The 72,089-nt window shown below is 42.1% G+C and overlaps 1 protein-coding gene across 1 annotated transcript; it reads left to right on the forward strand.

The window, feature by feature from the left end:
- The first annotated feature begins 9,560 nt into the window (after positions 1-9,560).
- On the forward strand, positions 9,561-58,297 carry LOC111650331 (PDZ domain-containing RING finger protein 4). The gene is made up of 8 exons (XM_023400201.2): positions 9,561-9,916; positions 38,552-38,805; positions 41,187-41,289; positions 49,881-49,979; positions 52,264-52,326; positions 54,046-54,147; positions 54,941-55,069; positions 56,048-58,297. Exons 1-8 carry the CDS (start codon positions 9,848-9,850, stop codon positions 57,518-57,520), a joined length of 2,292 nt encoding a protein of 763 aa, XP_023255969.1. The 5' UTR covers positions 9,561-9,847; the 3' UTR covers positions 57,521-58,297.
- Positions 58,298-72,089: the final 13,792 nt, after the last annotated feature.

Here is a 72,089-nt window from a genome sequence, read left to right on the forward strand (position 1 = left end):
GCACAGCATGTTAAATCACACACATCTCCCGCTCCCTCTTTTTCCTTTTGGTTGTCGTCTGCTCTTGTTTTCTTATCAGGAGGGAAGAAAATAAGATTCCTGCCCCCTGGGTATCATCATAATTCCAGACTAATCTGTGCTCTGAAAAACAAGCATGTGATCCATCTGCAGGTCTGTTATTACCACCGGATCTGTAGCCATTCTCATTCTGGAGCATTGCAGTTTAGGGGAAGGTTTTAAGCTGATCCTCGGGCACGCCAAAGACTTTCTCCCAACCGGCACGGCAAGGAATAGAAGTCACTGGGGAAAAAAATGCCATTAAAAAAAGAAAAAATGAAAGCATATAGGAAATGGAGGTGTGTTTGTGCACCCACTAGTCCAGCTGAAGCGCTTGGAAGAACACAATGAACAAGCTCATCACAGCACAAATTATAGAGTACATGAAGGTGCCGGTGAAGGCCTGCTGCTGCATTGATGTAGAGCAAACACAAATTACTGTGCTGCTGCCAAAGTCTGACTAGACTGAAATATACTTTGTTTTCCAATGTTTCTAAATCTTATTATTTTTGCCTTGCTGCTTTGGAGGAGCAGAGAAAATGACATCAGTTGATTTATTTATTTATTTTTAGAAAACATTTATGTCAAGGTCACATTACCGGTGCAGTGAAAGATTGTGCTGTTGCTTTAAAACTTCAGATTGACAATAAATTGGCACAGTTCAGCAGATAATGTCTGTATCATTTTCCTGTGTTAAATCTTTTCCCTCAGCTTTTATGATTCAATCTTGCTCCCAGAAGCTCACAAAACGCACATTTATTTATTTATTTATTTACACTTTGATTGTCACCATGAAAATGTGGCTGAAATCAAGCTGTAGAAGTTCTAAAGAGGCAGACACACGCAAGAGTGCTCCGTGACGTGCAGATTGAAACCGTATGCACTACGCACACATCTACTTGGAGATATGTAAAAGATGCATTCATAGTTATTTTTGCCACTTGGAGGCAACAGAACGAGCTGCAAACACAACATCTTGCATATTACGTTCGTGCTTGAGGAACTTTCTTTACTAGCTGTTGTAGTGGTAAACTCTGTGTCTGTCCGCCGGTGCTGGGCAGGTCCTGTGCAGTTGGTTTTCCTGGTTTTCTGCTCTAAAAAGCTGCTTGAGCTGTGAATGGAAATGAGGTGTCGTTTTGCTGCTGGCCAGAAAAAAATGAAACAATCTTAACGCTCAGTAGAGCCCCGCAGAGATGTTGAGTTGCTTGATAATTCTCTACAGGTTTGTGACTATGGGCGATCCGGGAAGTAGAGCGGGTCGTCCACCAATCAGAAGGTCGGTGGTTCGATTCCCGGCTCCTCCAGTCCACATTTCGAGGTGTCCTTGGGCAAGATACTGAACCCAGAATTATTCCTAATGTATCATTGGTGTGTGTGTGTGTGTGGTAGACAAGCGCTGTATGAATGTTTGTGTTAATGAGTGAATGTGTCTTCCATTGTAATGCGCTTGAATTGTCAATAAGACTACAAAAGCACAATGCATTCCATTATCATCACAAATATTTGATTCATTATCATAAAAAATAATGATCAGTGCAGCTCTATGTTTGCACGGCGTCGTGCAGTATTTTCACGTGATCAGACAAAAACAGATGCAAGATGTAGCTTATCCGACTTTGTCTCAACATGATGGTGGGAGAGACCTCGAGGACGCTGCCAGTGTGTCCCCTGAGATGAGATGACCTGTCGGTGACATTGCCTCGAAAGGCCTCGGTAGGACACAATAAGGGGTTGCAGGCTTTCTGTTTATGCTGGAATCAGCATAAGAATTGAATAGATGGAGCAGAACAGGTTGGCGTGGAGTCTAACCTGTTTGCCCTCTGAGCTGATTGTCTCTATAGATTCGCTTCCTCTCTTCGGGAGCACAGAACTCTCATCCACAATCAAAAGTGCATTGACTGCGTATCGACAAGTGCTCAGGCAGCAGCGGGCAGAGTCTTAAATCAATGACCTGCCTGTTGTACATGTCTGCTGCTTGTTGTCAGTGCGATTTGCCACCTTGAGCTTCTGTGACAAATTGAATTGAACGCATTTGTTTTGGGTTTTTTTTTAAATTGCATGTTTTAAAAAAATAAAACATACAAGATTAAAACTATTATGTATCTTCAGTTCAGCTTTTGGTTATTGAAACTCGTGCATACGGAAAAGCTATTAAAAAGGCAATACATTGAGGTTATCTTAAATCTGCATCACTCAGATAATCTTCATGCGGGATGATGAAAGACTGCTTTTTTTTTTTTTGTTTCTGAACACCTGCCCCACTGTCTGCCACACTCTTGCCCTCCTTCAACACAGAAACACAAGATTACATTTCCTATCTTGGCAGGTCTATCTGAGACTTAGAGGCACCTGGGAACTATGACTTTATCACAATATGTCCTTGATCATTATGTCAGATAATATAATAAAATAGGTGGAGCCTAGCATACGGAGGGGTTGTATCTCGCCACAAACATCATTAAACACCCCAGGCAGCAAGAGCAGGCAGACCTGTGGACCTCCAACATGTCTGATAGATCTACAGATACACGACGCATACTTCACAGCTGAGTTTTGTTTATGCTCGAGTGCGTGGGCTGAGGGCGTCCTGCCACACGGGTGGTGTCGGGGTCATGCTGTCATGTGGCTGTGAGTGTTTTCCTGGCAGCAGTTAGTGCGGGCCACACACTCTGCAGCCTTGGGTTGAATGAATATGAAAGCAGACAGGAGCATCCAGCAGAGAAGGTGGAGGGAGTTTGCCTTTCACTCACCCACCGCCTCACCCCTCATACCCTTATCCCCTCATCCCGCCTGCAGCTTAAAGTGTCAAACCGACTGTTTCCTCCCTGAAAAGGTCACTAGTCTTACATGTGTAAAAGCGATGTAGTATTTTTTTTTTTTTACTCATTTGCGGGAACCACAGCTGGTTCACACATGATGGACATTTCTGACATGCTGGAGAAATTGGGAGTAGCACACAGCTGAGGTGTGATCTTTTCAGCTAGGAGTGGGTGATATGGACAAAATCTTTTACAATTCTATGTGTAATTTTATATTTATGTATCAACTGGAGAATAAAAAAAATCTAGGTAAAGCCTGTGTTAAAAACGGGTAGTGGAGTTGACGAGAGATGATGAAAAAGATGTTACTGATACATTATGGTGCTTCAAGGTGTTGTATGCACAGGTGCATAGGTATAAAGGGAAAAACAATCTTTAGAGAGAGATTAGATGGTCATATCTTTTATTTTATTATGTCTCCGCGCCAGCGACAGCCAGAGCCGGAGGCATATTGTTTTCGGGTTCGGGTGTCCGTCCCATTCTTGTGGACACGATATCTTAGTAACGCTTTGCCTGAACTCAAGGAGGAACCTGAATAGATTTTGGGGGTCAAAGGTCAAGGGCATGGTGACCTTACGAAACACAGTTTTGGCCTTGTGAACGCAATATCTCGGTAACGCCTTGAGGGAATTTCCTCAAATTTTGTTTTCTTCACCTGTATACTCAAGGAAAACACAAAACATGATTTTGGCCTTCTGAATACAATATCTCGAGAACTCCTCAAGGGATCCCTTCAGATTTGGCAAAAACATTTACTTGGACTGAAGGAAAAACTGATTAGACTTTGGTGGTCAAAGGTCAAGGTCACAGTGACCTCAGAAAACTTTCAGCCATAACTGAAGACGTCACACAGCAATTATGACATTTCACACAAATGATTGGTATTTGATATGATTCTGGATAAACAGGAATGTAACCTGAACTGAAACTAGTGGCGGAGGCATACAACCGTGAAGAGGTAACTAATAGAACAGTGATGGGTCCTCCCCTTGTGTGAGCAGGTCTATGTTGTCTCCTGTTGTCTTATATTCATTGTATTTACTGACATTTACTAGCTACATGACGATATTGAGGAGATCTCTCAGGGAGTTGAGCCTTTGATTGCGCCACCGTGATTGATAGGGAATTAATATCTCTAAGTTTCATTATGTAAATATTATAAATCATTTAATGTGTAATTATTAACTTAATTAATTGTCTCGTCTTGGGATTCACAGGATTGAGGTGAAGTCACAGAATGTTTTTTTTTTTTTGAGCGCATCAGTGTGTGAGGGCCTTTTTCTCTCAAGATTGTTGCATTATGGGAGAGCTTTTGAAGCTTGACCCATTGGGAGTAAAAATCCAGATACCTTGGCCTCTGATGCTTTGACTTTCATCTTTTTAAAAAAAAAATCTGCTCCTTGTGAAACTTTAAGGAACTGCAATACTAAAGTGACGCTTTACCTTGCATTACGCATCTTATAATAAGTTAGAATAAGTTAGATTGATAATATAGTCAGATCCTCTAATCCACTAAAATGATTTCTGAAAAACCACTGTCCTTTTATCACATTGATTGCTGTAAATCCAATGTTACCAATAAACAGTCCTGCTTATTGATTTGTAGCATTGCCAGAAACGGACCAATAACACCAGAGATATTAATGGAATAGTAATCATGATGTCGCATGGCTTATCCAGTGTCGTCATGTTGCTTCACCCTAATTCGAATAATGCATATTTCACCGAGATCAAAAAATTCTCTCGGTCTGTTACTGCAGGTATGGGCTGCACTCGCAGCAGCTCCACTCAGACAGGTATTTCACCTTGATCTTGCAGACACTTTGATTCTAGTCTTCTGCTTTCTTCAACAGACTTAACCGAACGCTCGGCACATGTCGACTCCTCAGCAGTTCCCAGGTCAGGTAGAGGAAAGAAGCTGGAGCTTCCTGTCTGATGTGCACTTTGTTTAATCTTCAGGCACACAGGGGGCCATCAGGGTTAACCAGATTTCATGTAGGACGTGTGTGTTGTTGTGGCGTGTTTGTGTCATATTCTGCTTTTTGTAGAAGTGAAGGGAAAACTTGTCGGGGGTGGTGTGACGTCTCGGTGAAGAGGCTCATTAGCAGCAAAGCAGACATTCACTTAAGGAGAGTGTCAAGCAAAATGGCAGAACAGGCTTTGATTCTTTTTTTGCAAAGCTTTGTCGAAACTCACCTTTAAATATCGCCATTAATTTACAAGAAACAGCTTTGTCAAGATTAATGTCTAAGTTACTAATATCTCTTGACAGATATTGGTGAGGTAGATACTGAACATAGATCACAGACTCAAATTATTAACTAAACATATTACACATGATTAAAAAAATACAAATACAAATAAAAACATTACATGTGTTATCATGCAAAGCACAATGTGCAACTTTTATCTATGGTCATGTTCCCACATGAATTAAAGATTCAAGCCTTTTTAATAATTTATTGTCATTGAGAAAGATGTTTTGGTCGGCTTCCCACAGTCTGGCCACGTCGGCTTTCAAGCACCCACCTGTGCGTTCGTGTGTGCACAATGCACCAAGTCCCATCAAAGCTGTCATCGCAGGAGCAGGCTGCGACGATGATTCATTCATAAAAGGGCCTCATTTAATTACTCCCAAATCAGGTCACATGGATACCCAGGAGGAGCGGGCAGCTCTACAGCGGCAGCATGGCTGTTGCATCTGAGCCAGGCGTCCCATCACAAACCACTCTTCAATCCCCACGGCTCTCCATTCACGTGAACAGGATTTCAATCTTTACAAGCTTCAAGTGCTCACACCAAAGAGATTTCCATCCACCCAGTGTGTCAGAGCTGGCCTAATAAACCTGTTTATGTATTAAACACTGCAGGGACACTTGATATTCCTGACAGACACTGCCATAGACGAGTAATCACAGCAATAACCGCTTCTTATTAAATCTGCAGCTGTTTTAAGATGCTCTCTCGTTTGTTGTCAAGGTTACCATAAGCTGTTGAAATACATCTCCTCCACTGGTCCGGGATAATCCATACTATTCTGTCCCAGCCAGACTGAAGCTCTTTGTCTGTTAGATTTCATCTCATATTTGCGGATTGTTAAATATCAGCTTGAGCTTCTCCTCTCACCTGAGCTGCTAACAAAAGCTCTCCTGACAGTCGCGGTGATTGGCAGCCACAAATGTCTTGAAAAGTTGCTGCCAGAATGGAAAAGAAAAATACACGGCATGTTCTACCTACTGAAGAAGGCATTCAGATGCGATGCATATCAGTCCGTTGACCCAGATGCGGTGAAATATTAAATTGATCCCAGTTTTCTGCTCTGCTGAGTGACAGTTGGCGGCATTTATCCCAGGACAAGAAATCGATCCAAATCAGTTTGTGGGTACTGATTGTTATTTCATATTCCACACTGGCAGCATTTAGATCAGTTGTGTTTTTGCTGTTTCATGTACTGTGCATATATGTGACAAGACAGACGGAAAAAGAGGGTGGGTGGGTGAGCATTAGGCAGACATGTGGGACTGGGCCGTACAATACACCTGCATTACACACTTGGCTGAAGGTTATAGCTCCAGGTTTGAGGTGAGCTCAAATATCAGTTTGTCAGAAATGCAATTGAAGAAACCTCAAAATGCACCCATCATGGTGAGGACAAATCGCTTCTCCATGCCCCCGCGATGTGAGGCCCATTAACTGAGAGAATGAACACGATCGAGGGCGCGTTTCTACACGAGCAGGCAAAGGGCAGACTGGATGATAAACAACCGCTGGACAGTAGGAAAGGACAGCGGGGAAGTCGAAAGGACAAGAGGAGGAGAGAGAATTGGTGGTCATCAACATGAAATACAGACACAATAGCTACTTTCATTTTCTGTATAAATGTTGAAACAATAAATCATATTGAGTAAGTTTCTAATATTCTTAACATTGGTCATAACTTCTACATAAAACGTCTAGGAGGGACGGCTAAAGAGACAAATTGTACATCCAGCGAAGCTTCACCTTGTCACAAAGTGAATGGTTTCACTAACTGTTAACTATAATGTGGCAATCTTGCCCTCAGGTCGCATTGGAAATGCAGTCTCAGGTAAATTCACCCTGTCACAATGTAAAACCCGTGGCCATAAAGCACTTCGGGAGAGCTTTTATCAGTCTTAATGCACTCTTCAAAGAGCATCCTTCACTCTGCATGTCCCACCGAGAGGTACTGCTTGACCGCAGGCAGAGGCTACTGTATCAGTCTCGCTTCACAGATGATGAGAAAGACCATTTGGGTGACCGATGAGCATCTTAACCTTTAGGGGTCAGCGAGTGCAACATAGCAGAGTGATGGTCATCCGGACCTGAAGCCTGAGTACACTTCTTTACGTGCTCTAATATTGGATACGGTCAGCAGATTCTCAATCTAATATTTGTCTTTCTATGCAGGAAGGACATTGTATTTGACCCTGAGTGTTTTACATTTCACATCTGTGCTGACTAGAGACAACCAGACAGGCAGTGCTCCTCGCGTCCAAGCACTTCATAGCTTTCAGTCATTGATATATAATTTCAGAGGACTGCCTGACTCACATTTTCTTCACAGTCCATTTTACCGCAAGCAAACATAGCACCCCTGTTCATCAAATGCAATATTATAACCCCACTCCCCAGTCTCCCAACAAGACCCTTTGATGTCAAATTGACACTTTAGTGAACAGCACTTCATGGATTTGATATTGCCTGGCAACTGCAGAAAACCCACTCTTTGTGGCTTCTTGAGGATGAGCAGCGGATGGCAGCGAGGAACAGTTCGGGTGTTGGAGACGAAGGGGAAGGATGGAGGATGTATTAACCATAATGGTGCTCTATGATGTAGGTCTCTGTTTGGCTTGCCTCCAGGCAGCGGAGCAAAATTAAAGCCCACAAAATCGGATTATGGAGTCCCTGGGGGTGGGATGCCCAGTAGCCAGCTGATGAGCGCTCATCTACTCTTAACTGTATTTTGCACAGAGAGCCCTGCTGTTGGCTTGGAGGCCAATTTATTAACAATTATTGCTCGTTAGTGTAGCTTCCTGCTAGCGAAAGGGGGCTTCTTGGCTGAGACAATAGCCAAAGTCTATTGTCTTGTAATTATAGCAGTTTGAGGAAAAGCAATGGTTGATATATTGTCTCTGTAGTCCCGGGCTTTGCTGATTGCCAATTTGCTGCGAGGACGGCCCATTACCAGTGACACCTGTAGTGCCTACTGAGTTATAAATTTGTAATAAATTGTTTTTTTTCTCTTATATTAAGCCACTTCTCATCCTGAGCAGTCAGTTCATATTTCACTTTTAAGATAGTTAGGCACTGCAGAGTTGAGGTCCCATTAACTGTATGTGCTCTAGAAAATGCTGTACATTTGTATTATGATGATGCACAAAGACAAGCCAACTCTTATCTCTTCAATATAAGAAGGTCTGCCGTTAATGATTATTATCATTATTACTTAAACTGCTGGTTGTTTTCTCAATTAATCAATTAATAGTTTGGTTCATGAGATGTAAAAAAAAAAAAAAGTGAAAAACGCCCATAACAATTTCCTAAAGCCCAAGATGATGTTATCAGATTTCTTAAGTCCAACCAACACTTCAAGACTAAAGATATTTAGTTGTTTAGTAATTATTATTATTATTATTATTGAAACATACGACTCGCAAATTAGACTTGATGCTTAAAAAAATCAACAAACAATTAATTATCGCCTTTTCTTTCAATTAGCTAATTAACTATTCTTTTGAGCTCTAATGATAAAGATTAAAAAAAAGAGGAAAGCTATATAGGGCAACAAATTTGATTATCAATTGATTTGTTGATTATTTTTCTCTATAATCAGATTTGTTTAGTTAATAAAATATTTAAAAAATAGTGAAAAATGCCAAAGTTGAAGAGAAGTCAATTTGCTTGTTTTGTCTGACCAATGGTCCAAAACACAAAGACATTTCTTCTACACTGATATAAAACATAAAAAAAGCAGCATATCATGTTGTTTAAAAAACTGGAAACCAGAAAATGTGAAGCATTTTTGCTTTAACTTGAGCAGTTAGTTATCAGAATTGTTGTTTATTACATTTATGGGGATCAATCAATTGATTGATTAATGATTTCAGTGCTAAATCTTTTGCCATTTTGTGCTTTAAAAGTATTTCCAGCTTGATCTCTCCTTAACCAGTGTGACTCCTTATTTCCATCAGAAATAAATAGCACATGGCAACACATCCTCCGCCCATGAAGCAGAGAAACACTCAGTGAACAGCGTCAGATGCAGGTAGGTTACCCATCAGCCTCAGAAACCCTCCGTCCGCAGTGTGCTGTCTCGGCGCAGTCAGCCCTGCCCAAGCTCCTCACAGGAGCTGCTAACACAAAGGAGCCTATTGTATAACTGTGCCTCACTTTTAATGAACCAGCGGTCCTGCTCTCTCTCACTCCTCCCTCTTCTCCAGTCCCCGCCCCTATTTCCGCCTCCCTCATGAATATCACAGCACCCCCCCACCCACCATTATTCATGAACTGGTATCAGCGTAGTCATGAGCGCCAAGGCTGAGGAGGGGGGAAAAAAAAGGAGGGGGGGGGAGTGTCTCAGTGAGCGAGAGTCACAACTCCGGCGTGCGAGTGTGTGCATGTGTGTGTGTGAGAGTCTGTGAAATAGAGGGAGCGGGAGAGGAGAGAGGAGACAACACGGGCTGATGCTGAAACGGCCGCTGCTACTTGTACCACTGCTGCCACACAGCTCACATCTGGACCTTCATCTGTGAGAGTCAGCTGGACCTCTGTGTTCCTCTGAGCTGAGGCTGTCTGTGACTGTCTGAATGTGTGAATGGGATGCCTGAAAGAGATGCTTGCTAAGGAGTGACTGATGAGAACCAGCGCTCCGGTGTGGAGGGTGACCCCCTGTGTCCGTACCACCACTACTCGGGGAGCATTGGACGCCTGGCGTTTCCACGACTACTATAATGGGCTGCAATCTGTGCACTTTACAGAAGCGAGAGGAACACTACAAGCTGCTGTATGAGATTGCACAGGTGAGCAGAGGCACGGCCGACTCTGGCATCGATTGTGTGTGGTGTTGTTGTTGTTGTTGTTGTGTGTGTATGTGTGTGTGATTCATTATGCGTGCTGTGCAGAGAGCAGTTCAAGGCTGCTGCTGCTGCTGCTGGTGGTGCTGCTTGTTTTTTGGAAAGAGGTTCCAAAACCAAGACAGGAGCCTTGTTGGGAGTGTTTTATGGAGAAGACGATAAAGGAGATGAGCGAGTGGATTAAGACACAAAATGAAAGTGAGGCGGCAAATTGGAGAGAGGGGCTTCTTACTCGCCAGCAGATGTGTTTTGAGTAATGAGCAGTTGCTTAGAGAGCAGCTTGTGTGCAGCCCATTCATCCTGCTGGAGGAGCTGTGCTGAGGGAGCAAGTTTTATTTATTTATTTATTTATTTTTTGTAGAATGCAAGAATCTGAGCACATGACGAAGATTTCACACGGTATATCGGTGCCAATTACTTGAGAGTCCTTGGAATGGTTTTCAAAATGTGTCCTTGAACACACTTGGTCTGTCATTAAAAGTTTTCTGTCGTTCTGCTTGTGGTGTCACTTTGAGAGAGTTGAGTGTTGTGGTGGCAGATTATTCATGGAGAGCTGAGATCAATACCATTAAGACCAAGCATAATCTCTCTCCTTGTCTTGCTTTGTACGACTACTGACGCAACTGCAGGAAAATGTTGTCTTTTTATGAGAAACATAAGATCTGCTTTTTCATATACAATTAATTCTGGGTATTTAGTGGGTTAACACTAGGTCTTAGTTAATAGGTCTCATAGACTGAGGGGAAGCATAACAGATAAACAAGTATTCACCTAACCACCTCCAGTCTCCCCATCCGCTCTCTTCCTGTGACAGGCTAATGACTGTGAGGCTCTGTGTCTCCTGGAAGTAGTGGAGTAGTGCCCCCCCACACACACACACCCCCACCCCCCTACCCCCACCCCTCGGATAGCGCCTGCCTTCACACCACTGTGATCACAGCCTCATTAGCTGTTTTATACAACCATCCTGTGCATTAATTAGACACGGAATGTCTCTCTCTACCCATGTGAAGCGACAGGATGAGACGAAGAAGAAGCAGGGGAGATAAACCTGCCGGGGTTAACCGCTGCCTGTAGCTTTCAGCTCGTGGGCCACTTGAGACGCTGTCAAACTCTGGATGACGGACCGTGCCAGTCAGATTTTAAACCGCATGACTGATCGGAGAAAGCTGTGCTGCAAGCTTCTTGGAGAAGGTTGCATTCACTAATGATCTGTTTTAATATTAGCAAACAAACAGGATTGTTAAGAGCCCGTGACGGATGAGTAGGCAGCCACCGCAGCCTCAGAAGGACCATAAAAATAGTGCTGTCTTGGTGCTTATCTTGGCTTTTGCGCCTCTCTCTGCACCAGTTGTTAAGAAATAGCGTCGACCCCTTTTCTTGTGGTGTAGCAGAGGGGATCAGTATCCACCATGTGGGCTAGTCTCCAGGGCGCACTCGCTGTTGACAGGAGCTCTCTGGCATGTCTGTCCACCCACTGATATTGTGAGCCAGTTCAGGCAGGAGCTGCAACATCAGCACCTACTTTCTGATCACCGCTGTGGGAGGCAAGGCAGGAAGGATATAGAGCATGGCGGATAAAGACTGGGATGGGAATAGAGAGTAAGCTGTTAAAGATGCAGTTGATAGAGAAAGTGCTAGGAGGGTAAAAGGGAAATTAAGGAAAGGAGCAAACAGGTGAAGGATCATTATTGCAGGCGGAGTGCTGAAGAGGAGGAAAAGGGGGATAAGAGAAGTGGGATTTTTGGCTTTAAAAGATCTTTCACCAATGAAAAAACAACATACCCCTATAGCCAACCACCTCTTCTCACAGTGTTGCACGCACGTATTCATGTCCCCCGAGACCGAAAAAACAAGCAGTACACCCTCGGCAACAGCCTAGCAAATCAAAAAAAAAAAACAGCATCACTACTGGTAGAAATGAAGAGGGAGACAGACAGGGAAGAGAGTCTCCTTCAGGAAGTGGCGCTTTTTCCCCTGCAGCTACAGAAGTGTGTCACCGTGTCTTTGTGGTCAGGAGAAGTGTGTTGTGACAGCGGGACCGCTCACCGCTCACCTTTCACAACACCGCCAACCGAATCCTCTTTCTCTTACATATCGTCTCGTCTGTCTGGCTTGCTCGGCTCCTCCTCACTCTGTTCTTTATTTTGTCTTTTTGTCCTGCCTGTCTGCTGCAAAGAAACGCACACACCTTGACAAATATATATATATATATATATATATGTATACACGCACACACACTCACTACTCTACTCTTGTGATTATGCAGAGTCGATGAATGTGTGTGTATGCAAATGAGGCAGAAGTGGTTTGCTGGAGTCACAGCGTGACTGACCGGCCTTGCAGCAGGTTGATTCGAGGAGCAGGAGTCAGTCACAGTGGTTGGTTAGACACCTTCCTCCCCTTCCCTTCACACCCAGAAACAATTTTGACACTCTCCCCGTCTGCCTGACCCCAGGAGCTGTGGGAGATTTATGACTAGCTGGCTCCCTCACTCTCTCTCCATTCCCCCTTTCTCTCTGTTCTCACGGCTGCGGGTGTTCTGCATGGATATGCGCCCACCTTTCTCAGCTGGCCTGCAAAGCTCGCCTCACAAGGCTGACATTTTTTATTTATTGAATCAGATTTCTTGCCCGGACAAGAGGACACAAGGATTCTCCTGTAGCCTTGTTCTTTTTCTCACTTTCCACAGTCCTACTTTTATTTTTATACCCGCGACTGATAATCCCTTGTGCACCTTTGTTTCTTTATCTTTCTTTCTCTTTTCATGATTCCTCTGATCTCTCATCTTCTTTGATTACATTTGTTTCAGCCTTTGCTCCAGGCTGTTCTCTGCTGGGTTCCACTCGAGCTAACCTTGCAACAATTGCCCTCTGTGCGGCGGAGGAGTAGTAGGAAGCTTTTCCTAATCTTTGGTCAACAAGGATGAAACCTCGTTGAACCTTTTGACCTGAAGTTCAGCAGCTGTTACACCATGGTCAGCCAGACTCTTCACAGCTCGCTTTCTCCACCAGGCTGGAGGCAATTTTTTATTTATTTTTTTGCAGACAATAACATACTGTAGTTGATTCATTCTGTGATCTGGCAGGGCTTTGTGATTCCCATTGTGTCCGTGAGCCCCCCTCGTGAGTGTCACACGTTGTTTGTGCACCGCTGAAACCCAGTGATGTGTGGCTTTTTTTGGACTAATTAGCAGGATGGCAGATGTTGATGTGAGGAGCGACGCAGTGTAGCTCAGAGTTATGCGGGTAGGATGAGATTTTTGCACTCAAAGTGTGTTGATGCATTAATGTTCGGAAATGTCTTTTTTACAAAAGCCCTTTTTTTTCTTCTTTTTTTGCAATCGCAATAAAAGGACATAAACGCACTGCAATAGTTGTCAGGACTCAGCAGTTAGCGATGACGCTAAGCCACTGCTCAGCTACAGTAGCAGACAGCTACTCCTAATGCTGCTGGGTAATGAATTTCATCCTTCACTGTGCAACACAGAGTATAGACCCTCCATATTTCATTATCCTGTTTTGTAATTTTCCAATGAGCCAGGCTTTCTTTTTGTTACTAGAAGTTTTTAAAGTGGCATAGCCATTTTTATAAGTTTTATTAGACAGGAGCAGACTCACTCTCCGCTGCATTTGAGAAATAAATGGAAAGCGGCTTCCCGGCTCAATGAGGCACAGCGGTCCCTGATAACTTGCTGATGCATATGAATGAGAATGAAGCACACGCACACACACGCACACACACACATATGTCTACAGGAAACAAAAACACAGTGAATATTCTAATGATAAAGCCAGAAAGCTGTGTTCATGAATTTTCGAGTGTGACAGAACTCACAAGGCCAACTGTAATGGAATCTGAGAGTTTAGCGATGTCATGTTGAGCGGTGTCACCAGGTTGACAGGACGGGACAGACAGATGTGAAATGAAGCAAATCTGGAATTCATTTGTTCCCGGGGTGAAGGTGATTCCCAGGAGTTTGGTCCTGCTGTGGGCCGTATATTCCTGTCTGTGCAGTAGCACCAGATGTGAAAACCTGTGGACCGGGGAGGGTCTAAGGAGGACACAGCTGACTTGCTGGCGCTTCTGGGACACCACTGGCCATGTGTGTAATGGATACGCATTCAATAAAAAGGTTGAGCAGCTATCACAAGAGCCAGGCGTTCTGAGAAAAGAGTTGGCAAGCTGCACCGGGCTTCGTGGATCGTCACATGCAGAAAGCCTGCACCAGAGTCCATATTTGTGTAAGCGAGGGCATTAGTTTTACATGTCATGTATGGAGTTGCAAAGTGGGAGAGGAATTATTTTAGTCAACCAGAGATTCAAAAAGTTTATTTTCTGCACAGACGGTGTGAGTTGACTTACAGTTGGAGGTCTAACAAAGCTTGAATGGTCAAGAAGCTCCCTTGAGAGTTGAATTGCCAAATGCAAATGTATGACACAGTGTTGAAAAAAGTTAAAGGTATAGTACTTGACTGGTTTCACTCCTACTTGTCAGTTCCTCAAGGAAGCATTCTGAGCCCTGTTCTATCTTCTTTATACATCTTTCCCTCTGCTTAACATTGTTTTTAATCATGTTTTGTGAAGCACTTTGAGCTGCATCTTTGCATTAAAGGTGAAGTTATTATTATTTATTATCAAAAACAGTCAGCAGTTAAAATCAGTTAACTTTTGTGTTTTTCAATAACTATATAGTGTGGAGTTTTGTTCCCAGTTTCAGCAAGAAAGTGTTCTGAAGTTGCCACAGCTCTGACGGACATCTTCTTCTGTGGCTGATTAGGTGATTGACAAAAAATTAATCAGCTACTTTTGGGTAATTGATTAATTATTCAAAGCCATCCCCCCCAAGTAAACACCAAATATCTCTGGTTTCAGCTTTTTAGGTGCGAGGATTTCCTGCTTTTCGTTGCTTTATTAGATAGTAAACTGAATATCTGTTGGTTGGTCAAAACAAGACATTTGAGGCACCTTGGGCTTCAGGAAGTTTCGATGGATGTTTTTCACCGTTTTCTGACATTTTATAGACCGAGCAGTGAATCAACAAATTGAGAAAATAATCTGCTCATTCATTAATAATTGTTGCAGGCCTAAGTAGAAATTTACATTGGAGGAAATACTTCTGGAACCAGCAGACCTCCCACTTAGATGTTCTATAAGTATTCATGCGCATGTGATGGCTTTGATGGTACATTAAGGCTGCTGAACCTTACTCTCACCCCCCCCACCACCTCTTCAGCACTGCGTCCAGACAGTTGTCTACAAATGTTCTCATCCATCTTCTTGTCCCATTATGTTCTTTTGAAGGATGTCCCTCAACCATTAAAATTGATAGCAGTGAAGGAAAGAGGGGGGAGGAGAGGAAAAAAAACGCGCTGCTTGATTGATCTTGTGTCTACCCGGGAAAGATTAGTATGAAATATAATCTGGGTTTTCTGCACCGTATTTTTTCAAGCAATATAAAAGTCTAGATTTCTGAAGCTCTCATTATGTACATGGACAGACAGATGGACAAATGCACACACTCTGTGTGCTCTTTCTGTGCTTCATCCTACAAGCTTCTAAGCAGATGCCCGATCTGTCAGCCAACCGTGTTTGATTACGACACAAATGGATGTCTGTGAGCTTTGCCACTGTCTGTCTCCGTCTGCCTCTGGGTTTCCAGCGGCTGAAATTCAGATCTGAGTTTGTTAGTTTAAAAAAGGAGCTGTATACACCTCCTTACTCTATAGCTCTCATCTCCTAATCTAATGCTATTCCCATAGTCTCAACACACAGAGTGGGTTGCATAACTGCCATTAGCTGACTGTATAATTGGAGATTTCATAGTCTAATTTTGTGTGAATCCCACATTCAATCACCTGACTGCTTCTCTATAATGGATTGCAGTAGTTTGTTTTTAAATGCAAAGTTGTTTTAGATAAAGGGAAATGAAGAAGGAAGTAAAAGATCAGATCACACATTTTGGCCCGGAGATGTGCGCTGTTCTCCACAGATACAAATGATGCCACATTTGCCACAAGACATGAAGTCAATGGGTTTTATCAGCCAGTTCACTAAATCTCACCATGAAGGAGAAGAGGGGATTTAAGAGGGAACTGATGAATTGACCTTTTCCTTTTCATCTGTTTCTTATCTCAGTAAGAACCCAGCTGACCTTTTCAGCCACATATCAATCCCCCCACCCCTCCCGTCCCCCCCACCCCCCTACTCGTTTCCTTTACACCTTTCCAACGCAGTGTGAACATAGCTCTTCAAAATTAGCTTTATCTCCCGTATGTGCTTCCGTCTGTACCAATTTCTTTCATCTCAGCTATTGCCAAGGAGGAGCCGCACAAACAAACCATGACATACCATTTTCCCTAGGGAACCAAAGCTTGTTCATCACAGAACAAATTTCTCTACATCTCACTGCTGGGTGTCAGATGTGGAAGTGCTTGTTTGGCTGTTTGCTGTTCTGAGGCGAGGGCTGTGATAGGAAGTTATCGTCTAATGTACGTGCAGAGGAACAACAAGAAACCAATTATGGAAGCAAACAAAGTCCTGAAGGTCATTATACTTGTTCACCTTCCCTTTTTTTTTTTTTTTTCATTTCCATCACCTCATTAATTCATTGGGATAAAAGTAATCTCACTGTGGGTGAGTCTCACTTTGGTGAATGAGGATGACATCAGCGTGGTGTCATCCATGAGTAATACTGAGCCTTGTCTTGGTGCATGTTTTACTTTCACATGCTCGTCGAGATCAAAGGCCGTCAACTTCAATCAGACTTGGAGGAACGTCGGAGAAAATGAACTACATGCCTGAGTATCTGCCAATCCCCAGTGAACCTGAGCGTCTATTTAATGAATTGAACCCTGTGTAAGATGACTCAGTTGTTGTGTGTGTGTGTGTGTGTGTGTGTGTGTGTGTGTGTGTGTGTGTGTGTGTGTGTGTGAGTGTGTGAGAGAGAGAGTGAGAGAGTGAGTGTATGTGAAGAGCTGGGAAACGGCATGTTATTGTGGCTTGGGGGATATGAAATGCTTTCTGTCCTAGTCTTTTTATTTGTTATCATATCTCTGCAAGTAAACTAAGGACAAAGGAGGCATATTTTCCTGGCCCTATTGTTATTAGCCATGACTTGTTGCCCTAAGTGTAACTCAGAACATGACATTATGCATTTCAAAGCAGCTCCCCCCCCCCCCCCCTTTACACACATGCAACTCTGGTGTGTGTGTGCATGACTGTTTATGGAAATATGCGTGTGTGCACAGAATTATTTGTGTCATTGTCTAAATTAGTTTGCATCTGTGCCTGATTGCTGCAAATATGCATGTGGGTGTGTGTGTGTGTTGTATGTTAATGTGTGTATGTGGTGGCTTTTATGGGATACTTTGGACTGTTTTTGCTATCAGCGTGTGTGTGTGTGTGTGTGTGTGTGTATCATGTGTAGAGTGCAAACAGTCCTGACAGCTTGTGCTTTTCACTACAAACACTGGTGAAAACAAAGAACTATGGGATACACACAGGGGGCTGTGCATCTGCATCCAGGGTGCCTCTTAGCTGATTATCTGTGTTTAAGCAGACAGGAGGGCCCTCATTAATTTACTGGCATTCATGAGAACACATCTTCCCCTCTCCCCCCAGTTAGTGGGGAATTTTATGCTGGGAAGGAAAGGAGGAAGGAAGGAAGGGATTTCAGATAGAAAAATATTCTATATATGTAACAGCCATAACAATTATGCAAAAATAATGGACCTCTACAATTCAAAGGCCTTGAAAACTTATTTTTCCCAGACAGCTTGTATCGACTGATGTGATCCTATGTGAAGCTAGAACTGGTCATGTCAGATGGGAGATTTCTGTATTTGCTGTTCGTCTCAGTGATTTGTGGAGGGTCTGGGCTCTGATGGGGAAAAAAATTAATTAAAATTTAACAATCCATGAATTAAAATGTAATACTATGACAGTTGTTGACACTTGATAGTTGAAAGTGGTTATTAATTTTTTTAGCCAGTGTCCCAAAAGTGTTTCTTTTCTCTCTGGAGCTTGCTGACTTTCTTGCATTTATTTTTCTCTTCTCTCTCAGCCTCCGACAGGCTCATATTCGATAAAACCCCTCCCTCTTGACATTCGGCAACCAATCAGTAAGCAGCTGCTTGGAAAGTGTAGTGAGCTAAGCTACCAGTTACCCTACATTAAATGAAGCTTCACTTCACTGAAGCAACCCCCGGAGAGATGTACGAAGCTAAGCTACACCTCATGATTGGTCAATTCTATCTCAGTGATCAATAACTCAGTGATGTTCTTCTATGTTTGCTTGGCCTCACGTACTGATCCTTAGTTTAATTTCAGACTGCAGCAGGAAGATCAGCTGTGCGTGAGCTTCAGAAACGCTTGTCAAAATGTAGCTTGCGTGGACGCTCCCGCTGAACTCGATCAATAGGAGCTACGCTACTGAAAAGCTATTTGATTCAGAAAAGTGCGACGTTACCACCACGCTACTGAGAAATGCGGTTAAACTAGTAATAGGTTAACGCTACTTTTAGTGACGTTACTGCCCAACAACTGGTAGTGAGAAAATGTTAACCATCATCATTTTTTTCTTACTTTAACGTTAAATTGTTGCTTATTTAGTATATAGAATATATAATGTTATAGAGAACACTTTTCAGAGGGGTACTTAAATAATGTCAATATTTCTCCTTCTTGAAGTCCTCAATTGATAAATACTAAGCCTGGCTTAAGGTATTTAGGTGATATGGTTGAAATCGGTATCACAATATTAGTAGTAATTTTCCTGATATCAATATGTATGACAACATTGTTAATATACAACATCACACTGACATTCAGAACTGTAATTACAGTTTGATTAATTTGGACAACATTTTGTAGAATGATGTATATCAATATGATATGATGTTACTGAAAATCTAATATTGCAAATATTGAATTACATCGAAGTCCTAGCATCCTCAAACAAACTGGAAAGATGAACAAAAAGAAATCCTACTTCTCACTTCTCAAAGTGACGGTGACAATAAACATTGTCTTCATTTATTCGTGAACCAGAGATGTAGAGATGTGCGTCTCTGTGGGTGTTTTTCATTGCTGCTGCTGGATGTTGACAAAAACAGGCTCCTCTTTTTCGCTGCTGGTGAAATGAGAGAGGACCTGACAGAAATGCACAAGCTTCTTCTTATCAGTACCACACAATGTGTTCAGCGTCCAGTTCCCCCCTCTCAGCCGTAAGGTATCAGCTCCAACATCGCCGCTGACATTTGGAGAAATAGGATGGTGTCAGGGCAGGAGCTGCCTGCGTGATCCATAGCTGATAAAAACAGGTGACAAAGCCCAGAGGTCTTGTGGAAGATGCTTTCAGTGACGGCCCCTTTTCACTCTTTGTCTGTCTTTTACTCTCCCACTCTCCTTCTCTCACGTCGCTCTCACTTTTATACTTTAACCTCTGCTCGAGTCCTCAGAAGGTGTGGATTGTCTGTGACAGGTGTGTGTGTCGGCGTGAGTGTGTGTGTGCAGTGTGCACAAATACTTACTATACGCGCCTGTGTGAGAGGATGAATGATGCCGGCATAGGTCAGGAGATCAGTATGTGTGTGTGTTTGGAGGGGAGGGAGGGAAGGAGGGGAGGGTGGGTGTCAGGGTGACACAAAGCCCCCCCGGGTAAGGCAGCCATGCTGGGCGTCACTCCACAGGTCAGCGGCCACCCCCTGCAGCTCCCATAATAAGCCTGGCCTGACAGCCGTTTGATGGGGAGCGTGACACACACTCACACCTCCCTGCGCCACAGTTCGCATGGCCAGGCCCTGGGGAGGAAAGCGATAAGAGACTCCATGAATGCGGCCGCTGCAGTTACAGCCACTATCTGACATTCATTCCTGAGGGCTCAAATCCAGAGTAGACTGAAAACACTCGCATCAGGTATTAATAGCCATAGTGCTGTGGCAAGACACCAAGCCTTTAGCTGTGTTTCTTTTTCTTTTCAATAAAGCTTGGGTTTTCTATTTCCAGATTGCGATGCTGCTAAGTGTTTAAGTCCACTTTGGCGAGCGGAGCTGTGGCTTTGTTGTTGCTGCCGCTGTCACACTGACACACTGACACAGTTTCAAAGGCCTTTGCTTTTAATGAGCTGCATTTGCAATGAGAGATTCACAATGGCTTTTTAAAAAAACTCCATGAGTGAAATCAATGCCTCATCAATGTAGGGTGAGTTTCAGTTGACACCTCACAGTAAATGTAATTTAATTGGATTGCACAGTCTATTTAAAAGTCCAGTCGCATTAGAATTTCAAGTGAGCGGGTTATGGGTCAATTGATTTCGCAAGAACTGTTTCTTGCGGAAGAGCTTGTTCAATGCCAATCTCCATGTGAGAAATCACATTTGTTGCAGCAGATAGAAAAATGAAAGTGCCATTTTCAAATTCAAGCACACCTCTTCTTTTTTCCTGTATCAGAACGAGTATGTGAGAGAATGGAAAAATATTTTTGCAACACAACACATTGTTGTGAAACAGCAGCTAGCAGAAGTTCACAGTAGGAAGTAGATGCGATCTTTGTGAGGTTGGAATGGTGACCGCGCTTTCTCCCCCGCAGCACTGCAGTCAACCCAGCACCTCCTACACAACCCAGATCCTCTCACAGTCAGGCCTCCTTCCTCACAGCCTCAACACTCGCAGGCAGACTGACACACTGAGGAGGGGGCCACCTGCCTTATTCAGCTCCCTGTTCTGCAGAAACACAAAGCTACATTCAGAGATTGAGTTGGTAAAAGCTTGGAAATGTCTTGCTTTTCCAACAAGGTATTGTAACTTCGTGCATTTGTGTGTAAATCCAAATTTACAATTTGGGATGCAATTTCATGAACAGGTTAATACCTGCCAGAATAATTCATTGACTTTTGTCAGATGTATTTATCTCATCATTAGTGGTTAACATTTTTTTGACAGACGAATGAAGCCACACTGTGGTGTTATTTTTTAAAATCTTCGGGTCAAAACTGACCAGGACCCACAGTTGAAGGCCCACCCCCTCCTGGGAGCTCCAATCAAAGGCCATCGTGGCCCATTCAAAGTTTGATTTGTTCTTAGTGTGGCCTTTCAGTTGGACCAATATACCCTCCACTGTGAGAAGATAGCAGTTCATAATGAACATTCTTTACCAAGTGAAGAGAATTGTCGGGTCTGTTCACAAGTGAGTGTATGATGGAGGTTTTGCACTGGACTGTTGAGGTGAAGAGGAAACTCAGTTTAAAGGTGAAACTCTCAATTCCACTCGATTCCTCTGTGGGTGGTTTGGCTCCTTCTTAGTGACTGGGTAAGGAACTTGGATATACAAAGACAGCTTGGAAAAGACCCCCGGATCACTTGCATTTAAAGGAATCAGTTATGGCGGTTCAAGCATCTCACCTGGAAGCCCACCCGAAAAGCTGTTGCACTGGAAGTATTCCAGGCACGTCCATCTGGGTGGAGAAAGCGACCAGCCCCAGTACATGCTGAAGGTTTTTTTTTATACCCTGTCTGGCTTGGGAACAACTCAAGTTCTGTCAGAAAGAGCTACAGGATGGGACTGCAGAGAGGCATGTCTCGCCACCACGACCCAGACCTGGAAGCAGTGGAGAATGGATGGATGTACAAGCTGACAATTATACTTTACTGCGATGCACTTGAACTCAAAGATTTTTTTGACATGTATAAGACCCCCTCTGATGAAAATCAAGTTTCTAACCTTGCTTACATGTCCATATAATGTTTTTATATAATACAAGACATATCATAAATGAAATAAACAGTCAACACCATGACTGAGTATGTCAACCTTAGTCTCATTAAACAGACTCTTCGTCAGTCTGACTGTCCTGTGGGGTGAATGGTGTGTGTGAGAGAGAGGAGCTAAGCTAGCGACAAGAGAAACAAATAAAAGATGCTAACTATGTTAACCTCTCTGGTATGCTAGTCGCAGATTTTGGTCACAACAGACTCCTCATCAGTGTCTGGGTCTTGATATGCAATGTTCTGTCCATCGCTTGTCAAATGTGAAGTGGGAGTGGCTGCCGTCATCACACAGACGTGCTGCGATGCGCTTCTGAAAAAATAAAAAAAATAAGTAACAGACAGTGACTGTTCAGTGCCAGAAGAGCACACTGAATCCTCAAAGCTTCAGCTCAGCAGCAAATGATGCTTTATTCAACCATAAACAAGCTTTGTGACATATGTTATATATATGTTATATGCATAAAAGGTCTGATATTGACTTGAAATTGCCACCATTTTTATCATAGTAACAGTTAAACAAAGTGAATTTGATCTGAAAACAGTGTTTTCCTCAGAGGCGTGCCTCAGAATTGAAGCAGCCTGAGGGAATAGCACACAAGTAATCAATACAGGAATGTCTGTTTTTAGACACTGAGTGCTTTTTAGACTGTTTGAGAATTAATCAATAGCAGAATATGTTTTGAGATAGACAGAAAAGGGGGTGGGGGGGTGGGATGAGGATGGGCAACTTCCTCCACCGGAGGGCTGCTATTCATCAGGGAACTGACAGACTAGTGTTTATAAAAAAAAAAAAAAAACAGGACATAGAGCAAGGAGTTAGCTCCCACTTGACACCTCTGTGTGTTCAAGTGTCTGTATGGTCTGTATAGGCTTATGCAAGTGTGTGTGTGTGTGTGTGTGTGTCTTTGCGCAGCAAAACATCATATCATGCTTTTTCCGCTCTCCACTAGATTTCCCTGCTCTTTTTCTTTAGGGGTGGGGGGTGGGGGGTGTATTTCAGGAAACACAGAGTCTGGAAATATCCCAGTTGCTTGGGGAAAATCTATCACACTTACTTGTTCTTTGTGCAGGACTGAATTTGGCAGTCACACAACTGAGGGAGTTCCATTTTCCTTTCTGTCTTTGTCTGACAAGTCTGCAGCCCACACCTCAGTGACGGCCCCAGGTGAATCTAAAATATATAGGCTCGTCTCATGCCTGAAAATGGCCACTCAAGGCTGAAGCCTGCAGCAGTGGAGAAGTCCTTTTGTTTCATACATGAAACCTCATTGAATACAGATGTGATTTACTGAAAGCGATCAAAAAAACAAAAATATATTTGTACTGAAAGCAGGCTATATAAATGTTTAATATTAATACACAGTGGTGTCTGGGATAAAGCTGGAATTTATTCTCAGAATGCAGGTCGCTTGGGCTGTAAATCAAAGCCAGCAGTGGGACTGGCGTTCATGTTCAGCCATTTTATTGAACGAACCTGGGATGCATTGTGACAGCCAACCATCTGTATGATTGTAACACATGGATTGTACCCGGGTCTTAGAGTAAGACGCTTAAGGTGACTTTAAATTTAGAAACGTTGGAGAGGAAGAGGAGTTTTACAAATCCTGGCGGTAGCATGTCTTAGCAAACTTGCAAAAGCAGTGTATTTATTAATACTGTATCTGTTGGTTGAACAGGTAGGTTCATTTGCAAGTCAATTACAGTCACTTCCTCTGTTTAATATATTAATTGGTATGTCCTAAAAACCATTAGCTGAAAGAAAGCCAGACTGTATGCTGGTTTCCATTAGTTAGCTGTAACACAAGCTCCCCTGTCCAGCAAATCAGCTGCACTGTCCTTCATAAAGTATCATAATAAGTACAGTTTCACATTTTGCCAAAAACATTAGATTAGAGGTAAGATACCACTCTCTACTTAAAAGCCACAGACCTTTAGGTTACACATTTTATCTTGTTTATTTAAGCCATGCACAAAAAGAAATGTGAAGAAGGTGAAGAAATAAATAGTTCAGCTCTTTGTAACTGTGAAACGCACAGTATTTCACTTTGACTTTTACATTTCGTCTCCTATCAACAATCAGCATTTTTTAACCATGACAGCCATCTTCCCCTGACATAAGCCAAGTCTTTTTAGTGTGTGTAGAGAGTGTAATCGTAACCACGCCTTAATATAAAGGGAGCAGTTTTAGAAAAACTCGACAATAAAGCCGATCACTATGGGTCGTTTCGTGTTGCCAAGGAGGCAAAATTGTTACCAGTGCATCTTTGTAGACATCATACATATTTGTTTTCAATTCAAGTGCAAACCTAAATTAAATGGAGCCATCATAAATGAATGTTAATGGTTAGATCTGTGTTTTTCTGCAATGACAAGTCAAACTATCTGCTGAGCCTAAACGTACATCTTTTGTGACAAGGCACTTAACCAGTTTGGGGGGGGGGGCTCTGTGCTGAGCATCCTACTGTCTTCACATGGACCCTATTTCTGTGCCCACTGAGCTGTTCTCCTCCTGCGCTAAATGTTGCTGCAGAAAATGTAATGTGTCAAACAGTGAGAGAGGGAAACCCCAAAGTGCCAGATGTGCGCAGGCTTTAACAGGTTGCCCTGCTGCTGCTTGGGACCAATTAGCATTTGTCATGACCAACTTCCAGCCCGCCGCCAGTTTGTATGTTTTGAACACAGATTTCGTTTTCATCTGCAATATGGTTCATATTTTATTATCTTCACTAATTGTCTCCATCCACAGGCCTCCTGCGCCTGTTTCCAAGTCATGGAATTGTTATCAGAAAATCACAGTGGAACAGACGCTTTGCTCCCAAGCAGTTGCGCTCATCTAATTATAAAACACTAGGTAAATGTTGAGCAGATGCCCTCCGCCAATCCCCCCCCACCCCACCCCACCCCGCCTCTGCCTTCCAATTGAGAGAGCCATTTGGTCTCATTCTAGTGTTACATTGGCTCCACATGGAGTGACGATCCTTGCCAAGTGGCTGCCATGGTATAAATGAACCTAATCGCTCGCCAACTCGACACACCGTCCGGCAGGCGAGAACAAAAGAAGAACTTCCACTTCAGCTAAAGTGGTGTGCCGTACCCCGCTGTGGTGCCTGACTTCTCAGTCTCAGCCTTCCACTGCTTGTGGTGTCTAGTTTTGGAGCTGGTGTCTGCAGCGAGCGTGATGGTGTCAGAGGATGCCGCACCACCACCTTCTCATGACTAATAGCTTCAGTGTCCTTGCGCCTTACACTTGGCAGGGCTGTGCCACAATTAGGCATCTGTTCGTGGTGGGAGAAAAATAAGGAGAATAGACAATAGGGAAGAGGGGGGAGACATTTACCAGTTAATGGAGAAACCTGTGACCTGGATGTTGAATCAAATCTGTCAGCAGCCAAAAACAGCCTCCAGTGCTTAAAGTGGCTTTGTTGCTTTTTAGACTTTGTCTGCTGCACATGTTGTGGTCCTTGAATTTTCTATAATCTTGTTTAATGTTATTAATCTTTTTCCAGCATTGTTTTCTCATGTAGTTCAAGTGATCTGATTCCATCACACCTCTTTTCCCAAATGCTTATTATGACTTGGTTGTCATTTGTTGTCCATATTCCAGGTGCTTCTCTTGATAAAATAACACTTGCTGTTGCAGACGCGGTAGAAGTTCACACCTTTGCTCAGTCGGTTATGATGAAAAGCAACGCTAGCGGCGCCTAAACATATCTGGAAGTTTGACAGAGTATGAATTTCAAAGTAGCGCCAGAATTGAATTCTAGCAGCGTCTAGCCAAAGTCTGCAGAGAACAATAGAACAATGGAAATAAAAGCAGAGCCCACAAAGATGGTTACATGATACCATTCATAAAGTTCCTATGGTGGAAAAGTGAGGTTTTGGACATCATGCTGTCCTCCTCCTCCTCCTCCTCCTCCAGCGTTCACATCCTTCTCCTGGCTTCATTACCCCTCATACCACGTACTCTGTGCTGGGGAGGCAGAGCAGCTGTCATTTCTGTCTGGCAGGAGTGTCTCTCCTCTCCACCACAGCCACAAGTGACCTGTTCCTGTTTCCGAGCCAGGACAGATGACAACCCCTCTGCAGCCTGTTTGGTCCAGGTGTGGGATCTGGGTATAACCTTCAATGGGATCCAAACCATGGCTGTGATTGCACTTAATAGCCAATTAAATTTTAATCTTGGCCTCACAGTTATAGTGATAAAGCCTTGTTAAAAAAAAAAAAAAAAACTGACTTTGTATGCAGGTAGGGTGTGTGTGTGCATACTTCAGCCACATGCGTGTGCACATGGAGCATCCGTTACACAGTCAGACTATAAATCTGCCTTGGAATTAACCAGTGAGCAGAGGCTGATTGCTGCAGCGGTCCCCTCGCGCTCTCAGGAATGAGAATAAATGAGCGGACGCTGGCATGAACAATCCTTTATTACATCCATTAGCCAGAGGAGCCCCAGCCTTATGAAACCGGGGACACCAAACATGCAGCACAGTCGTCACATACGTGGCCTACTTATGGTTCCCATGACAGTGTGAAGACCCCCCTGCCCCAACCATCACCACCACCACCTCACACGCATACCATTACCACATTACCAGCCTCCCCTCAGTCTCCCATCCGTTTTTTCCCAATCAGGGGATGCATCATCTGTGTACTCCTTGTAATGTCAAAATATTTCTGAAGTGCCAGCTAATAAGCGCAGCTCTGGAGTGCCTCCACCAGCTCAATATGTTCATCAACACATTTTTTTCTTTTTTTTTTTTTTTTTGGGAGTAACTTCCAATAGAAGAAAGAAACATTAATCAGGAAGTTTGCTGCGTTTTGCCTGTAAATCATTCCACTCATTCCTGGATGCGCTCTTCAAACAACAGCAGCACCAGGTGTTCTTAATCAAGATTGGTTTGTTTGCTTGTTTTTTGCATACATTATGATTGCCAGGTGGACTACTTTTTCATTAATGTATTCTCCATCAAGAGCACGGTAATGTTACAGCTCATTTACTGTGCAAAGCTTCAGGTCATATAAACATATTTTGACAGGTGTTTCATTACACTCAGAGCAGACCGGCTGACACCGTTGTAGTTTCTATTAGAGGTTACCTAATCCCTGCTGATAGACAGCAACGTAGGGTCTCGCTGGTCTTTGCTTTGTATGAAGTATTCTCCTGTGTCATTGGAAATGTATAGACTGCAGTTGTCCTGTAGCGCGCTAACCACACTTAATTGATGTTAATACTGTCTTGTGCTTGTCTTTGGGACGTAAGCTTGCCACAGTGTTTTAAGGTCCTGTTCGCTAACAAGAGTGGAAACCTAATGAACTGGTCCGGCCCAGGTTCGACCATTTTTTAAAATTTGTTTTTAGATGTGACAAAATCTTTAAGCTGTAAACCAGCTGTTTAATGTCAAACCTTAGAAAAGCTGTAAACCTTAGCATCATGATGAAGTAACAGTGGTGAAGAGGAACTAAGGATCTGTCGGCCAATCAGAGCAATAAACCAGCGAAGATTTGGTAAATACAACAAAACAAGAACTACCCCTTTTTTTAATTTGAATCTTAATCTTTCTGCAAAGCATTAACTAGGTCAGTGTCAGGGTTTCAGATCCTTCCCTGTATCTCACGTTGATGTACACACGTACTGTATTTTTCATTAAGTATACAGTAGCTCTTCTGAGTGTCATTTATGTTTCCACTGTTCCAACTGTGTAATCAGGTCACAGTGGGAAGCACCGAATTGCTTCCAATTTCCTCTCCCTTCCCTTTGTTTATTGACTCGGGGACCTGACGGAGGAGTGAGACTCGAGTGGGATGAGAGGAAAAACCACATACATCCACTCGCCTAACCGCTTGCTGGCACTTTTGCTGTGCCACGAACACCACCGTGGGGAGCCTTGGAGTAGATTGATTACACTTGTGATCACTCTTCTAAGATAATGTCCTTCCTTTTAATCATGCATTGTGCCTCTGCTCTTTACAAGGATAAGATTATCATCAGCAACTTCATCACCGTCTCATCGTAAATGCTGTCCTAATTGGACAGCTCTGCTTTTCATTGGAAGTTTTGATCTTATTTGCTGCTGTGTGTCCTTCAGCTGGTAGCACTTTAGGGATTGTCTGCTTTTTCTTTTTTTTATCCGTCGTCTGGTCTGTGCGCTGTCGTCTCTTTCACGCTGAGAAGTCAAACGTGTCGTCTTCGCTTTGTAAGAGCTACATTTAGAGATTTTTACTGCTTGACTGTTGATTCAGCTGCCAGATAACCATAATTACTCTACTTCTAAAACTGCTCTTTGTGAAATCTCTGAAATCACAGAGTTGTCAGTATTTGCAGTATGTTAGCTTGATCCCTGAGGTGTTGAGCTTTGCGGAGCGCTCTGAAGTCAGTAACCTCAATATTTACTCATTGGGCACAGGAGAGGCCTTGTAATCCTGCGTCTCCATAAACCTGACATTTCATCAAAAAGAACACCAGTTATTTACCTGCCACACCTCCACTCAGCGTCGCCTGCTCTGAAACGTTTTGAGTGTTTGAATTAAGATTTGAAGATGAGTATGTTGCAAAGAAAGCTGTAATGAGTTCAGTCCTCGCAGCCCCAGGCTATCATCTGTTACGCTGTCCTTTTGTTCACTTTGACGTTGGCAGAATTGACCAAACCCGCTCGCTGAGGCAGTCTTGATTTTACCCGTCCGCTCTCTTGTCATGTCCTTTTGTGGTGGTTGACATTTGTGATGGGACACTAATTACTCCATTTGCCTCTGAGGAAAGCGTTAAAAACGGCAGCCTCAGGCACAAGAGACCTGCAATCACACACATTATGTGCAAAATGAATGCTTTCTGCAGCAGGTACCGTGGACAAGAACTGGAAACACCTCGTAGATGTTTATTTTCTCCTTCCATTCTTGTCTCACCTCTCTTTATTTCCTTGCCCTTTTCCTCCTTTCCTTCCTTTCTTGACACCCCACCTAAGCTGGCTCCCAGTTAATGGCTAACAGGCAGATCAGTGGCCAACCGCAGGGGTCCTGAATGACCTTTCAAACCCTCCCAGTTTATTATTTGCACTGTCAAAGCTCCACGTGCCACCGTCTGACCTCCACTCTCAGCGACCGTGCCACAGCCTCACAGACAAAGAGCCAGTTGGAGAGGGGAGGGACGGGGAAGTCGGACATGACGCCTTTGTTGTGATCACGAGTGTGTCTGGAATTATGTAAATAGTGCTTATCCGGTGTTAATTGCCTCTGCTGCTAGGATGAGCATATTAAATGTGAAGGAAACTATTTGCCACTTTCAAAGTCTCCCCAGGCCACCATGAATAAGACCGTGCCTGGTATTCAGTGGCACTGCTAGTGCCATCTGCTACCTGTGTCATCTCATCTGCACTCTAAAACTTTATGGGAAATAACAGATAATAAAGGATAAATCTGCTTCATTTCAACTTGGGTGTTATTTTTCTAGTTTTTGCAGTTATTTGTCTCTGTAATAAGAACATTGTACTTACAAGTTAACTGCTGGGATGTGGGAATGTGGTGATAGTTGTATACACAAACAGTTTGCCTGTGTAATAAGGGATCATTACTGACATGTCAGGTGCTACCACCTTCTGTTTTACCTCTGAATAAAACGGTCAAAGGAGTAGTTAGTCATTTTGGGAAATACACCTTTTAGCTTTCTTGCTGAGAGTTAGATACCACTCATGTCTGTACACTAAATACGAAGCTATAGCTAGCAGTCGATTAGCTTAGCTTAGCATTAGTACTTGAAACAGCAGGAAACAGTCTCTCTGGTTCTGTTAAAGATAATTAAAATGGCCTACTAGCTTCTCTGTAGCTCACTAATTAACATGTCACATCTTGTTTGTTTAATTTGTATAAAAATGGAAGTGTAAAAATAAGACTTTGTTGTGATGCATGTGACTGTGTGCCAAACTATTTCTTTGCAGGATCAGTGTTGCTGCATTATCAGATGTTAACTATTGCTTTGGTGAGTGCAGTGTTATCATAACTAATAGAAATGATGACCAAAACTAAAACCTAAGCTGTAATAAACTGGAATTTTACATTAACATTTCCATTTGCTCCATTTTTTGTTCAATAAGTACATCAGTACACGAGAAAACAACAGACAAGGTGACAAAGTGAGAGAAGGGCAGTGGTTGTACTTGTCCATGTTTTGGTTTGTAATTTTGTGCATTTTTAATGTTGAAAATCCTCCTGCTAGACACCCTCATGTGTCATACCTCCTTTCTGGCTCGCTCTCAGCACATAAAGAGGTGTTCCATGACAGCACCCACTTTATTTTCTTCAGTCAGCATATGGATGGCACCATTACTCCTTACAACCTCTTTTCACGCCAGCCAGGCCATTTTGCTGATCTGCACAGCACGTAGCATTATCCAGCTACTCCCCATCTCCCGCTCCTCTCCCGTCCCCCAAACCAATTACCAGTTATCACCGAGGAGGAGGCCGTTCATCCATTAGTTATTCATCCACCCAAGTGCCGCTTTTACTTTAATTCGATTTCTCCCTCCATTTTACATTAAAACTCACTCCAAGATGGCAAGATCTTAAAGTTAAGCACAGAGATTAACTGTGCATCTCTAAATCTCTTTAACAAATATACCCTGCATGTACCATTAACCTTGAACAAGCTGATTAACTTAGCACTGCATTTCTCTCACCAGTCCCAAATCATATTTAGAATCCACCGCAGAATTTTATAATCCAGCCAAAATAGGATAGTACAATTATCTGGCATTCAGCTGTAATGTGTTAGTGATGAAGATGGAATGCCATATTGATCTAATTTCATGGGAAAGTGATCATAAGCAGAACAAGAGGATGGCGTGGATATTATTACCCAGCACATCTGACAAATAGGGCCAAGTACAATGAGAAATCAAATGAAATGTTTACTCAACAATCATTCATTTACAGCTGTGTGTGTTTGTGCGCGTGCATATCTGCCTTATATGTGTACAAGCTTGTGTCTCAGTCGTGGTGTGGGAAATGGCTAGTTGCCTGTTAAACCTGGAAAAGCTGTTTCAGGTCTCAGCAGCAGCATTTCATATAATGCAACGACAGTAACCTGCAATCGGTGTTGGGAAAGTTACTTGAAAAATGTGATTAATTACTCACTGAAACACTAATTACACATTAGTCACAACTCAACGGCAAAAGGAATTAGTTGCATTGCTCGTTACATTACTTTCATTACTCAACCCAGCAACATTAAAGGTGCCTTTCAACAACTCCAGAGTCTCCACCCACACATGTCACATGTTCTGTATTTCACATGTGTAGAAATAGAAAATGACACATCATAATTTAACAAGCACCCACCTACGTTTTGCATGTATCTACTGACTGTCAACAGCTAGCTCAATGTTAAATCCCAGTCACAGCACAGAGCTCTCTACAAATACCGACCTCATGGTGAAGCCCTTAAACACACCGTCCAACTGTAGACAAAACCAGGTTATTCCTGAGTGTAGGCTAACTTAGCAAACCGGCTAATGACGAACACACAGCATGTAATTAAGAAAACTTTACTGGGAGGTTTAATTCTAATCTTATGCATGTTCTAAACAAATCTCTTCACTGAACACACAGAGGCCAGACAGCGCAGTCGACCCAAACTGTTGGTGTAATGGAGGATTGATGTATCCGTAATGTCATCACTGAATTTCAAATTGTAATTGCTTACAGTATAAGTTACTTAAAAAGTTATCATATTGCTGAAAGGCGTTAATAAATAATAGTCTTACTTACTGCCCTCAACGCAGCAGACAAGGACAAGTGTAAAGGAGAAAGTGGGAGGGATGGTGGCGGTAGTAGATGGTGACATTACAAAATCCACGCATGAGCTGCACCTGCTTCCACCAAGTCTGCTGCTTCACAGGTTTGACATTGAGTGTTGGGTAAAGATCTCTTCTCCCCGTGCCCTTTTTATAACAGTTGCCCTTCCACTGAGCGATTACGCCAAGAGATTGGATAATAAATGCATGTAACAAGGCGGACGATGAATTTTAGGGCGGATTGAAAAGGAGGTGATACACTTTGAAGGAGTTGTGCAATAAAGGGAGTACTCCACACAAGATTGGTGCTCAGAGAGGAAAATAGGCAGAATTCATCAAATGTTCTGCAGGCATAAAACCTCAGCAGCAGTGTGTAGGGCCTTTAATACGAAAAATAGCCCAGGGGCCTTGTGCGGTGTGTTTTATGTGGTTGGAGGGGTTAAAGGAGCCCTATACATGGGTTCATGTAGAGATGTTGAAGGGATTGTCAGATTTCCCCAGTGGCATCCTCCCTCTCTCTCTCTCTCTCTCTCTCTCTCTCTCTCTCTCTCTCTCTCTCTCTCTCCCCCTCTCCTTCCTGTCACTGGAGTATTGCTTGAGTCGCTCAGACAGTAGCGCTGACTGTCTGGGAGTGATTTATGCAGTCATAAGGGCTGTAGTGTAGCGGACCTTGGCCCGTATTTTATTCTGTCACTTATTATTGAAATGAGACATTTGGGTGTTAAAAGGAACCCATATCCTTCCAGCATTTGGAATTACCTCAGGGAGTATTTAATTCCACTTCTCGACTGAATGTTTGCATTCTCACTTGTATATAGTTTTTTTATTTATGAAAATGCAAATTGAATTTCAAATGTTGAGAGACCGAATTGCAACACATAGATGATGTCAGAGCTGCAGTGTGGCGGATGCTGATCATTTCCTTGGAGCTGTAGAACAGGTAGACTGCAGCAGTCAGTCAGCGGTGAGCAGCGCTCCTGTCTCACTGTCCATCACTCTCCTGTTTTTACTGTCTCTATAGTTGAGAAAAACAACAAACAATAGAATAACAAAGGGGGAGGATTTATTTTTGCCACTCAGGGTCCTGGACCAGTTTATTTTCTATGTAGACAGTGGCACGCATTCTGTCGACTCTCTACTGTATCTCTGTCTCGCTGATAAAAGCAAAAAATGCCCCCCAAAACCTACGACTTCCAAGGAGCATTTCGATATGAAACATCTAATCATGGATGTAAAATTCAGTTGCATCTGCAGGGACTTAATGGGAAAAAGAATTTTGAGAATTGTGTTTGTTTTCTTTCTTGACAAGAGTTAGATGTGAGAATACAGGCACCGCTCTCCTCTCTGTACTCATGAAACATGAAGCACCAACAGCTGCCAATTACTATATGTCAGCATAAAGAATGGAAACAGGGAGAAACCACTAGCCTGTGTAACAATATCCACCTAGCAGCACCTTCAAAGTTCATTAATCTGGTTATATCTGGTTGAAAGTGCAAATAAACCAAAGTGTAAAAGCAGCAAGTTGCAGTTTTACATTATCTGTGAGACTTCTTTGTTTCTGTTTTGAGACACATTATTAATATAATTAAGGGAAAACCTTTACAGTGCGGAAAAATATTAGTGCCCCCACACACACACACTCACACACACACACACACACACACACACATACACAAACACTTCCCAACACTAATCGTCCAAGCTGTGTGAGAAGCTTATTCACACAATGTCTGGTCATGTCTCATCACAGAGTGTTAGAAAATAATTTTTATTCTATGATCACTTAGTTTTGATGCTTGCCCAGTGGCACTGGTCCCTCTTCTATCAACAGACCTCAGCTCTAGTGGCCATGCTTCCTTTGTTCCCCCTCCACTGTACCTCCACCTAATCCAGCTCTGTCATGATCCTCAGTCTCCTCCAACTTATCTGAGCTGACTGGACCCTAACGCTGAAGGATCATGTTGTCTTTTCCCAAAAGATGAGAAGATGGACCAGGCGTGTAATCACCGCCTGTAACAATCACACCCTCGAGGCTAGGTGACCTACATGTTACACCTTCTCCATCTGCCTGCATACACTTAACACCTCACACGCTGCCACTCAAACCAGCAGGTGATGGCACACAGGAGATGTAGACTGTGTGCAACAGAGGTTACTGCATGTACAGATGTTAAGCACAAAAACCCCAAGGTTAGACACGCTGGTTAAATATGAGCATCCGATGCTCTTTCTACTGTTACTTCTGCTGAAAGCCTTGTTTACATGTCCCTGTAGCTGAAGTAGAAACAACAACCTTGCTTCATTCAAATCGCCACATTTTCCTGCTCAATCAGGATATGAGTGAAGGCCGATGCTTTATCCTTGTGCACAGCATAAACTCTAGAACACTGAAAACAACAACATTTCATTAAGATTCAAAGTGCTACATGCAAGTCATAAAGCAATGTGTGCAGTTAATTCTAAAGCATAAAAAAGCTAATGGACTATTAGAGTCTACCGCCTGAGGCTGCCTTTTCTCCTTGTAGAAGAGGTACATCAATCACTATCAGTAATCCCCTGCAAGCTGCCGGCAGTGTCTTTGCCTCCCGCCACATACACGGCCCCTCAGCAGACGCAGCATCACATGTGGCTGGAGTTGACGTCTTAACAGATAAACTGGCTCCACTTTACTACCACTGTCAGTACATTCTGCCCTCGGTCTTTGGAGATATTGATGGGAGGCAGGAGTCGATGAGACAATAGCACTGTCAGAGGAGAAGCCTGAGGAGTCCAGCTAAGCTGCTGCATGTTTGTACTTTCTTTGCTCGTCCTCGTACCTGGAGGATAAACGATAAGATGGGACACAGATGAGAGAACCTTGGAGATTTTGCTTTGCTGTAGGCTCACAGTTGTAAAAAGCAGCGACTTTTCGCTGAAGTTTTCAAGTAAGTCTGTTTGTTTGCTGGAAATGGCTCAGAACAGCTTAAAGTGACGTGAGATATTTACTGAAGTGGAGAGTTAAAGCACAGCTGCGTCACAAGAACACAATTTCTGAATGTCTTTGTCAATATGGGATTCTGCCACAGAGAAAATGAAGGAAAAAGGAAGAGGTTTCATCCTTTCGTTACACTCCACTAAGCAGGTTTACTCCGTTTGTTGTGAGAAAGCCGGTGGTTGTCACAGGGGCTTTGAATGAAAGCACATTTCTCCTCTGGCTACAGCTGCGGCATATCCATGTGCAAACAGTCAGCAGATGCGTCTTGGTCCAGCTACTCCATCCCGGCGCCCATTTCCTTCCAACTTCACATTTACCTGATCATCTCCTGGCCCAATTGTCTAACAAATGATCTCTCATGAATAATCAGCATTGTTTTGTTCCAGACCAATAAGACAATTCATGTTGACTCAGTGCATATGGAGCCGTTTTGACCATGACGTGCGTGCTGATCTGCCTTGGACTCGATAAACACTGCAGCTGCTAAATAATTTGTTGCAAACAGATTTTGTTTACCAGCATGTGTTTATGAGTGAATATGTATTTGCATACTCTCCATGCACACTTGAAGAGGATGGTTTATGCTAGTATAACTACACTGAAATATGTGTGATCAAACTTTAAGTGGCTACAGCTTGTTCTGAGTGGAGGCAGTGAAATTATGTTTGATTTTGTCAAGTTTAAAGCTATTTAGGAAATTCGCCAATTTGAAAAATAAATAAATAAATAGAATTCACAGTAAAATTTCACTGTAAAAAGTCACCTTCATCATGCCAGCTTATAATGCACTTTGCAGAGAGTAAGGCTGTTGCAAGACATCCCAAGGACTGTGCTGAAGGCAGATCTTCACTGTGAGAATATCTGGGAAGCTCCAGCCAGGCTTATAGAAACCCCTTCCCATCTGTCAGACCACACAACTAGCTGAAGCAGTGTGTTTAGCTGGATAGACATCAGCCAAAGGGACACAAAAGGGATGGCAAAGTCCCCCATGCGGGAGTTAAGACTCCTTAATATTCCTGTGCTGATTGAGAATTAATTGTTCCATCTGGCTCTCATGAAAACTAGCGATGAGAATGGAAAAACAACACTCCCTCCTCTTTTCCTGACGTGTTTTCTCTTGTTTCATTATGGTCATGGAGTGTTGCTAGCAAAGCGGTGAGGGTTGGAGGAGGAGGAGGAGCTTAGGCTGGACAGGCTGTACCAGAGGGAGAGCTGGGAAATTTGATCATTTTTCTCCTGGACTGTCATACGCCATAGGCTGCCTCATTTGTCTGCTCCAACTCCTTTGTCTCCACCAGGCTCCCTGTTCCAGCATTAGGCTGCGGAGCAGGAGACAAGCAGGAAAATAAGTCAGAGGGAGAGAGAGAGAGAGAGAGAGAGAGAGAGAGAGAGAGAGAGAGTTAAAGGTAGTATATGAGCTAATTATTACAGTGCTCCATGTTTCTTTAATACAGTACTTAAAGTCTAATGTACATGCTGCAGTATGTAATAACTGCTGACTGGCCAAAACCCAATGAAAGCAGGTGTGAGGGGAAGCTGCAAATTGCCCTGCAGTTCCACAGAAGTGGAGTTGACCCAGTTTATCTCCCACTCAGGTGATTAATGCAACATCGCTACAAACAAAGGTCACATCAGGAGGCAGGGGAACAGGCCAGAGCACAACAAGAGCTAAGGGAGTTATATATGGCTATTGTTATGGCTGAGAAAATAAGTTATTTGTTGTTTTGTAGGGCATCACTCAGTCTCTGGAGACACACACACACACACTCACACACACAAACACACACAGGAATGAACCAGGAATGAGAGTAACACACTATTATGAGGCAATAACATTATTACATTATAAATATTTTTTGTATTTTCTGGCAGCAGGTAATGATGTTAGCGATGTGGAAGTATCTTAAATTGGAAGAATAAATTAAAGGGGCCCCTCCACTGATTTCAGATCAATTTACTTAATAGTTGTTCAATGTCTTCTGGGGCTCTTCTGGAGGGAGCTTTATACAGTTAGAAAATATAACCCCTTATGATGTCATCGGGGGTGGGGATTTGTCTCAGAGGCTATTACAGGAAGTGTAGGATCCAGTGTTGTTTGAGCTTGGAGTCTATTCTCTGCCTCGTCTTTGTCGATTTTCTACCATTCATACTTGTGAGTCCCCCAACATCATAGAAGTACAGTACCACATCGCTGGAAGCAAGAGACAAGCAAAGTTAGAACACCAGCTGTATTAGACAAACACCTAAATAACGTGTGTGTGCGTGCATGCTTGTCAGAGAGAGAGAGAGAGACCCAGAATGGGAATACAGAACCATTTTGGGATGTTTTAAAACTGTCTTTACTTTTCATTTGTTCACATAATGCAGAAATTCCCACCCTGTGGTTCAGGCTCCCCTTCAAGTGTCACAAGGTCAATTGAAAGGAGTAAGACATGATTCATTTCTGACTTTTCTTCAAAGTTTCATCTTCTTTCTACTGGAGAATTTTCTGGTCTCGAAAATGATATAAACTCAAATTAGGACAAACTAGGACTGCTCCCAACTCACAGAAATACACATCCTCGAATTGATTAATCAAAATCATTATCAGCAGGTTAATCGATAACTGTTTATTAGAGCCATAGAGTGACAAGTCGGAATGGTTGGGAAACACAGACACTAGTCATGTATAGCTCAAATAGGGATAAACTGCTGCACATACATGAACATTAGACATCCTGTCTGTACTTTACTGCAGCTTGAGGCAGTCATTTCCTCAAAATATACAATGTCAAATTGACTGTGATGTGTTAGGGAACATGCAAAAAAGAAGAATTAGTGATGAAATATCTGTTGGGTTGAAGATATGAGCTCTCTGCAGGAGTTTCCCTGGTGGCCTCTGTGTCTTTAACATTCATTAAGAGGCACCACAGACACACAGCCAGAGTTACTTGAAACTGTCAACTGCTCATGAATTTAGGTCATTTTGTTAGTCAGAACTAGGTTATTGGGTGATTTTTATTCATTTCTACCTCTATGTTGCATTTTAAAAAGGTTGTGATTCAAGCCCTGAAACACTGCTGCTTTCCAGTTTCACATGTGAATATAAATGCTCTCTTTTGCTCTTCTAGTTATCATTTTAACTCATTTCATTTTGCCATGTGAGAAAAACCTTTTTTAAATACAACTGCAAGTGTAATTATGCTGTGTCTGTCTTTTTTTTCTTTCTTTCTTTCTTTCTGGAGTTATCTAAATTATAATCTCTGGTTTCAGCCTTTATACCAAAGCACATTCTGAGGTATTCCACAGCCATGGTTTCTCTTCCAGAGAAAGTAATGGTGCTAAATGAAGCAATGATTTTCTTCATATGTGCCAGCTGTAGTGCAAGTGATTTTCAATCTGCCAGAAGATCCAGTTCATTTTGTGTAGATGAAATTGAAGACGGACTGAGTGAACAGGGGCCGTTTGGGCTTTGATCTAACATTCTGATAATGTTGCATCAAACTGTAAATTTGTGTTTATGTTTTCCAATGTTGTTTTCATGAAGATTTCTTTTTGATCATCTGTCCAGAAGGCATTCAGGGGAAAGAAAATGTACTATTCAAATTTCTGTCTGAATGCCTCTACCCTGAGCACAACAGGAGAGCTGTAGTGCTGTGGGTAAAATCGCTAAGGAGACCATGGAGGGTTTTTTTTTTTTTTTTGAGAAGTGATGCTGGAGATTTTCTGTTTAAAAAGAAAAGAAAAGAAAAGAAAAAAAGTAAGGTAGTTTAATTTAGGGTATATGTATGTAGATCAGACCCAGACCAGCGTCTCTTTCTTCGTATAAAGAGCACAACAGTAAGAGTAATATTGGCTGTACCTTGTTTTCCCTCTTGGCTTTTTTTTGCTGGCTTTTAGTCTAATGTCATTTAACCAGAAAACACTGGTTCTCTGTCTCTGCCCACTCAGATTACATCTATAACCACAGCAATTCTGCTTCCATGAAACATTTCTATAGCAAAAAGCCAACAAAACAGTCCCAACAAATAGATTTTCATCTCTCACACACAATATTTTTCCATGTCTTCCTCAGGTGAATGGAAAGGAGTTGTCCAAGTCCAGCCATGAGGAGACTGTGGAGGCCTTTCGCGCTGCCAAGGACCCCGTCGTGGTGCAGGTCATCAGGCGGACCCCCAGCGGCCGCCCCCATGGCCCCCCTCAGGAAATCCATGTGGTGGATGTGTGCACTCAGACCGACATCACCTTTGAACACATCATGGCGCTGGCAAAGCTGCGGCCTTCGACCCCTCCTGTGCCTGACGTCTGTCCCTTCCTGCTCTCTGACAGGTGAGTACAACAGGAAATGTACGTAGTTAGTTTACATCTCTGTAAATCAACCACACTTAATAAGGCCCAATAAATGTGATTCAGAACAGAGAAGATAATTTTAAGCAGGTCTGTCGTTTGATATAATTTAATATATTTTTATTTAATTTGAAATCATTACAAATTATTTCGGTTCAGTGCCACAAAGAGCGACGCAGAGTTTGTTGTTGTGTCTTTGTTTTGACTTTGGCTGCGACTGATGGTAATTACCGAGGGGAAAAAAATGAGTGGGAGGTGTTATTGAGCTATGAAGCAGAAATATCAGTGTTTGCAGAATTAGCATTAGCATTACAAGTATGCAAGACGCCTGTAAAATATAAATGAACTGTCGAAGAATAGTAAAGGATGCCGGCTATTAATACAGAATGCATGCATTTCGCATTTTAATGTTCAGTATTAAGGGTTCATTTAAATGTATCACTAATTATGGAAAATCAGAGTATAAATGTAAGCAATCAAAAAAAAAGTCACAGCCTCAAGTGACTTTGAAAACAGGAGCATTTGGATGTGCCAGGTCATAGCGACTGTTATTCCTACATCACTTGAACACAGCACAGACATTTGGGAAAGAGTTTATGATTGAGTGGCAGATATAAAAGAGATACTGTACATACTTACAGATAAATCAATACTAACAGTTGAGTCTGAGGAGACTCTCTTTCACATGCCTCCTGTATACTGAGATACTGACGCACAGAAACATAATTCAGGTGTAAGATTAAATATGTTTGTTGGTCTCGCATGTCTACAAATTTAGAAGAGATGAAAAAGAAATAGCCGGGTTACGTTGCATGTAAAATACCTCTAAACAACACATGTGGTACAATCACTACTCTAATCACATCCCGAATCGATGCTGGGTAGAAAAAGATCTCGGAGATATCATAAAAATATGTACAAAAAAATATTGAGAGTTTAAAGTATCAACAAGAGGTTTTCCTGGAAAAAACAACAAAAGGAAACAGGGTTCATTATTTCCTCTTCTGGCGTTTTAGTTTATATTCTCTTCATCTCAAAGGAGAAGTAAACTGTGAAGAAGAAAAGTTTACCATAAAAAAAGATCTGGATTTCACCTCTTGGGAACAGAACAATGAAACAATGGCAATGCGAGAGCTTTAATAGCACAGAGCTGAGAAGTCAGGACTATGTTTGTGAATCAAGTGTGTTGAGTACAGTAGATAATTAATTCCAACAATGATAAACATCCTGAATTCTTTCAATATCCGCTGTGATATGTCACTGGAGACTTCAGGGATGGAATATCAGACAGATGCGCCGTCTGTACTGCTCATTATTACAAACATCATTAGAAGTGTGTGCTATTGTCAGTGTTGCACGTTAGATATAAAGTACTGTACATGACCTGATCAAGATCATTGCCACATGTATATATATCTCACAGCATCACCATATAATTCCCCACAGGGCCTTCTTGCCATAATTGGAGCTGCTTGGCGTATCCATTTTGGCTCATGGAAGGTTTACAAGGTGATTAAAGCAAATAGGCTCATAAAAAAAAACTAGGCAACACAGAGCAACGTGTGCTTGTAGGCTACTTACAGCCCCAGGCCGAAGCCAAATGTGATCAATGTGTCCCATAAAACTCACATTTTCTTCTCTTCATCTGAGATCAGGTGCACAATCCAATATACAACAGATTTTATAGACATAACAAAAGTTTGTCGCTCATACTTTTGAGGCAAGACTGTAAAATCTGTAATTGTATTATTGGCACCCACTGCCAAATGTTGTTATATGTGTAATATTAAGGCATCAAAGAATAAAGCATTGTGACATTTACTTGTCTGGTTTTGTGACTGGAATATTGTTTTGAGACAGTTTTACAGTGCTGGGTAATCTTAAGAGTCAGACAGCCCCTGAACACATCACTCAACTTGTTTAACAGAGCGTCTTTTTGAAGTTTTTGTCCATCGTGATTATCTTGTGTGGCAACCGAAGCTGCTCATCTTGTTAGACCCTCACAATGCTGTTTTGTTCAGTGACTGAGGGAAGCATAGTGGAATTACACTGTACAGTGTGGGGGGTTTTGTCTGTCAAGAGCAGGAAGCAAATTATGTGGATATGCTGTTATTAACAAGGGGCTGTACTTTTATCACACACACTCCAGTGGAAGTGAAAGCCCTTGACAAATCCTTTATTCCTCAGATTCCCACAAAGACAAAGGCAAGGAAATCCTGTCACTTCGAGGTATTGAACACGTTTAAAAGAAAGTGAGGAGAAGGATCTTGCTTACGCCCAGCTCTCCACCTCTTTCTGTTTCTCTGCCCCCCTCCATGTCTGTCTTCCCCTCTCTTTCTTCCTCTGTCTGTCTCCCCTGACAGCTGTCATTCTCTTCATACAATGGAGCAGGATTACTATGAAGGGACAGACTACCTCTCCCCTGTTCCAGCTGATGGAGAGAGGACAGAGGAATTCGAGTATGAGGTAAGACACGCACGACATCGCTGATAACTTCAGTCTGATAGATTAATTATTTCCGGGTAATTTTAGCTTATTGCTGATATTGTATATCAGTACATATGTTGGCAGATAAGTTTGCCAAAGATAGAGAAAAGAAATAGTGTCTCCATTGCACTGTTTGTGTACCAGACACAACTGAGAGTCAGTTGAGTAAATTGATATCTGTCAATTAAGCATGACACTAGAGCCAATTCGCTTAGCTTAGCATAAAGACTGGAACGTTCGAGACTCGTTTGTTTGTTCATCATCTGTTCACATCCGAGGAGTAACTTACTGTAACTTTTGACCAAGCAGTGACTTCTGGGAGATTGCCAAGCAACCAGTAGAAAACTCTCAAATACTTATATTCAGCGCTTGCACAGACATTTATCATTTTCAGTCCCACTCATTATCCAACTCGTATAAAAACATGAACACTGCACCATGCATCTGAATTCTACACTAATTGATCTGTATGTGCGACAATCAATGTGTTGTTGTCAAGGCTGTTGCTAGCCTATGAGTCATAGGCAAGCGTCATAGGCCGTGATCTTGGCGGCTCTTTCTGACAGAACCTGTTAATATCATCGTCTTCTCTAAAGAGCTCCACAAGGCTTACTCCTTCCTTTGTAAGGTACCAGAAATGAAAATGATGCATTCATGGCCTCCATGGTGTTGAAAGGTGCGTTCGGTAGGTGTGCTAAATGCTGAAATAATTGTGTGTGTGTGTGTGTACGTGGTGTGTGTGTGTGTGTGTGTGTGGTACACTTAATGCTAAAGATTTAGTACAGTTATACTCATATGTACCAACACAAACACACGCCTAACCCTTGCAACTAATAGACACACATTGAACACTGAGCAGGCTGTATTCAATGATGCTCACGAATTGGTGTAAGGGCACACACACTTTGACTCTACAGGCAGATCCCAGGGGGACGGTAGTGACAGATGATCAGCCACATTGCACCTTACTTCTCCTGGCAATGATGACATGCCTCCATGTTTTTCCATTTTTTGGGGTTTTTTTTTTCCTTACAAGGCAAAAAGTATAAAAAGCTCCAAACATTGACACTGTTACCTGAGATTTTCTTATTGTTTTCACAACTGTGGAAGAAAACACTAGCAAATTGGTCGACACTGAGCTCGATCAAAACCAATTAAAATGAGGTGTGTGTGTGTGTGTGTGTGTGTGTGTGTGTGTGTGTGTGTGTGTGTGTGTGTGTGTGTGTGTGTGGGGCAGGTTCTGGTAAGGGGAAAAAAAGAAGATGGAAACTCATTTCTTTGCTTCTGCATCTTTACTGGGGTGTAAGTAACAGAAGCAGCTGGAGAGGTGGTGTTTCTAAGGCTGTTGATCTCTGACATATACAGATATACATACAGACGCACTGATTCAACTGTGACGGGAAGAGATAACCAGACTCCGTCTCCGCTCTCTGCTCTGGTCCAATATTCTTTATTTCTGAGTCAATGCAAGCATATTGCTGGCGAGCGCTCTGAGAAGTCTGATGTATGATGATCGCTCACCCCTCCCTCTCTCTTATTTGTTTCATTTGAATTTGTTCCGAATGCTTCCACCCACTGAGCTTCAGCCGTTTCTTCACATCCTAAAGAGATTTGTGCACCCGCTCGGATCGCAGAGGCAGCAGTGTCAAATCAGAATAAATATAATATATGAAAGCCTCTCTTTATGCCTCATTGCTATTAACAAATCCTATTATACTGTGTATGCTTTGTAGCCTGCACCATTTTTTTTTATTTCATACTCAGGGGGTTAGATACCCACTAATGCAGCCCCACTTACTGTATGTCAACTGAAAACGATGCGAAGGGGATGTAGGTAAAAGCTGAAAAGCCACTTTCAGGGTCGGCCTGATCCCTCACTCCCCGCTGAAAAAGAGAAACGAGAACCAAGGAAAGACATTTCCTTAAATTACTTTTGTTAGATGAAAAAAGCACAGTGGGGGAGAGCAGTGCACCGTCACATCTCAGAGAAACCATCTAAATCTAATTCACCTTTCTAATACACCAGGACGTCGATGTTTCTCTCAGGGTAATCAACATGAGAGAGTCCCGGAGTACAGTGGCTGATGAGGAGGAGCGATGCCAGATGCCACTGAAATATGCATTCATCGTATATTGTGTATTTGTAAGGTGTGTGGGCTCATGTGAAAAATCAGTTTGAATTTCAATTGTTATGATTCTGGACCTGGTAGATAAATGGCCACAGGATACGCCACATACCGCTTGTCTCCATCCAATCAAGCCGGGCATCACAGTTATCAGCTTGTGTGGACTAACCACTGTTTTCTGTGAAACATCAAAAGACTCTTTTGAGTTTGTTTTTAATTTACCTTTTCCACCATAGAACCTATATCACTGACGATCTGTGCGCTCACAGGCACATAGGTGCTTTAATCAATATTTTTTTACACTAACAATGGATCAGATGATTGATGTTTAATGTGATGCCGAAGGTGTCACTCATAGAGGTGAACCCACAGAGAAATAGCACCCTAGTTGGCGCCTTTTTGCTCATTGTTTTGCCAGGTGTTAAAACAAATAAAGTTCCTGAATTGGTGTTTGTGAGTGTGAGTGTGAGTGTGAATATGTGTGTGTGTGTGTGTGTGTGTGTGTGTGTGTGTGTGTGTGTGTGTGTGTGTGTGTGTGTGTGTGTGCGACACATGAAATACAACTGAAGCAGGCTGGTTTGAGTAAGCAGCGTATCAAATGCCAAAACGCTGCAACGCCGTTTATAAAACTGCGAGACAGGATCACGACTGTAATAGCTTAATTTTTTGTTGCAACAGTTGCAAGGTAAACAGTGGAAATGCATATGACATCAACGTTACAGTCGTAGTAATGGAATGTGAGCTCGTGCATATTGATTGATGACGTTGTGTTGCAGTGTGGAGAAATATAACTCTGTGTTGTTGGGGTTTTTTGTTTTATTTTGCCGGTGCCTGATGCATTGGCACCCCCACTGCGACACTAGACTGATCTCATTCAAATGAAAATTTTTCATGCAAGGCTAATGTCGGTCTGAATGCAGCCTGTCTATTTTGATTCAGTCTCACCACCACTGTTATTAACCCCGTTTTCCAGCCACAGCAGGCAGCTGTTCTCAATGAGACAGGTTTGATAAACCCACTGCTCACTATATGGGCAGCACCAAATGGCAGACTAAGTTAGCGACTAGATGGTGAACATAATGTGGCATTTAATAGCTAAAGAACTAAATATTTAACAGTTTATAGCTTGTTCTGCTTTCCCCAGTTGGCCAAAAAGTAATGCAGGTTTGAGTAACCAGGTTGCTGATGGCATTTTAAGGCAAAATTATTTCTTAAACATCATGTAAAAGAGAAAAGATTTCTGTAATTAGAAGTAAAACCCTGTTAATGCAGCTAGATTTCTGCTGGAGAAACCTGATTTTTTTTTCTTCCATGCTGTATGGACATAACATATAAACTCATCTGGTACTACCATTATAGAGGATCTATGAATGGTTTATTACCAGTTTATTAATTAGCTTGTTAACACTTTATAAATCATTTATACACTGTTATAACACATTAGATAAAATGGGCAACAGTGACTTGTTGCTTGCAAAATAAATTTCCATAATCCTTGGTGAACAGGTGTGTTTTCAGCTGGTTTGTAAATGTCCAGAGACGAGGCTGCGTGAATCTCCTCCGGGAGAGAGTTCCAGAGGGCGGAGGCTGCCGCACTGAGCGCTCTGTCACCGAAAGATCGCAGGCTGGTGTAGGGGTGGAGAGCAGACCCGTGTCCGAGGACTGTCATTATCATTAGTTACTGAGCTTTCTTTGTAACCTCCATCATTAAGCTTTTTTACCTAGCAATTAACCACCATCAGCATCTTAATGGTCAAAAAGTTTCATTTGGCAAATCAAATTATAATATCAAATGACCAGATTCAGACTCTAAGGCCTTGGCAGTATTGTTTACCTTGACATGCTATCAGCAGCTTCCTCATTATAGTCACAGGTGTTGATATGACATATGCTATCAGATTGTTCTGCACACTGGATTTTAAAATGGAGATTTGCCGCCCTTTGCTGGTTGGTATCTTCTTTAGGACTTCAGCATTCCAGGTAATGTAGTTGGTAACTTTCCTTAAGGAATTAATGAGTTACAATAAGGCTCCCTTTTACCAGTTATAAATAATAGTAATTCCTTAATAAATTATGTGTTTTACATCTTACAATTAGACTTCCTTTTACCAGTTATAAACGGAAGTAAGTCATTAGTAAGATTAATGGGTAGCAAGCATTAACTTGATCTTGCCAAATAGTGAGCCTGCATCATTGTATGAAAACTGTTATAACTTGTTTATATTAGTCAATACATAATTTATAAAGTGTTAACATCCGAATGAATAAACTTATTATAAACCATTTATAAATTCTTCATAAGGGTAGTCTTACTGCAAAGTGGCACCACTCGTCTAGGTTTTTAGACGAGCACATGCTCATGAAAGAGTGCAGACAGCGAGTCCTATCTATCCGTAGCAGGATGAAAGAAAGCACCACATTTGCATCCAAAGTAATTAAAACCTAGTCAGTCTGACTAAAGTGAAAACGGACCCTGAAATAAAGAATGGGAGCTTCTACACTTCTGTAAAGATCGATTTCCACAGATGAACGCTTGACTATCTGTGAAAGTCAGTCACATTCTCAATTTAAAGCTCTCACTACAGTGTCGTCTTAAACACTTAAAATAAACCAGCCTTGATTGAAAATATGTTCAGGGGTCAAAGGTCAAGAAATTTGATTACTGGTCGGTTTTTCAGTGACCAGGGTACTGCAGTTCTTGTAAACTCATTCTCCAGTTTCCAACTATAATGTGATTTTTTTTTTTAATTTTCCCAGTAACCATTAGTTCTGTTGTGTACCTGTACCCAGTAGGGACTGACAGTCAATGTCCACCATTAATGTTCTCCACTGCAGCTCCTTCTCAGTTTAACCTTGAAGTTGGACTTAAGTCCTGCTTCACAAGCAGTGGAGCAGTGGAAGGGGATATCTTGCAGCCAATTGATTGATTATGAATGTGCATTCCCCCCCAAGATTAAGACTAAACAAATCCTGGACTCAGCGCAGGATTCTCTGTCTCTGCCCTCTCTGATGGCTAGCTTGATTGGATAAATGAAACACAGGCCATGCCTCATAGCCAGAGTTTCACACTCAAACATCATACATTTCCTTGGATCCGTTGATGTGTATATGGCCACAACACCGTGTTAGTATCCGTTCCTTTGATTAGTTTCGGTGAGTTCTGACAACATGAGGTACTGGTAGCCATCAATGCATTTGTGACTGCCTTTTTAATTACTGGTAATCAAAGGCAATATTATTATGACAGCATCCAATGTGCTTTGATGGTGGGCGCCAATCTCCCCCCTAATCACGCAATCGCAGTCATCAATTTACTGTCATCCCTCGTCCCTGTGCCTCTCCTGCCTGAGAGGCAGAGAGCTTGGCTGGAAAATGGAGGGGGAAAAAAAATAATTAAAACGGCAAGAGGAGGGACAGAGATTGGTGAACGTGTGTTTGATGGATCAAGAGACACCCCTCTTTTTACTGAGGAGCATGAGTGGGCGATTTTTTTTTCTACATAGTTTTCTTAAAACAAGAAACCAAAAGAACATACGGTAAAGACAAAAGAGTGACGTGCTGCACATTAAACACACACACATGCAGGTTTGACATTTCATCCAACATGCAGTAATTGTAGCAATCTATTCTCTCTGATCATTTAGCCATAGGTCTCCTGCACTATATGTAGTTAATTAGTCAGAGGTAACTTTAGGCCTGTTTCCCAGAGCCAGATAGGGATGATGTAGTGCCTGCTCACACCTCTGCTTTGCCTCGGTACTAGCGATTAATTTGTGTGGTTTATTTTTAGACAGATGTCTCCAAGACATTGCTTGTGACTTCAGTATTTCCAACAGATATCCCACTTCAACTTCTCACATCATATTAGCATGCAAGGTGTGCACCGTCTCCGCAGCTCCCATTACCTCCATGACTGCTCCGTTGAATCAGGAGACGCGCCGCTTTAATAATATTGCTAACAACAATAACGGAGGTAGCTCATTAGTAACAATTTTAACATAGTTAATGATGGATTTATGCATCTGACTTTGTTCATGTAGTCGGCACGAAAGCTTCTTCCCTCTTTCACGTTGTATCCTTACATATCAGTCGGGGGTTTGAAGTTGTCATCGCTTCTGAGACAGTCAATTAAAGATCTGAGCTCCCCGTCAGGTGGAGGCTGTCGAGAAAAGATAAAACGACAAAGCTCGGATGTCGTTTCTCTCCAGCTCTTTTTTTTTTTTTTTTTTAATGTCTGTGCTAACGCGTGTGCTCTGCTGAGTGTACTTGTGTGTGTAAGTACAGGGTTTGTGCAGGGACGCAGGAATTATTCTTTTGAGTATGAGAGTGAATGGGAGTGTGTATAGCCCGGCAGCAGCAGCAGCAGCACATCCCAGTCCAAAATGTATCTGTCAATGTGGGTGAAAAGCAGAGTTCGAGAAGTATATGAAGAAATTAGTGACTGGGAAGAAGGACAAAATTGGAATTGAGCCTAAAGGTGTGTTTGTGTGTTTGTATGAGGAAATTGAAGGGGGAGGGTCATAAACAGTTTAGCAGGGGTAGCCAGAGGCACCAGGTGGTAGCTCTCTGGCAGTGGTATTGGCCTCCTCCCGTTCTTCCCCTCATCTCATCCCGCCGTGGTCAGACTTTAACCACCACCCCTCCAGACACACCATCCCCACCCGTCCTCTTCCCAAGCCTTGCCACATCTGACACGTGTAACCAGCCAACCCACACTTGTCACAGAGGAAATGAATCTGTTTCTGTGCGAGACCCCTCTGAGCCCCACCAGAGACCTCGCTACTGCCTCATTTCTCTCTGCCCCCCTCCACCCTCCTCTCCACTCAACCACCTCACTCCTGCTGCTGAGAGTTGGTGTGTTTCTGCTCTAATGAAGACCTTGGGAGGAGAGGCCATTTCACACTTGATTCCCTCCAACACCCCTTGATATGTTTCAGCATTTGGAGATGGAGCACGGGCTTGTGCTGTTTGGTGTGTTTGGCTGCACCTCTGTTGTGGGAAACAGAGTGCAGAGTGCTTTATGTGAAAATGTGGAAATTAGAAAGTAGTGTTTGGTTGGTTTTTGATTTTAGATGGGGGGGGGACTGTGGCACGCCGCCCAAGCTCTGGGTGTGGTTAATCAAATCTCACTTTTTGTGTTTTTGTAAATATGAACTTAAATGACGGGTTCGTGGAGATACCAGGGTGCTAAGTTATGTTCCAAGAGGCTCGTGGGAAATTTGGCGACCACTGATTTGTAAGTCAATAGTTTGTTTATCTCTCCCCATGGGAAGATGAGGAATACGTTAGTGCTGCAGCAAACATGTATATCTGGTAGCACTAGCATAATTACAGTTTATTTATAGTCTAACGTTCTATAAATTGGCAGCAACTTGAAAGAAAAACACTTGAGGTCCTTTGACATTCATCAAAGCTCCACCGATCAAACTCTGCAAGCTGAGAGCGTCTTTCATGATCAAACACTTTGAGACTCAAAAACCGCACACAAGAGTTGACGATTCAAACTCAACAACAAGTTGGAATTTTTGTGAAGGAACTTGGAAGAATATTTGTTATTTGATCTTCAGTGAGGGAGATCCTTCGTGTTTGTGTAGCCATTGTCATGCATCGACGTTTTAGTTTTATGTAACTGTATGGAATTTATTTGGTGTCTCAGATCAGTGTCTGTTTTCTTCTTTAAAGGTTGGTACAGAAACAGAAACTGCATTGTTGGCAAAATAATATCACCGTAAGTTCATTTCGTTTAGTCGCTGTTCTGGAGCTCAAGGATTTTTCTTCCATGTTGGTTTTACTTTTTCAGAAAAATGGGAATTTGACCTTCCGCAATTCCATGACAACTGGTCAAACTCCATCTCCTGAAGAAGTCTATGTGATGTGATCAAAGACCCCAGAACTTCTACTAAATTGACCCCGTGGTGAGATTGTTTTGTCAACTCCTATTTCCCGGGTTAAAAAATGAGCGTTATATGTTCTCTATATCCTTAAATGTTCAGCTTGCCTTCGTTCCAGGAATGACAATGTCTGCCTGTTGCTTAGGTGGTTGACCACTTTGCCCCGGACTGAAATATGTCAACAACTATCAGATGAATTGCCAACATATTTGCAGAAATTCATGGTCCCCAGAAGGCAAACCCCAATAACTTCAGTGATCCCCTCGCATGTCTAGTGCCAGCTTGAGGTTGACATTTGTGATTCAGTGTCATCCGGTTGTTGTCGATATCTCAACAACAATTGGGTGGATTGCCAAGAAATTTGGGGCAGACATTCATGGCTCCTTCAGTACCTGTGAAACTACTGACATCCCCATCAGCTGCACTTTGTGTAGTGCTAATTAGTAAATTTTGCCATGCTAATATGCTAAACTGAACATCAGCATGTTGGCATGCCACGCATGGATGTGGACTCTGTTTTTACATTTTAGTTTTTCCCCTTTTATCTACACAGGAAGTGGAATTGTGTCGACTCAACAGCCAAGAGAAGTTGGGGTTAACTCTGTGCTACAGGACAGATGAAGAGGAGGATGTGGCCATCTATGTCAGTGAGGTGAGTGGAAAACTTGCAAGATGTGAGACTTGGATGACTCGACTAGATAGGGTTTATTTCATTCATACGAGATAGATACGAGTGCTTCTTCCAGCTTAGTTTGCCATGAGGAAACTTAAGTTTTGCAGTCGAGGTCTCTGTACACATTGAATCATCTCTCTTTTATCTTTTCCCACTTTGCCTTGCTCCTGGAGACACTGCCAAGAAAATATGCATCATACATGTAAATTCCTCTCGCTAGTTTCTTGTTTTGCCAACCACCACGGTTGCTAGCTGTTAGAAAATGAAAATAATAATACTCTTGGGGCAAAAGGTATATGCATATTCTATAAATTCTACATTTAATTTCTTTGAAGTCTCACATTTACATATCATACAGTGCTGTAGAAACAGACAATCATCACAGCTAGGTCAGAGTGCCTGAGTAAAATGTCCAAACAGAAACTAGAAAAAACAAATTTTTGAGACTAAATCAATTGTGACATTTAATATTAATTTTCCAGTTTATGTTTCACTTTAGCATTCATGTGAGCATAGCAGGTTTCTCTACTGGGTGTAGTAATTTTAATATTAAACTCTTTTATCAAACACAAATGACATTATTGAACAGTTTGGCAATGTTCTAACTGCATGATTACACTTTCAACTGCCAACACTGAATGACTTCCAAGACAGAAAAAACAACAACAACAATGATTTCAGGTCTTGTTGTGCACCTAGTACTTCCAGTACAGCAGACATCAGCAAGCATGTCAGTCCACTTGTTGGTGGCATAGAAAGTGCCGTTCTCCATTCTGCTCAACTTTCTCTCCGATTCGTTTGAAGTTGACTAGGACCCTGCAAGGTGTTCGCTTTGAGAGCTGAGTGGAATATAAATCACTGAGGTCTGTGGCTCCTGGCAGCATCCTTAAGTGTTCGCTCTGCAAAAAAAAAAAAGTCAGGCTAAGAGGAGCCTGCTGCATTTAGATGAGGTGGCTGAATGTCACTGTATACAGGTTGTTGCATGCTCAAATAAGGTGCTGTTGTGTTGCATAAGAACAAATCAACGTGAAGTTTGGAAAAATGCAAGGTCATTTTAAAACATGCTAAATTTCTTAGATTTGTAGCTCGTGTTGAGTGGCCACATTGTTCCACTCGTTGTTGTTTAATTTGATTTCCCTTTGTTTTAATTGTCTTTCACAGCACAGTGGTTAACTAATGCAGAAGAACAAGAGCAGAAAAAGTACATTTCGTTTGTCCTCTAGTACATAGTTATTTCTATTCAGGGGGGACAGGGGCTGGAGTATATCCTAGCATGCATTGGGCAGGTCCCCTTGCATAAGTTACCAGTCCGTGGCAAAGCTGCGACAGGCACACTCATTCACACCAATGGGCAGCCAAGAGTTTACACTCCACCCCCCACCTCTTTGTTTTCCTCAGATCCATTTTCTCCCGACAGTTCAAACACAATGAGAAGAGCACAGTCCACACAAAAAATGGACCAAAGCTGAGAGTTAAACCTCCTTGCTCTGTGGCAAAACTGTAACCACAGCCATTTCACCACTAACAATGATGTCTTTAACAATTAGCAGATCCCCTATGTTTTCCTATATTTCAGTTGTGGATTGTTCAGGGTGTGCGTGCTCTCCCCATAACCGCAGAAAGATTATCTTCAGTTTCCCCTCCAGGCCTCCTACCCCCATTCCTGTCTAGTGACCTCCCTCCCATTAATGAGTGGTCCTCTGTGTGGGAGTGGACTATCATGAAGATGGAGTGCCACAGAACTTCACCATCTCCAGAGATCCCACCTGATAGGAGAGAGTGAAACGAATGGCCCCAGACACCGATTGATTGGCCGATGAAAGAGTGTCCTGCCCCCTTGTTCACTAACATTACTTATAGGAGGAGCAGGTGCATCATGTATTGGGGTTGAGTTATAGGCTGTAGTTGCTATATGCAGAGGCTTGTGCTCTATCAACCTGCCAGGATATCGCAACTGAGGTGCATACAATTGAGGACTTAAATGATGACGGTGATAACCCAGTTTGTTATTTGGCTTTTTCTCACGGCCAAAATGGTTTTAAAAACTGACCAAGTTACCATGGGAAAATCATTTGACATCAATGGTCTTTCCATGGCAGCTCACCCAGTGTGTGCTGCTCACATTGTTAATAAAAGCCTAGACATGTCTAGCTGGGTGATATTCATAATGAATTCAAACATTTTTTTCAGCTATTCCTTGATTCTCTTGAATTAAGATTGAAAGTGTTTTAGAGGCATTACATTTCTCCCTCTACCTTCACAGATCAGTCCCAACAGCATCGCTGCCAGAGATGGACGCATCCGAGAGGGGGATCGCATTTTGCAGGTACAGTGGGACACCCTCTCTCTCTCTCTCTCTCTCTCTCTGTCTGGCCCTGTCTACACCAGCTCTCATTTGATTCAACATAAAAAGTCTCCTTTTATTTTGTCGCACACAACCACTGTCTCCCAGCAGGAGAGCCCATTCATTTTTAATGGCAGCACATTAAAGGGGGAACTCGCCCCCGCTGTGACTGTTAGAGGGGGAGAACTGCCCCCCCTGGCTTTTTTAGTTACAGACTCAGCACCAATAGGGGTTTTTAAGAGTTCTGGTTGAGGATGGTGCTGCGCCGCAGCGCATGGCCTCCTGTGGCATAGCTGAAAGGCTAAGACTGTAATTAGCCCTTAGCTTCATCTTCAGGCCTGAGATCTGGAGGAGTTCTGCACCCCGACGAGGAGCAGCATGTTAGGCCTAAGGGCTGGACAGTGTTGCTCCTATGGGTTACGTGGGTGATTATTATTTTTGTGGAGTTGAGTTAGAGCCCCCACTTTTAATGTTAAAGCTGCACAAATGGGTTTGTTCAACCACTCAGAGGCAGAGAAACATGTAGAAAATTACATTGACACAATATCTCCTTATTTAACTGTATGATAAACCATTAACTATTTACACTTTCAGCAAAAAGACCAACATTGGTAGTTCTGTTTTGCTGATCACAATCTCCTGAGGGAAACATCTGGTTCTTCTCTGGTGTTTACTATGTTCACCATCTAGTTGCAGTTGCAGTGTACATCGGGTTTATCAGGGTTTTTTCCACTGAAAAGATACTGTATGTCTACCCATTCTAGAAATGTGATGTTTGGCAGTGGAGTTTGCAGGCCTTGACAACCCAAGCAACAAGCTGAAAGATGAGCAACACCTTTCAGATTACATATAGTCATTTAATCCATTAATCCGTTAATATGAAATATATTGATTAGTCCAGTTTTAAGATTGGCACAGGAAGATCACAGGAGCTCATTGCGACGCCACAAATTGGTAGTGTAACTATCACAGGACACTGACGATGAATGGGCGCTACAATATAAATGGCAGATGAAGGGAATTCATGAAATAATAGAAAAACAGGCTTGTTTTCTGTGCAGAAAATAAGGTTTAGTATGAACAGCAGTACACTGTGAGAGAGAGGAAAGAAGAATAAAATCCAGTAAATACTCTGCAAACAATTATTAGATGTTGGGGGCAGATGTATAAGCGCTGTTGGGAGACACCGGCAAACAATTAGACCGTGTGTTGTGTGACTGATTTACGGCAGGAGGAGGGGGGTGTGTGTTTTCGTGAGGCAGACCAGTACTCTGGCACCATTATCCAGCAGTGACAGGGCCATTAGTCTGCCTGCAAAAAGATGGACGCCCCCTGTCAGTGGCCGGTTAATTGTACAGCTAGATGTATGTACGCTGCCGGATACTTTGGTGAACACAACAGCTCCGTCGGCCCGCGGCCACTGTCCCATTCATAATCACTGCTGGGTCCTGCTTCATATTAGAGGAGCAGCAGAGAGTGTTTACAATTTCCAGAGAAAAAAAGGCATTATTGTGCAGTGGCACTTTTATTGTGGTACTTTGTTTATCTTAAGGGTTTTTGTATTGGGCAGGATAAAGCTGGACCTCACTGTATGTGTGTGTATGTATTATGCCTGTGTTCAAATGTTTGCATTTGTGTACACGAGACATGTTTGCTTACTCGACAGTGAGTGTGGTAATCGTGTTTGTGTGTCATCTTCAGATTAATGGCCAAGATGTACAAGACCGAGAAGAAGCAATGGCTGCCCTCTCCAACGACGAGAGTAGGAACATTGTCCTGCTGGTTGCCAGACCTGAGCTGCAGGTTAGAAACTACCACACACTTATCTCACACCGACATATCTTTAAGCCACTGACTGAAAAATCTGCTGTGGGCCTAACTTGGGTAAAGGAAGCACACAAGTTGCAAATTACAGCCCTGAGGTTTTGTCATTTACTGTATATTTGCTCAGAGTAAACCTTGGTAGTCTGGAGTAGCCAACCCTCTCCCCCGCTCCCTCCCCACCACCACAACCACTCCTAGTGGAAGATACCACAGAGACACCTCATCATGTTTTATTTTTATGTAGCGCCACTGTAATTGACTTCCAACACTAAGCCATAAAAGCTAATGGCATGCTAATGTGGAGTGAGTTCAGGCCCAAGGCCGATGGCGAATAAGCGGAAGGGACTCTGCCGCAGTGCAGATGAGCCAGGAGCGATAGTGGACTCTTTGTAATTAAATGTGTCTCTACGTAGTAAATCTGAAGTCTTCGGATATGGATCCCATTTGGCTTACATCAAGCAGACAAACAGATGATGGATGGTGTGCACTAAATAGGTCAAAGGCGGCAGTCTTATGTCCATTAAATCGTATTGGCTTGATTTTAAGATTAGAATGCATGTTTTAAAGATGAAGGGCGGTGTTTTGTTGGTTAAGAGCGAGCTAGCAGTTTCTCATTTCAAAACCATGTTGGGTTTTTTTTTTTCCCAAGAAAATCCCATTAGGAACACCCAACTGTTTATTTTGAGACACTGTGTCGCCATAAGCTTTAGGCCTTGACAAATAACACTCACCCTTTTACCTCTATATGCATTCCTTTTTCATTCACCCTTAGCTGGAGGAGGCCTGGCTGGATGATGAGCACAGTGAGTTCCTGGAGCAGCTGAAGATGGAAATGTTGGAGGAGCAGCAGAGAGAGGAGATGGAATTAGCTGCCTTGCAGGAGGAGCAGGAGAATGAACAGGTCAGACAGCAATATAACATACGCTTTGTGTGACTGGATTAGCGATAAGCTTTGGGTTTTAGAAACTCCTGGAAACAGTTTATTTTTATTTGCTCTGTTTGATATGAATAAAACAAGCAAAAACATTAGGTTTAAGTTATCGTTCCCACAGACTGACAGGCCGTAGTGCCCACTGTGTTATGTTACGTCATACCATCGCATTGACCAATAATTGCTTTGACAGTATTAGGTCATTATTCAAAGTCAATGTTAACCTTTTCCTTGAAATTACTACAGATCTAGGCAGCGGCATAGCTGGAATCAAACTCTTCATCGACTTTCCTCACAAAACTGAGTGAAAACAAGCTTTGCCCTTTGAAATATGAATACAAAATGATGATTATGAATATTTATGGCAGGGGACCGTTGAACCATTTAAATTCCAAACATTAGTAATCATAATTTAAAATTCTGTTTTTGTTGCAAGGAGAGCATACAACAAAAATCCATATAAATGGGACTTCAAAGACATGGCAGAGAGGAAACAATCCCTGAAGTAACAGAGCTGTATAACAGAGTTACGCACAGCAGCATATGTAATCCTTCAGGAGAATGCAGAACAGGGCTGCATTTCCTGAACTCTTAAATACGCGTGGCAACTTTTTTGTTGTCTTTTTGTCCTCATTCCATAATGAGGACAGTAAAACTACACTACATAAATTACAGTACATACAGTTCTATATATTACCCTGTTTGTAAATGCTGTATGTTTAATTAGCCAAAACATATTTACAAGCATGGTTGCAAAATGTTGATAAGTTAAAAACATATGCATTATGCATGTTAGTAATAAAAAAGGAAGTAAGAACAGTCTTGCAGTAAGTGCCACACCTTAATATGCTAATAAAAAATAGGATCATTAAAAGTTAGAATTGCAGTTGTACCATGTATTCATATATGAGTATTTCAGGTTGGTTTTGTTTACCTTATTCATTTCAGAGAGCAGAAGATGATAAGCCCACCTGCTCCACACTCCCTCATCATAAGGACAGTGTACTGACTATAAAAGACAGAATGGAAAGCTCAGAGCATAACGTCCTGGCACACATCCAGAGACGTCTGTCCCAGTGCCTGAGAGACAGTCGGGACACACGCTGTACCACTGGCTCCACGCGGCTAGAGGACAAAGAGGATGAGGACGATGATGAGACGGAGGGTGACCGTTTCCAGCAGCTCTTGGAGCTGAAGTGTCAAATTCGTAACAGCGGCGAGTACGACCTGTTCTACAGCCGCCGTAGCACCATTGAGTGCAGCATGGGGGAGCAGGGCGGCGTACAGCATGAGCTGCGTATGCTCAACGAGGAGCTGCGCAGCATCGAGCTTGAATGTCAGAACATCATGCAGGCCCACAAGCTTCGTAAGGGCCAGCAGTCTCCCTCAACGGGCCGCTCTGCACCCTCCACCAAAAACCAAAGCCTCCACCGTGGCGAGCCCACAAGGGGTAAGCTGGCAGACATTAATGAGAGGCTGGAGAAATCGGACAAGGACAGCTCCAGTGCCTATAACACAGCAGAGAGTTCACGCAGTACCCCTCTGGCAATGGACCGCTCCCCGGAGCACTCACTCCAGAGAATGGTCAGTCTCACCAACCAGAGGAACCTCTGCAGCAGTCTTGCCACTGGTCACTCTCTTAGCCTGAGCCCCATCCCAGCATGCCGTGCTCCAGTCCCGGGCAAGAGCAGCAGCCCTGACCACAGCAATCCTTCTGAGTCGGACCAGACACCTCAGGCTGAGGACGAGAGCAGAGGGACATTAAAGACACATGCTTGCCAGATTCCTTACTTCTCTCCATCCCACAGTTCCCAGCAAAGGCAGGCCAACATCCCAGCTCATGCCCGCCACTACCAGAGCTACATGCAGCTGATCCAGCAGCGCTCAGCTGTGGAGTACGCTCAGAGCCAGCTCAGCCTGCTAAGTGTGTGCAAAGAGCCTCAGAGGCCCATTATTGAGCCCAAGATGGAGTGGAAGGTCAAGATCCGCAGCGACGGCACCCGCTACATCACTAAGAGGCCTGTGAGAGACAAGATCCTGAGGGAGCGAGCCCTAAAGATTAAAGAAGAGCGTAGTGGGGGAATGACCACAGACGACGATGCAATGAGTGAAATGAAGATGGGAAGGTACTGGAGTAAAGAGGAAAGGAAACAGCACCTGGTCAGGGCAAAAGAACAGAGAAAAAGACGGGAGTTCATGCAGCGTAGTCGGCTGGAAAGCTTGAGGGAGAATCCTCAAAGCAGCAGCGAGGGTCGCAAGGAAGTCAGCATTATAGAGCTCAGCCACAAGAAGATGATGAAGAAACGCAACAAGAAGATCCTGGACAACTGGATGACCATCCAGGAGCTGATGACTCATGGAACTAAGGCCCCTGAGGGAGCCAAGGTGAACAATGCCTTCCTATCAGTCACTACTGTATAAAAAAAACAAACAAAAAAAAAAAACACACACATTCTACCCCATGCGGTATAATATACTTGCCTCGTTCAATGTGGCGTTTTTATGAGGACAATAGGAATATTTTTCACACTTTGTAACCCAAAAAGCATTTTGTAAAGAATTTATCAGTGGTGTCATGGCATTTTCTTCATGTTTTCCCAGTATTGTTTTTCACATCACTCTGCGGGAAAAACTTTTTTCTATGAAATTATGACTATATAATTATTTTATTACTTCGCACTAAACATGTTTATCTTTTCAAGCTTTTCAAGTCTATTTTCATATTTATGTTGTAATCACATTACTCAAGATAGTTGTATGAACATCTTAAGAAAAGTTAAGTATTTTTGGTTTGTGTATTATGTACGCTTGGCTATTGCAAAACATAATGAATCCGGCGGTCAGATCTATTTATGCTTTAAAATTGAAATCAGTAAGTCTCAGTGTCAGGCTATCAGTGCCCAGACATGGCCAGTTTGTCCAACTAGTCAAACCACGCAGGTATCACAAAGTTATGATAGCTTCAGTCATAATACTGTATCACTTACAACTGGAAGAATGTGTTTAATCCCTAAATCCTACTGAATTTGAAATAAATTGGGAACGCCGTTTCATTGGTCAAATGTTTTTATGCTCACAGACTTGGGTCACCCAAATATGAAATTTTAATGTCTTATTGTTACTGTTATTAAATACAGAACATTGCAACAACAAATGTATTCCAGCTCTAAAAATCGAATTAAAGATGAGACTGAGTTACTCTGTTACTCTCCAGTTATCTGAAAGAGAAAAATCCCCCCTTTCAACATGTCATCTGTTTTTGGGGGAAAAACCCAAGAGGTTTCAGATTGCTGAACATGAGCAAATGTTTTTGTCAACGGATAACTTTTGCTAGTAATAGTTTTATCGTCAGCAGTTGAAAAGTACATGAAAGAATCTTTTAAAAGTTGGATACCTCATTTTACAGTGAAACTGTTCATGTGTCCTTTCTGGTATTTGTGAACTTGAGCTTCTTCCCCCACAAAGCTGCAAACAATTGAACGAGCTGCTTCACTGACAGGTGAATGGAAAAATAACTGAGACATAAAAGTCAAAATGTCATTTTATTTACCTTTTTGTTTTTTTGTTTGTTTTAGAGATTCTTAAGGGTACAAGACTGACATATCCAAAAAGAGTCCATAGGTCCTTGTTTGTCTGGTTTGCAGCTTTGGGTAAAAATATTTTATATTCAGTTTTATTTTGGCTTAATATTTTGAGTTTTTTCTACATATTCAACAACAGATGGACCTGCTCGTAGCTTTTACATACCAGTATTTTTACATAGTTTTTACTCTCCACATCCACCTTTACTCAGCATAGCCTTAACAGCAAAGACTGAAACAGTGACACGTTGGTGTGACAACCTTTCATACACAAATTATACACTCTGTCTCTGTATATCTCTGTGCAGCAGGGAGGTATTATTCAGCCTTATTCATACATTGTATAATTTGAGTTTGTTTTTTTGTAACTGGACACATTCATAGATATTGTATAGTCATTACTGAAATAATTTTGCAGTCACAAACTGGTGTTAGGATGATTGCCACTGAGCAGGACTCAGAACACAGCATATTAGATCATGGAAAAACTAAAGTGGTGAAATTAATGGGTTGCCATTTATCAACACACATTATAGTTCAGTTACATGTACAGTATACTAATTCCAAATGCCTCATTTTTAACTGAAATATTGTAAATTTAAATTTTAAACCAATCCCTGTATTTGTTTTGAGTAAATGTCTGATGGTCTAATTTCGAGTAATGCGTAGTCGGCACATTTGTAGCCAGGTAAAATGTGTGATAATGGTGAACAGATGTGTATAAGAGACAGCACTTGATGTGTGCAAACTGGCCTGTGAAGAACTGCATCCAAGTCCTAACAAAACAAGAAGGCTATTGTTCGGTCTGTGTATCACCATGAAAGCACTTCTTACACTACTTAATTTACATGCATTCTGTGTGATTTTGAGGTTGTACTATTATAGTCTGTGGCATTTGAAAAGGATTTTTAACTTGTACAACAACCAAACATTAACATCAAAGTTGGTATCGGAAAATAAGACTCCTGCCGTCCCTCAAGCCCATTTGCTCTCCCCCCATTTGTTCATTCTCCCAGTTTGTATAGACAGAGACCATTAAAATGCCAATGAAAAGCCACAGAAGAAGAAGCTATGAGTGTTGTACCAACCAATGCCAGAACTAGCCCGAGTGCTTGCTGGCTAATTAAGTTCATCCCTGAGCCCCTGAAAGACCTAGTCAGGTGTAATTAAAATCGAGCCTGTGATAGCCATGGCATTTGTCAGAGCTACCCAGCAGTTCAAATACCAGTACTGACAGAAATGTCAAACAGATAGCAGTGGCTCATCTCCTCTTCAGTCTTACACACAAACACTCTCTTTCTCACACACACACACATACACACGCATACAACCATCACCTCTGTTATGAATGTTTTGCTGATAACCTTTAGGATTCCCCCGAACAGCAAAAACTACAAATTCTCCCTCATTATTCATCCAAGGAGGCCAGTATTTATTGACATACAGATCCACTTGACATGTGATGGTGCAATCTACTTCATAGTGCCCCCTCTCCCTCCTAATCTCAGAGGCATGTAACAAACTGGTAATTGCCTCGGATCACGAGTCTCTCGGTGTCACTTTGGAAACTGATGGCAGCTTTGATCTTTGATATCATAACTGCTGTGTTGTCGTAATTGGCCCTATCATGCCAGATGTAGTGGTGTGTATGCGGGTGCTACGGACAGACTGCTACTGCTGAGCCAGCTGTTCTGAATTTATATGCCTTAATCAAGCAGAAGACAATAGTGAGTCTGCTGATGGGGGATAATGGTGCATGAAATCACTTAACACCTCCTCTGAAATTCTCAACATACACAATGTGGTATTTTTAATACAGTGTGCAGAAATGTCGTGACGTACAGCATGTCCTAATGCCAATCTCAGTGGCAAAGTTTTCCATTCATCCTGAGTGGGGGACATGAATGTCAACCAAATGAAACCAGGCATGTCAACTAAACGGTGATAATAAAGGAAAAATCACAAGGCTTTATCTCCAAGGGAATCCATCCAGTGCTGCAGTTTTTGAAATATCAGTATTGACCGAAGCGGAGGGCCAACCAACTAACCAACAGTCTGACACTGTCATCCATGCAACTGGGGAAAAGGACAAAGTTAAAAAGCCAAACTGCTGGTGTGGTTGTCTTGGGTGTGACATTTTAACTAAAATGTTAAACGCAGTAAATGCTCAGTGGTGATATTTTTTGCTCAAAAATTCTTCACATGTACTACTTCGGAGACTGACGCTGGGTGACAGAGCAGCAGACAGCGGTGGTGCATGCTGATCACTTCAGACTACAGTAAGATCTCTCGCACTAGAAAACATTCAATAACGCATAAAGTAGTTGGTAGTGCAGAAAAACTCTCATGCAAACTTCATGTTCTGCTCTGAATAAATCAACGAGGTAGTTTCACAGTCAGTTCATTTCCAGCGTCACAACAGCATGCCTCAATCCTTGTTTATAGCCAAGTGTTTACAGCCAACTGTGAATAAATTACCGAAGTTACACAAGTTAATAGTTTTAGGGATTAGATGATAAGTCTGATCTTGGGTTGTCTCACTATTTACTTCATCTCAGCTCTGTGTATTCGAACTCTCTGCTGGATACGTTCGCATGTCATTATTGGCAGAGATCTTTTATTGCTTCTGTGAGCCATTTGGACTTTTTTTTTTCTTTCACACCCCCTATTTTATGTGTCATTAGTTGTTTCATTTTCACCCCAACCAAATGCATTAGGGGACCTATTAAGCAAAAACCTGTGAATATTTCAGAGCATAATTAGGGCTCTAATTACAATTCATTATTCATAAAATGGGTGAACCAAACTGCAATACATACTGCAAAGGTCTTAAACATGTACTATTTGGATTGCAATTAGAATGTATAATACTCCCGAAAACATACTGTAATACCGTTAGCCCTAAACAGAGATATGCTAGTATATTATTCATAGACACATATTGCAGATTTTATGAGATGGGTAATATTGGCTGGTAAAAACATTCAGATCACACTATTATTCAAATTATACACCTGGTTTACCCCAGTGTTTGCAAATAAACAAACAAAAATGTTGCCAGGCTTTAAACTACTTTTACTTCAATCAATAGCTTAAAACATACAAAATACCCACCACAGTTCTTAGATGCTAATATGCAGTTAAAAATATTTTTTAAAACTCCTGAAGTCTCTCACCCTGGTGCTTTCACTAACCTTCATGGTGGAAAATGATTGACATGTGTGACCAACCATGCAAACTCTATGTTGTATACAAATGTAAAACTTGCCCCTTTGCGCATTCATCGTCTCTATGAATTCCATTATCAATCCTGTAAAGTTTCTCTTCTTGTTGCTTCTTATTCATGAGCTGTGGGTCAGAGTCCGTATCCAATAGAAATTACTCGTACGATTCTGTCTGTGATTACCTCGCTCAGCCTGAGAATTAATAAATAATGTGTGGCAGTCTCTGCATAGGGTCTGTTTCACATTTATTACACAATGTAAACATTGATCCCCTTCCCCCTTCCATGTTGCTTCAGTGTCAGCATAGCTGCCAAGAAGAGAGCTCTTCCATTAGTCATGGTGCGCTCATCAGTTACTGTCTCACATTCATGTGTATTACACTGTGCAGTCATGTCAAGTCAATTTTTATTTGTATCGCGCCAAATGACGACAGAAGTTATTTCAAGGCTCCGTACTCTACATAATATTAACTACAGAGACCCAACAACAGCGACAGTGGCAAGGCAAACCCTCCTTTTAAGAGGCAGAAAATCTCGAGTATAGTCCTGACATGAAGTAATTTAATAACCAGACTTGTCTTCGCATTTATTTAATTGGCTCCTGGTGTGCATCCTAATGAAATTGTAGCATGTAGAGTATGGGGCGAACTCGGATCTCTGCACTTCTGCCACTGTAAGGGTTGATACAGTGCAGCATCAAGCGGCAAGAGATTTTGCTTTCCCAGTTGCATTCTGGGTAGCAGGGACACCTGCACTGTGAGTAATGAGAATCTTGCCAGGAGGCCTAGCTGGTCAGAGCTCAGCTCCTCACTGCTTCCAGGCTTTGCCACAGGTGAGGCAAGCTGGGAATGATCCACAGAGCATCTGCAGAGAGCGAGCCAGTGAGTAATGACCTCACTATAATGGAGACAGGGCTTCTTCTGGATCACTGACACATTGCAAATAAGTTAACTTGAAGTTGCACAGCTCCTCAAATGGCAGTGAGAGGAAACTTAAAGGCTTTAGACCTCAATACACCTCAGTCATGTAACATAACATGACATCAGTAAACTGCGCACAGCACACAGAGTGTTAGGCTCTTCTCTGCTGTAGCCCCATTTTGTGATTACGGCTAAGTGAGTTAATTTTTACTGAGGAATGAAACCGTACCCAGTGCAGCTTGATTTGAATGTTTTTGTGATTAAGAATACATTTTGTCTTTAGGAAAGGCCATTATTGTCCAACATCACTTACTACCTTCACAAATCTGTCAGTGATAGCCTTGTATGATTTTCTAATGTGGAAATGGTAATGGCCTCATTTCATCTGGTGCTTTCTTTAGAGATGAACTGGGGAATGGTGCATATCAAACTGCTTCTCAATCATCAACTGAAATGTTGTTGTGCAACTCAAAACATCCATTCTGTTTTAGTCATTAGTGCACAAAACTTCTCCTCCATTATGATGTGCACTTAGCATTTTATCATTTTTATTTCAAATCCTTTGGAGTATCGCTGGTGGCTACACAGGAAAGGGCTGAGTTCAGCTCCTGTAGATGATAATCTGCATTGCCTTTGAAGTGAGTTGAACCAGGTGTGCTGCTGTCCGAAGGAAGTTGGCGAACAACAGAGGGATTAAGTGAATGCAAAAAGGGAGGTTGATGCAGTTGACTGCACAGCGGAGTCTTTTCTCACAGTGACTGACCTTGAGGCTCGAGTGCACCATTATACTTTATTACAGTGGGTTACAGAAGTCTGTGCAGGCTTTATGATTCATGGCTACCGATTTCATAGTGCTTTGCAGACCATTTGACAGTGCTGAGTTGTATAATGAAAAAAGAAGACTATGATGGAGGAGTGGCTATAGCCACTGAGGATGAGTGCTTTTGTTTCAAATTGCCTTTGGTGTCAGAAAGTAAAGTTAGATGTGACTTGAGCTAGTTAGCTGAGCAACACTTGCAGCGGCACACACACACACATACAGTGGCAGAATGGGTCAGAATGTCATATCACAGCATGCAGTTAGTATATCCCTGTCCTCTCCTGGGCCTGTCTTTAATTTCTTCTAACCAGCTATTAAGATATTCCCCGGTACATTTAAGAGAAGGTCACATTTAGAGGGAGTGTGGAGCGCGACATACATCACAGACAGGCTGCTGTTTATAGTTTTAATATCAAACCCTGCACTTATAGTACAGATCAAAAAGTGGAGCAGTAGCATAGGCTAGTCACTGGAAGCGTCACGCACCACAATATGTACCGATGCTCCCAATTGCAAATAGACGATACATCACTGTCATCCTGATCGTCCTTTTTTAAATATCCTATCTGCATGGTACACCCATTGTAAAGGCTTTGTCTCCTGTGGGTTACTTTATTGTGACATTCTAGCTACTGTATGCTCCAATAGCTGGCTGAGCTAGATGTGACTGCTGATAATTCTTTTTATCTGTTAGTTGGACTGGGTTAAAGTGAGTTGTCATTTTGTGTAATCTTTCTACAATGTTGCTATGAAAATGTGTAAGTATTGTGAGGGGATTGGAAGTTTTGTTTGTGCATGAACAGTATACTTTTTGGGATTTAGATCTTGCTTTTTTTTGGATTCAATATGTAAATCTCACTTTGAATCATTATCTTCGTGAATTCTGCTGCAGCAGTTCTGTTTTTGCTCAGAGAATAATTATCTAGGATACCCTTGAGCTCCAATCTCCTCAGGTGTGCCCTCTGCTCTTTAGGCACCTGGGGATATCAGCACAGAGAGAACAAAGACATCTCATAAAGTATGTAAAGTTATGAGCATCCACTGCTGTGCTGCAGTGTAATCAATTAAAATTGCTTGCGGAGAGCAGTATTAGTCATGTTTTAGGGAGAGTGGTGTACACAGCCATTACAAAGTAGGGTGGTTTCATTATCTTAAGTGCATGTGATTTTGTGTAGGACAGCAGTTTGAGAAAACTGGAAACATCTATTATCTGCCAATATGAGCACCTGAAAGGATAAGTCAGGCACTGATCAGCCATCTTTGGCTGGTAATTTGGTCTGTAACTGTGACTAATAGCCTAATTTCCTCACCAAATAAGACCGCAGTCACAGATAACAGTCTGTTGTTCTTGTATTATGTACAAGCCTCATATTTAGATTGAGAGTCAGTTTCATTACAACTCCATTCTTCAGTCTGACACTGTGTTCTGTTTGCTGCTTTCTATGAGTTGAAGATTAAATTTTGCCCAAATCAATAATTTTTTTTAGAAAACACTGAGTCTGCACAAGCCAGTGTACAGCTGGCATATGGCGATATTGAGGGTACATGTTGTTACAAAGACGGTTTGCTTTTTAGAAAACTTTTGATTTCGATAACACACAATGATGTGTCCTGGAAGTAAGGAGAGTGATGGAGCGGAGACATCTAACTACAATGCACATCTATAATATTTACAGTTTTGTTTCCATATCAGGGCAAATCAGAGGACACTTAAAGAGAAGTGGAGTCCGTGTTCAGTTAACTAAACTTGAGGCAGTCAGGAAGGCTGGCTAGCATTTGTAACTATTACCAAGGTAAGTTAGCCAACTTAGTCCTGCCTCCATCTACTCAAGTGCGCTTTCTTTTTAAACACATTATCTAAAGATTCTGATCACGTGTGAAAAACAGGTGAACAGGCGCACATGCATTATGAAGCAGCCGGGCTGTCTACAAAGACTGTATCTGCTATTGCTGCATGATCTGATACAGGGCATTGTATTTATTCAATGGATGCATAAAGTTTAATGCATCACAAGGAGTGATTTAGAATATATTAAACTGGTGACAGTAACTATTTAAAATACTCTGATACAGTATGTCTGACTTTGGTACCAATGGTCATGTCTCCGAGTCCCACCCACAAAAACTGGCCCAACCATCTCTTCAACCAGACAAATAGCCTTACACAAGAACAACCCCAGACCAATTTGAATCGCTTGACAAAATTCGACATGTGGGCAGGGATTCAGGCTGAAACTATAATTGATTGCTAAGAAAATAGAGCCTGGAATGTACTATAGATTGCGTATTCTGTTAAATGGACATTCACATTTTGCTTTAATGTATACTGCCAGGAAATGTCAAAGTGCCCTACAATATATCGATTTAACCTCTTTTGTTGTCACCTATTGAACACAACACCTAAAGAACCAGGAGTAGACTATCAGCAGCATCATGCTGGGTTTTTACTGCAGTATTCTTGATGGTGAATGAATTTACTCTAATAAATCAGTAAGCGTGCAGGTTTACTGCAACATTTGCAACACTGTAACTCTGGCATCTTGACAGTATAGGACCATGACGTTGAGCACAACGGCCAATTTTCAGACACTCAGAACTCCTTTTATACCCTATGACCAGGTTTCACATTTAAAACAAGTTCTTCACCACCTTGCCACTACCTTGCTTTCCTTTATATCTGACCAGAGGAACCTGTTTGCTTAGTTGTCAGTAAGAGGTAAATGGTCACCATGGCTAAGAGGTCTTTTTAAAAAATGTTTTGTCTTCCATCATTGTGACCGATTCTAAAATAACTATCAAGATTTGCCTTTTTAGTTTGCCCTTTTAGTGTTTAGTGTTTTTAGGATTTTAGAACAACCGGAGGTGAAGACAGGTCTTTGCAAGTTCACAGTGTTTTAACTGGAAATGTGGCCAATTTCATTTCTTCCTGTTTTTAACTTTGTATATATTTTGTTAGTTTGCTCTTTGAAGATGAATAGTACGCTCCAGGGGTTTCTGTCCATACCATAACACACAAACTACTACTGTACTGGATACTAAAATTGGACCACTAAGTTGTTTAAACTAATATATAACAATTTTGTTACTTTATTTTTTTTCCTGGCACCATTCAACACTGACATAACATGCAGCTACTCCCAGAGAAAAGACAAGTGGGTGTACCACTGCAGGCTTTATGGCACAGTCTGGCATTGTTCTCTGTTCGACTTGATATTATCTGATAAAATACTGCATACAGTATTGTGTGCATATGAATGGTAGCCCTCTCTAACATTCTCTCTTATTCTATTGCAAAGTCCTCTATCTCTCCCTCACACATGCACATGCTCACCTCATATTACTATAAAAGGGTCTTGTAGGCATATTGTAAATTAGATTCCATTCAACAGTGGAAGCTGAATAGCTTGGCTAATATTGCTTTTGATGATCAGAAACGCAGCGGGACCTGATAGCCATTCATGTGTGGTCATATTGTTGGACTAATGCACTGCATTAATTCTACCAATGATCCAAAAGGCTAATATTTCTTTCAAATATGAACATCCTGTTTAACCTCCTTCTTTGGCAGTTTTGTATGCAGAACAGAGCGTTCAAAGGATGTCAGCACATAAAGATATCGGTAATGGTTTTGGTCAGATAACATTTTTAAGTTAATAGAAAAATATAAGAGAGATGAAATATAAATATAAGAAATTTGCAGATGTTTGCAGTTTATAGATGTGCAATTCAAAAACCAAAGCCCATTTGAGGTATAAATGGGTGCATCACAAGTTTTCCATGCCTTCTGTTTGACACTAATACAGGTAAAGGGATTTAAATATAGGTTTTAAAAGATCTACCATTAAAATTGAAGAACGGGCCATCATGAGAGCAGAAGCATTATTCTGATCCATCATAAGGGTAATTAAGTAGTATGAAAGTTTGGGTACAAGTAGACTTTTCTCCCAGTGGACATTTTAACTTTTCATAGCAAGAAAGACACAGCTGTGTAATAACAGTAATGATGGCTTGGTTCCATTACAAACACCGTTGAGGCAGAATCCACATTAGGAGGTTCCCTGGAAGTGGAATTTGTATGGAATGTAGCCATTGTACAATAACTAATAACTAAGTAGAATTGCTTTTGCTGCAGTTACTTGCAATTTTAGTTTAATATACTTTCCATGCCGAGTTAGCTGTTAGCAGTGTTTAAACGATTTTCACAAACACCTGCTAGCCAATCAGAAATGATGATTCCTTTTTAATATGCATAAGGAATCATACCCAAAAAGTTGTCTGCACCAGAACTGCAGGGGCCCCAAAAGTCCCAGTTTACTCTATATCATTTGGGGCTACAAAATTTGATTAACTGTAAATTTTGCACCACTGAAACAGAATATTCTCATTGTCCTGATCTCCTAGAGGGACTCCAAAACCTAGTTTTAAGACCGTCACTGAGCTCTGCTGTTAAACACAAACTGCTTACCTTTTTTCTCTGTGTCAAGTAACACACAGAAATCCTCAGACAGAGTTGTATTATTCCATCACAGAAGTATTGTGGGGCTGCAACCATTAATTTCATTATCAATTTGTCGGAGAATCATTTTCTTAAATAACTGATTGCTTTTCAATGTATAAAATGCCAGAAAAACATTGAAAAATGTCCATCATTCAAGCCTAAGTTAACATATTGTAATTTCTTATTTTGTCTAACCAAGAATCAAAACGCCCTAAAATGCTGAGATATACTATCATAGAAAATGACCAAAACAAGAAAATTCACATTTGAGAGGTTAGTACCAGTGGATTTTGGGCATTTTTGCTATAAACTGATTTGAAGTGCCATTTTTAAAAAATAATTTATTTCATTTTTGTTAATCAACTACTTAATTAATCAACTTAATCATTTCAGCTCTGGAGTACTGGCTGGTTTCTGAGTATTGTGGAAGTCAATAGGGGCCTAACAACAGATTTTTGCCCTGGAGCCCCTCGGGAGGTTAATCTGGCCATGCACAAGGGCTAAGAACTGGTTTGTCTACTGCTTATACCATGACCGCTTACCAACAACCAAATAAAAAATATTAGTCATTCATCTACACATAACACAAATGTGGATCTCTCTTTTCAGTTTTAATTATTAGAAAATGTAGCTCCTGAGCCTCAGAATGTCTGTTGTTTGTGTTGCTAGGCAACATATAGCTAAGCAGGAAGGGATTCACAGAGCTGAGCAAGAGTAAAACTCCTGAAGTTTTGAAACTAAAAGAGAAAGAAAGATTTTACTCTCAATCTTGAAAAGAAGTGCTGCATTCTGCTAGATGATATCATTCAAACTGCAGAGATAATATTATGAAGCTCTCCCTCTTCCTCCGCTCTTTCTCTCCTTCACACAGCGTCTCCCTCTCCTCCTCCCTGTCACAGACTCTTTGCACTCTTTTGGTAGAATTAGTAAACGAGATCTTGATCTCAATGAGAATACCACTATGCAAAAGTTTTGGGGAGTGAAGGTGTTTAGATTTTTTCCATCATCAGTAGATGGTTTGCCCTACATAGAGCCCTGACCTCATCATCATGGAGTCAGTCTGGGACATGAAGAGACACAGAAGACACTGAGACAGACTAAATCCACAGAGGAACTGCAGAGCTAAATAGTGAAACCTTTTGATGTGAAAAAATGTAGACTAGCACATGTCAGGCAATTCCTTAAGGTGGGAGTGGATGTAATGAAAGCAATAGAGGGATAAACAGGCACGATAAGGCCTGTGAAGCAGACACCAATAAAGTGTTATTCAGCTCCTACAGAGTCATCAGATTTACATTAATAAACAACTTGAGGTCTACCTGTTGTCTTTTAAGAGAAGGATGAATGCTGTTCCATCACTTACTCCACTCACTCTGATGCTTTCTTTCAATCTCTCTGACCCAAAAAAGGTCAAATTGGAAATGTGTAGACTTGATGCAAATTCTATTCACTATTTACTACACAAATTCAGAGATTCTGAACCTCAGACAGAAGGGTTGTCTGACGTGAATCACAGAGGTTATTCTGGGGGAAAAGATATCCTTGTCAAAAGCTTTCAAACAGCATATTTCCTGTCAATTCTTGGAGCATCTTCTTTGGTGCAATAATGCTTCAAACTCTCTGCTATGCCACATCTACAATATGCTGCATTGCTGCATGCATTATTGGGTTCATAGTGTGGTGAAATGAAATGCACTTGACAAATATAAAGCAATGAATTCTATGTCCCATTGCAACAACGCGAACACTGGGGGTGATGAATTCTTGCCAAGCACAATGACCTTCAGCTACACAGAGATACAGCCTGACATAACCGCGCATCACCACCCATCACTAGTTATTTACATTTGGCCTCGTCCTCAAATGCCAGGGATGCTATGCGACCGTAATGGCTTACATTTCACCAGGCCCTATCATGGGGAATTGCCACATCTGCAAAAGAGGCAATTATTTGTGCGTGGTGACTGCTCCAGTGGTTATGTAGTTACAGTATGTGAGATGCACATCCCGTCCCATAAGGTGGAGAAAACAAACACGTTACCCTGCTCTGCCATGAAACCTTTTGGGCATTGCTTAAAGGCATGTATTGTCTGTTTTAGAGAAGAGATAAACAAGTCTGTGAGATGTCTATCAACAGCGACCTCCCCAGTTTTTTGGGGTGGGTGGGTGGGGGGGTGGGAGGGTAGACAATGGCTGCTGATGTGTCTGTCAGAAATCAAAATCAACACTGAGCTAAAACTTGCAAATTACATTCACCTGTCAATCCACATCTGTTTGATCCCGTCTCACTGACAGTCTACATCAAGAGTCCTCACCAGAACATTGTTTGAAGACATGCTAACTGCGTTCATGTTTTTTCTGCCTTCAGCCAGTTGTAAATAGCAAAAACTATTCGACTTCTTCTTAAAAGGATGCAACCAAATTTGCAATTGCCTCCAAACCTTTTTCTGAATTGTATGATAGCTTATTATAAATTTCATAAAATATCTTTATTAGCAGTCATTCCTGACCTCCGGTTGCCCCCTCCCATGTCTTCCTGCTTCCTCAGATGTCGCCCGCCGCCTTGCCTTGTTTGATTTCTGGTGTCCTATTTAAAATCAGAACAATAGCTTTGAGCAGTGAGGTTTACAAAAACAATACAACATTTCGTATTTTACATGAATTATTTAATTCTCTCTCACTTTATCGCACAGTAACAAGCTGCCAAATCATATGGTAATAATGATAACCAGCACATACTTTCAATACACAGGCACCCCAATTTTGCTGATATAAAGTCGAGATCCCTCCTTGTGGTCTTTGATGGAGGGCCATAAAATATTAATTTCACAACAGCTGTCTGGGGCCCTCCGTTATTTGACGTGGGCTGTAAGCCTTCTAATAATCTTCCTGGGTTTTGTCTCATTTGTGCGTCCCCATCGAGGTGCCTGTAATCTCCTTCATTATTAATCTTACAGAGCAGAAATGTCATGCCGGCAGCCTCAGTGAACACTCGGCATGATTTAATTCTTGTTTACCAGTCTTCCTCTTTCGCCCCAGTGAAGCCACCCGCCACTGCCACAGCAGCACGCTTCCTCCTAAAGAAAAGTCTTTTCATTCTATCAGGAGACGCAGAATTTGCATTGAGATCTATAGTCTTCTCCCTGCCACATGCCCCTCTTATCATTCCTCTAATGGATCACAACAGCCATTGTGCCTTGCAACTGCGTGTGTGAGCGTGTGTGTGGGCTACTGTGAGGCAACTGTTTGTGTGAAGATACCTTCAGAGCCCCTTGAGGGAATTTTCTAAGCTGATTTTACCCTCTTGTTGCATGTCCTACTTCCTGCTCCCCCATCTCTTTTCCAGATCCCCAGACTCCCGCAGCTTTAATGTGACATCACAGGGTTGTGTACCTGGCTGGGAGGCCCAGTTGGAGTGAATACAGAGGGATCTTGGCAGTTTGTCTGTGGTTTTTGTGCAATTTATCTGGGTATTGTGGATTGAGGCTGGTAAAAACTGCAGCAGAAGGTGACTGATGGAGATATGCAGTTTAAACAAGCAATGCCACACTGTGAGCTGCTGGGTTCAAACCCAGCAGCTCACAGTGTGGCCAGAAATTGAAATTGATTCTTTTTATTTTGGCATATCTTACACGTACTTACAACTATGATGTTTTTGTCGGTTGCATCTACTGTCTATAGTATTTTTTAAAGCTATACTATTCCATACTAACAATGGCTCAAATGATATGTATAGGCCTAATCTTAAAGGGGTACGAAGCAGATGAAGTGAGTAATGAACCCACAGAATTTGTCACTCGACCCTGAAGTTTCTCTCAGCTCTAACCAAAGAGATTCAGCATCTTTCAGCTCACTGTTTCAGATTTACTGCCCACGACATTCATTGCTTTGGTTCATTCCCACCACCTGAACCATGAAGTCATGGCCAAAGTCTCACCACAATCAAGT

This window comes from Seriola lalandi, unplaced genomic scaffold (assembly GCF_002814215.2).
Source record: "Seriola lalandi dorsalis isolate HSWRI2012SDOR001 ecotype SW California unplaced genomic scaffold, Sedor1 jcf7180002052274, whole genome shotgun sequence".
In the NCBI taxonomy this organism is placed as follows: Eukaryota; Metazoa; Chordata; class Actinopteri; order Carangiformes; family Carangidae; genus Seriola; species Seriola lalandi.

Excerpts from the sequence above, each read along its gene's own strand:
- LOC111650331 (XM_023400201.2), top strand. The coding sequence starts at position 9,848 with ATGGGCTGCAATCTGTGCACTTTACAGAAGCGAGAGGAACACTACAAG. Across the intron at positions 41,290-49,880 it reads CAGAGGAATTCGAGTATGAG|GAAGTGGAATTGTGTCGACT; the intron begins GTAAGACACGCA and ends TTATCTACACAG. Across the intron at positions 55,070-56,047 it reads AGGAGCAGGAGAATGAACAG|AGAGCAGAAGATGATAAGCC; the intron begins GTCAGACAGCAA and ends TATTCATTTCAG.